At 36.6% G+C, this 72,089-nt stretch overlaps 1 protein-coding gene across 7 annotated transcripts; it reads right to left on the reverse strand.

Annotated features, from left to right (window-relative positions):
• Positions 1 to 2,424: 2,424 nt before the first annotated feature.
• Positions 2,425 to 59,669, reverse strand: RIF1 (replication timing regulatory factor 1). Of its 7 annotated transcripts, none has more exons than XM_036928344.2 (36): positions 59,501 to 59,669; positions 59,009 to 59,122; positions 58,163 to 58,241; positions 55,984 to 56,080; positions 54,919 to 55,046; positions 54,729 to 54,823; positions 53,757 to 53,946; positions 52,226 to 52,318; positions 46,296 to 46,434; positions 43,888 to 44,039; positions 41,743 to 41,860; positions 40,942 to 41,115; positions 40,604 to 40,714; positions 39,880 to 39,942; positions 30,660 to 30,760; positions 29,332 to 29,418; positions 28,667 to 28,737; positions 28,265 to 28,445; positions 26,920 to 27,027; positions 26,424 to 26,573; positions 21,374 to 21,473; positions 18,098 to 18,362; positions 17,027 to 17,069; positions 16,279 to 16,481; positions 15,613 to 15,712; positions 13,666 to 13,788; positions 12,663 to 12,814; positions 12,176 to 12,256; positions 12,034 to 12,091; positions 8,435 to 11,680; positions 6,907 to 7,053; positions 6,500 to 6,577; positions 6,298 to 6,413; positions 5,512 to 5,665; positions 3,596 to 3,701; positions 2,425 to 3,125 (listed from the first exon to the last, which is right to left on the reverse strand). In XM_036928344.2, the coding sequence occupies exons 2-36, from the start codon at positions 59,110 to 59,112 to the stop codon at positions 2,911 to 2,913; spliced, it is 7,428 nt and encodes a 2,475-aa protein (XP_036784239.2). In that variant the 5' UTR covers positions 59,113 to 59,122; positions 59,501 to 59,669; the 3' UTR covers positions 2,425 to 2,910. The 7 variants fall into 7 exon arrangements, with proteins under 7 accessions (XP_036784239.2, XP_036784241.2, XP_036784240.2 ...); XM_036928346.2 differs by having other exon boundaries at positions 29,356 to 29,418; positions 59,511 to 59,663; XM_036928345.2 differs by having other exon boundaries at positions 13,666 to 13,785; positions 59,511 to 59,663.
• Positions 59,670 to 72,089: the final 12,420 nt, after the last annotated feature.

Genomic DNA, 72,089 nt, shown 5'->3' on the forward strand with positions numbered 1-72,089 from the left:
TATGACCTTTTTAATGGCTTAGTAATAAAATGGATATGGGTTGTGCTAATGAGTAAACACCTCTACTCAAGTCTTAGCCTAATAATGTCAACAACAGCTATTTTAAAGTTCTTCTGACCTGCTGACAAAGTATGTCCCTGAAAATCATTATGAAAAATGAGATGGAAACTAGGCCTTTCTTTCTGGATTGTAATGTCAAAATTGGAAGGAATGGCAATTAAGCAAGAAATGATAGTGATCCTTTTTAACTCCTATTTTCTGTTTAAAATAAATTCCAACTAAGCTTTTTAAGCAGCACTTAAAATATTTTTTATAAAGATATTCTACTTGTGTATTTTACAAATACCTCTCCCATTTTCTCCCAATTTTGCTTCTTGACCTGCCAGTTGTTTTAGGTGAGATATAATACAAATTCCCTGACATTTTTAAGACTCTTAAACATGTAAGAAAATCCTTTACTTGCAAGCTGTACAGAAAAACAGAATCCATGGGCACTGTCAAGAACTGCCATGCTTTTAATGTTCAGATTTAAATCTTACTTCTGACTGTATTATCCAAGAGCATTATTACTGAACCTGACTCATTCTATACTGTATAAAATTAGAGCAAAAGCTCCACATAATTTAACAGTGGCTTCCAACTTGTTCAAGTATTAGTGCATCTTTAACGGACTCACTGAAACAGTGAAAATTTAAGTCCACTATGAAATCCATTTGGAACATGAAAAATTATACTACGTTAAATGCATAAAATCAATCACATCTGAGTGCTCTTATTAATATTTATCATTTGTTTTATTAACCATTAGAAATTACTTGAAAAAACTGACTTCACTGTAATAGTGAAACAACACAATGGAGATAGCTCATCAAGAAACATTAATGCTTCTTGCTATTCTGCAGAAAATCTTTAAGGCAAGAATAATGAAAATAAGGTGCCTCAAGTATATGTGTATATCAACAGTGAAGATAGTTGAAGGCAAAAAGAGTTTTGTTTTTGCCTTCAACTATTTTAAAATACATCCTTGTTGAATCACAATGTTTTTGATCTAATGCCTGTACTTATATGTCAAATCCAGTCATTTAAATAAATGGAATCATTTTGGTTTGGTCACATTCTCTGCTATACTGTTCAACTTCCCAAGAACTTCATTCATTCCACCAGCAATAAGTTTAGTCCACACAAACATTAAGATATGTAGTCATGAAATGGGCCAATTTTGACTCCTCCAAACGCATGCACACACCCCTTCTCTAACAACTGTTCACTAAAAAACTTGAGTCTCTGTCAAATGAAATTTGGGAAATTAATGACAGTGTAAACCACAATTGTCCCTAATTGTTTTCTAAAAAAACTATTTTTCATTAGTTATTTCTTCAAGGTACAATCCTTAGTTCAATGGTCCCAGAATTTAAAACCCACCTCAGTATACAAATACCAAACATAACTCCAAGATATTTGTAGTAATGATGGATTTACGATTATTAAAAAGACACCAATTTTTATTGTGGCTGGCTTGCAGTTACCTTCTGAATGTAACAGGAGCTGACTAGACACAAAGGTTAAACTTTCTACAGCTTGTGGAAAAATGTGTGCCTTTTCAAGTAAAGGGTTAGTTCCGAATAAAGTGTGAAACTGAGAAGATCACTCTCATTCTACTCACAGAACGAATGAGATATTCTCACAGTAGAAAGACGAAACATATGGGAAGTCAGGCACTAATACTAGTTGTGATATTTATAAATGTTTTAATTATATACACCCTATTTTTTTAACCTAGGCAAAACAACATTTTTCAGAAGAATAGTTGCAAATTTCTCCCAAGTTTGCTTTAGGTGTAGGTGAATAGAAGAGAAAAATTCTACATTTCTTAAGTCCAAGTTATAACAAAAATACTTCAACTCCTCATTAAAAAGAAATGTTAACGAGGCAAGCTTCCTAGTGGCTGACACCCTCTTCCAAACCAAAAGGAGAAAAAAGGTATGGGTATGAACAGCCAAGTTGTTATGTTAACACTTTTTTTTATCTCTACAACTTAACCCATTCTGGTTACTTTAGAAAATAAACTGATGTTTTAACTAAGACTAGTAACTACGTACAAAACTATTTGTTGGTTTATTTGTAGATTCAGAATCCTACAAACATCTGCATCAAGCCCACAAAGCACTTCTGTCCATACTGATACCTCAGTACTTAATATATACAAAATGTGTTTATCTATTAAACAAAACAAAGGTATTCACAAGAAGCTGCAGAGAAATTCATTCAATTAACCAAGGCTGAAATTCATAAATTAAAAACAATATTATCTATACATAATGTACAAATAGTCGTGCACTTTTAAATGAATACTATGTCCCATAAGAGTAAATTTTCACAGGCAAATGCTGCTGCACAAATATTTGCTAACGCAAACGAATGAAATCTTAGTAAATTCTTTAATATTTTAGCCCCAAAAGTTGAAACTTATGGTATTTTTCTTGAAAGCTGTCCAAAGTTGACAATTTCAAAAAAATATTCCAGTTCTTTCTGCATCTCACCTGAGGTGTTTTACCAAGAACAAGTCTAAGCCTCAAGCACAACAAACATAAATTAAATGGAAAAAAAATCAAGTATAAACACCTTCATCAGTTCAGCAAAATACTGAAATAAAAAATTTCCTTGTGAATTTCTGGAAAAACTATGCATAGTGGCCAAGAAAATGTACTACATACACAAAAATAATCTTACATAATGAATTTATAAAACTGAACTTACATAATAAGTCCACTGCCTTTCAGGGTGTGAAATGTTATCAACTTTGCAAGCATTCAGTCTGAAATTGTGCTATATTTCAAAACTTACTTTATAAATCAACAAATCCAGTGATGTAAAAAAAAAAAAAAAACACTTGAATTTTCTTTTGAAATACTAAACTGGATTTTCCTGGGCTGGTGACCTCCAACGTGACTGCAGATTTTTTATTATAGAGTTTGCCATGCTCCCAAGTTTCTCATGCATTTCAAATAGCTGGCTTCCTGAGTAGGTATGGAGATCTTCTGAATCCAGCTGTAGAGCAAGTGCACTAATCTGTGCCATAAGATTTTTAGATAATGGAGTTTCTAAAGCAACAGGATCAATTAAATCTGAAAGGAGGGAAAAGAGGCACAATTAAATCAATTCCATATAAAACTAAATTGTATGTATCTCCTTTTAAGTTAACAAATGCCTACATTTCAAACTGAAAGTTCAGACTGAGGTATCCCGTCTTCTCAAGTGAACTGGCAACAAAAAAAGTCTGTCAAATTTATTCTGTACATTAAGGAAATAGCCAGACTATTTCGTTTTTATAAACATCATAACTGGAACACAATGCTTAGTTTATATATCCTTATTTGAGACCTTGATGGTGTAGAAGCTGACAATTAGAAAAAGCACCGAGACATACTTGGAAGGCAAATCAGCTATTTTTTCATGCACTTAGCAACTAGCACACAAAAAAAGTCAATAAATTAACAGGGCATGGTCAAATTAAAACTAAAAGCATATCAAAATATTGCTTCAAGCAAGTCAGTGAATCTTATAAATAAAATTGCTCCACTTTGTCAAAACATACCTGATGCAAGTCTTTCATCATCAGAAGGGAAAGATTTTTCTATTCCATTTACTGTTTTTTCTGAAATATCAAAAACTGGAATCTCTTCTAGTCCACGAGACTTTACCTTGATAATAAATTCAGGCCAGTAAAAACAAAAACAAACCAACAAATTCCAGGTTATTTTTTAATAGGACTAACACCATCACTGCTGAAAAAGAATCTGACGTAATACATGCCACAGCCTATCACACTGTTATTACCTGTGCTAATATTACTAAGAAAATAAGAAACTATGTTCTACTGATAACACAAAAAACCATTACAAACTTTTTTTTTGTCTTGAAGAGATGGTCAGGAAGTTTTATTTCCTAATGGTCTTCTCAAGAAATATGGCCATGGTAGCCAAGAAAAATTACATGGGTTCCCAAGTTCAGGAACATGGGAAAGAAAATGAGATTCCTGAGCTAATATATGGACTTCTCTAAAAAATAACAATTTTCACAGGTGTTCCTGGGGCTACTGATTACTGATTGAGAAAATACTAATTTTGGAACATCCACATTACCATATGACCCAGCAATTCGACTCCCACATATAATTACAAGAGTAATAAAAACATACGTCCACATAAACTTGTGCATAAATGTACATAATAGTATGGTTCATAATAGTAACAGGCAGAACCCAAATGGTCTCCAACTGAATAGCTAGCTAATCTAAATGTTTATCTGTATAGCAGTATTTAGCCACAAAAGAGGAAGACGTACTGATATATGTGAAACTTAAAAAACATGCTCAGCAACCACAGGTTTTATGACCTGACTTCTAGCAAATGCCCAAGATAGGCAAATCTACACAGAGAAAGATGAGTGGTTGCCTGAGAGTTGGGGGTAGAAATAAGGAATAACTGCTAATGCATACAGGGTTTCTTTCTGGGATCATGAAAAATGTTCTAAAATTAGATTCTGGTGATGTCTATATAACTTTGTGTTATACACAAATACTATATTAATAATATAAATACACTGACTTTTCATTTAGTATATTTACAAAATAAATACACTAAAACCCACTTAATATATTAAATATACAAAAAATCATTTAATTGTGTGCTTTGGGTGGATGAATTTTATGATATGTAAATTTATCTTATTAAAAGTAGATTTTGTGTAATTTTCAGAGACAATTCCCAGGGCCCACAGACCATGAGGTATTCTGAAAACACTTCAGAAACTAAATTCTTGATCTATGACATTTAAAATTACCAGTATGGTTTTGGGTTACAGGGTTTCTTTCTGGGGTCATGAGGTCTTTTTTTAACTGGTTAACAAATGTTTTTAAAGATCATAAATACATAATAAATCAATGCCAAAATAGAGCACGGCTTCCATCCTTAACGTACCCCATTTTTTCATTCACCATTTTGCAAAATGTCAATGGACATATAAAGGGTTTCTTAATAGGTTTCAGAAGAATCTGTACATTAGGTGAAAGAATCTTGGCTTTCAACAGAAATCTTGAAAAATGTCAATGACCCAAAATGTTTATGTACAAAAAGCTGACAGGACGAACAAATAAGAAAATCAGTTTCAATTGTGTTGGATATAATATTGTTAACTACAAATTCCCAAGATTTTTCTAAATGTTTATTTGAACAAATGTTTTAGGAATAGTAGCCATGGAAACAATCACCAATTTGTTGTGAGCTGTAATGAGAGAAGTTAAGTATGTAGGAGCAGAATTCAAAGTATGCATTACATACAATCAGTACAAAGTAATTCAGTAAATTGTGGAATTACAAAATGATCTTTTAAGTCACTGTTGTATGTGAGGAAAGGGAAGAAAAGGTGACATAAAAGAGGCTTTTATACAAACTTCTTTAATTGTACTGCTAGATCATATCATGATTTTATAGCCAACATCTGAGTTTTTACCTGCTGCTCATGATATATTCTGAGAGCCCTTTTTACATTAGATACTTTTGGAGAACGGATGGGAAGCGTTTTTATTTCAGAGGCTGTAAGAGTACTCAAATCACCAATTGTTTTTATATTCTTGGCTCTAATGAGTTGTCCCAGTCCTCTTGCCCTGAACAGATGATGAGAGAAAGGGAAAAATATCATTATATAGTTTTACATTTATTCTATTGGTGAGGGCCTATACAGTTAATTTCCAGAATTAAGCCCAATCATAACTGAATTTATATAGGCCTGCTGTCTAGTCCACTTTGAGGACAGGCATATGTATGTATAATTTAAAATAGAATCTGAATGGGATGTGTATGCCTAGCTTAAGCGATAGCATTGGAAACAGATCAAGTTGAATGTGTGCCTCATGCTTCATTTACATGACAACTTATTAGCTGTGTGACTTTGGTGGATTAACTTTTGTAAACTTCACCTTATAAAGTGGAGGCAAGAATCATACTCTTTATAGGCTATAAATTAGGAGTAAATAAGATAATGTGTAAAAAGAGTTCAGTACAACACCTGGTAAGTACTCAGCACACAATTCTCTTAGATACTGCTATATTATGATGTATGTTTCTTCCTTATTGCCCTATCTGGCCCATCCTCCCAGCATAATTTTTATTCCTAAAGTAAAATGTGTGCAAATATGCATGTAAATCAATTCTAACAGTGAATCTTGACCAGCTAAATATTCCTCTTAAACGAATGCCACCTTTTAAGCATAAGCCAGAAACCCAAGCCACCACTCACCACATGTTTGATGTAATCTGAGGTAAAATGATGTCAACTGGTGCCACACAGTTCACCAAAGCTGGGTAAACACTTTCTGTTGGGCATGGCATGGATTCTTTAGCCATTTCTGTAATCTTAGAATAAATGTCAAAAGCCATTAAGTAGAGGTCTCTGTTGAACATGAAAATACAAAATTGCATGGAAAAAAAGCACTTCTTACTAAACACTTCTTTGAAGTCTTAAATTTAGGGCTACGTGATCCTGGGGACAGAAATCCTTTGGTTGAAGTGGTATTATGCTAGATAGAAAAAAGGAGAAAAAAACTCACTCAGAACCCTAGATAACTATAATTACACAACTTTACTTCAAAACTTAAGACTTCAGTAAACTCTTAAAATTGTCAGAAAATGTAAAATGTAATAAATGACTGCCCAATCAATTACTTGCTAGATCATCATTGCCTCTTACCACCTCTTCTCTTCCTGTCTGCCTACTATGAAAGCAGAGAAAAGAACAGAACACCCTAACCAAAATTTTGTTTCTTAAATAGTTAGATTTTAAGGCAAGTTACCCAATGCAATTCTGTGTCTGCATACATACACATGTATTTTAATGCCTACAGCTTACCTTAGATTGTGCAGTAGGTGAAGTTTTAACACTTTTTACTATGGGAGAAATACTTGAAGAATGGGACCTAACAACAGAGCACCGCCTATCAATGTCGTCTGCCAAGCCAGCTTGGTATATTGGATCTGCAAAGGAGACACGGCGAACCTGAAAGCACAGATTGTGTTTTTATTTTACAAAATTGAACTTTTTAAGAAGTAATGCTGTAAATTCTCATTACGTATCTCTCATATATTCTCTTGCTTAGACCCAGCCTGAATTCATTTTAGCCTCTTCTAAACTCCTAAAGTATGTTCATTGGCTAATTTTCACAAATATGCAATGGCACACTTATACCATTAATTATGTATGTAAATGTCTCCTACTCTTGATTTCCAAGAGAGGGCAGATTCTGTACATACCTGCTATATAGGAAACTAAGTTGCCTAAATAAAAATTGAACAGTTACTACTATTAAACAAAAAATGACTTGTTAAATCTTATTATAGGACCTAAAGTGCAATGAAGACATTAGTCCCAACACATTCTATCTTCAAAAGCTTTTCAAGGACTTCTATGGCTTAATTAGATACTCCATTAAAATACTACATTAGATGCTAATTAAGGTTTTTTTTTAAAGCCTCATAACAAAAGCAAAGCAAAACACCACCAAGAAACTCAAGATGTATTAAGTCTTCTCAAGAACTGATCTCTTGAATTCTCATTTTCAGTGCATCTTGGGGAAGTCTTCACAATGTGCCTGAAGGCAAAACTGCGTTCTATCATTTTATCTCTATTTATGTATTCTACAGTAAATGGCAGCTGCAACTTCAAATTTATGGAATGCCTACATCATACCTTTCCAAGAACATCTCCTTTGCTAAGCAGAGGATGAGATGAGCTATCTGTGTAAGCACATGTCCTTTATACTGATTTATTCATACAACAAACCATGTGCAAGTTGCAGGGCCAGGAGCTAAAGCACATACATAGATAATCCATGTTTATTAGTTTTAGTGAAGAAGATGGGGATATGAACAAAGTAATTATAATTGAAATCAAATCCAGAGAACTGATGAAAGCAGCGCCTAAGATATTTTTTCCTTTTTAATTAGATATGGTCCAAAAGTAAGAGTTTGTATTATATAAAGTACTTAAATGTGAAACAGCATAATGTTCTAGCACACAATAAGTGCTAACTACAGCTGCTTTATTAGTTTCTAAATTTGTTCCAAATATATTATGGTTTATGTTAAGAGGAGCAGAAAAAAAATTACCATGTGATTCTCATACATTTCACAAAGGCTTAAAAACAAAGTGCATGACTGTGCAAAAACCTTACATGTGCTGGAATTAAGGAATACCTGAAAAGCTTCAGTCTCTTCTCAACACCTTTCCTTCTACTCGCCCTTTTCCCTAGCTGCCATGGTAAATGGTCAAAACAAGTAGTCATTAAGTTCAATATTCTGTCATTTATCAGGAGTCACTGTATGGCCAAAATATTCAAGTTAAATAAGGTCTCATTAACATTCAGCCTCAGTTCCCCTACCTTGTTAACAGGTGATGGTATCTCATCTTCCTGGGGTCTTTTTAGTCCTCTCTTTAGAATGCTGGTGGATGGAGATGCCAAAGGAGACCAGACACAACGTGTCTGCATGCTACTAGGACTGTCATTTGTTGACATAAGTAAAGGGTCAAGTTCCCTTAATTTTTGAGGAGATCCGTTACTGTCATCTGCTATCAGTTCAGAGATAGCTGTTCCAGATGTCAGACACTGTGATGTTTCCTCCACTTTCTCTGAAGTATGGTGAACTTCCTGTAAAACTTCATCATTTCCCACTACCATTTGACTATCATCTAATTTTGTTCCTTCAAATTTATTAAGTTCACTATTTGTTTCAATTTTACTAACATCAACTTTACCTTCTTCCGTGCTCATCTCAAGCATGTCAGGAACAAAGCTGCTGATTTCTACATTCAATCTCTTTGTTTGGGCTTCTACAGGCTCACAGGCTTTGGTAGTCAAGCTCCCATCCTCAGTTGCACTGACACGGTTGGCTTCAGCATTCACCTCATCTATCACTGATCCTTCACAATTGTGCATTTCAGCATTCATTTCTTCAGATGAACCTGGATCAGATTCACCACTTCCTCCATTTAGGCCGCCAGTGGCCATGTGTTCAGGAACCTCTGTCTGAGCACTCACTTTTATAGGTGTGGTACTATCAGAATAACCAATACCTGAATTAGATCTTTCATTTGCTGCCTCTTCAGCATTCAGTTCTTCAACTGCATCCACTTCAGATTCATCACTTTTTTCAGCATTTCCCTCTGTTACCTCTTCTTCAGGAGTACCAGTTTTGGTGCTCTTTTGTTCAGAGAAACTAGCTTCAGATTTATCACTTTCTACACCGAATTCCATAGCTTCCACTTCTTCCAGATTGACTTTTACTTTACATGCATTTGCTTCATCATCAACAATTGTCTCTATGATACTTAGTTCCTTTTTCAGGATAGATTCTGGTTTTACTTCTTTCATCTCCAAAATAGGACATTCCAGTGAAATATCTTTGGAATCACCTAAACATGGCCCAACAGTTTTGCAATTCTTATTGGATACTTCATGGCTTTCAAGTGATACTGTTTCCTTAGAATTCACATCACAAATTTTGTCTTTAAAATCTTGTATTTCAGAAGGGAAAGATTCTTGAAGAGTATTTTCTTTGAACTCAGTTTCAGATATAATGAATGAATCATTTATAGTATCATTCTCCTCTCTGAGGCCCAAATTAAAGTTCACACCATGAAGTTCATCTAAAAGTCTTACCTCAGAATACTGATGCGCTTTAGAAGTTTCTGATATAGTTCTAGGTGTTTGCAAATCTGTCTTTTTTGTTTCACTCACCTTTACATCATCATTTTCTGTGTTTCTTAATGCAATGAGTGACTTTTCCTGACGTGATTTTTCTCCACAGCAATCACAACCTTTAGATCTCCTCACCCTCTTACTTCTCTTGTGTTGGCATTCAAGTGTTTGGTGAGTTTTTTCAGAAAGCAAAGAGATGTCTGATGTTCCTATTTTTGAGGATTCTCCCATACTGTTACTTTCTACAGAATCTCGCCTATGTAATCTCTTAGAGGCATTTCTAGTCCTTAGATTTGATTCTGGTGTGGGTGGACTTGAAAAGGAATGTTCTGCACTTTTGTTAGTTTTACTTTTTCCCTCATAAGTATTTAATACATTACCAGAAACTTGCAAGGAATCTGAAGATACTATAGAATCTTGAAGTGATCCAGTATTACTCTCATCTTTTGCTTCAAGACCCTGAAATTTTACATCTGTGTCTACTTCAGAGTTTGCTTTACAATCACCTGTCTGGCTTTCAACTTTTACACATTCCTGTTTCAGTGTTTTCTCTTCTTGCTCTTTAGTATCAATACTGTCACTACTTTTGTTTTTCCATTTCCCAGATCTCTTCTTTCTACAACCTTCTTCTTTTGCCTCAGAACTATCAGATTCTGAGTTTTCAATGCTAGAAAGTAAACCCTGGGATGCTCTTCTTGTTTGATACCGTGTCCGTCCCCTTACTGGTTTATCAGAGGACTTATCTGCAATGTCCTGGGTACCACTGCCCTCAGATTTAGTATTCTCAAGGTCTGGCTTTCTTGTATTTTCGTCAATTTCAGAATTAGCACTGGTTTCCCCGGAAGACTTTTCATGTACATTATTTCCTTTCTCAATTAAATTGTTCTGTACAGTTTGTTCAGAAATCGGTTTCTGGCTAGGTAACACATCATCTTTTACATGCAATGGACTCTTCTGAAGAGTCTTTTCTTCTTCCTTGCGTCTTTCCTTTTTTTGCTGGTTATTTTCTTTATCTTGGTTATCAGCAGAAGGTTCTGCGGTTTCTGAACGTCGCCTTAAAGATCGTCGAAGTGTTTTCTGATTGGGAGTTATCTGAATATGACAATCCTCATTAACCACTTGATCTGCAGGCATTATGGCTGGGGGTGTATTTTCTTTGGATTCCAAATTAATTCCTATGGTTTTCTCTTCTACAGTATTGGTTAGAGTATTTTCTATTGGTGGCTGAAGCACTGTATTCTCATTTTCCACTGTGCATTCAGAGAGATGATCCTGACTATCTAACACACATTCTGTCTCATTAAGCAAACTGGGTGGGTTGCTTTCTAAGGCTACAATGCCATCAATAGATTCCTGAGTATTTTTTTCCTGATCAGATCTGATTAAGGGCTTAGACCTTTTATTCCCTGTTTGCTCAGTTTTATTTGACCTTCGGCCTGATCTCTTAATTCCATGTACTACTCCTTTTTCAGAGACTGATTTTGGAAGAGCCACTTCTCTCTTCTTTGCTTTTGGTGGAACATCGGTTTTACTCACACCTTCCTGATTATTTCTCACTGTAGCAGTTGACATATTATTCAAGGGGGAGGAACTAAAAGGTCTATTTTCTGAACCATCAAACTTCTCCAAAGTAATAAAGGTCTGCCTTCGACTTGTAGGCTGTGAGGGAGTTCCAGAGATGATGGTATTAGAAACTGAGCTACTGCTGACAACAAAAGTGTTTTCTAAACTATATGCACATTCAGTTGTTTTCTTTGAGGAAATTATTGCTTCTTTTCTGGCATCATTACTGCTCAGTACTTCTGGACTGGTTTCCTCAACAGAACCACACTCATTATTTGAAAGGAAAGCCTTTTCAACTTGTTCATCTGTACCACAGTTTTCTGTGACATCTTGATGAATGACAACATCACTCTGCATTTGCTCTTCCTGCACAGAAATGTATATATAGATAGAGATCGATTAACCAGCAAACAGACCTGATTTTCTGGGGAAATTTTAGTATAAATTTTTAGTAATTTAAAAGGCAACCACTGACTTTTCACTATTTTACAAGTATACCAAATGTAGAGATAGATGCCCATTAATTTGTTTCTAATTATAAATATTCAATAAAGCCAAATATATTTAAACACACACACACTGACTACAATTCTGAAGTCTTCCATTAAGAGTAATGAGATTATATAGCAAATCCTAAAATTAATTCCAGACTCCATAACAGAAGGCTGATTAAAACCCCAAAGTATGTTAAAACCCCAAAGTATGAAATATAAACGTACCTCCTCAAGTATCACCTCAGAATCTTCCTTTGATTTTTTAGTTAAAGTAGGAATTTCCCTGAAATAAATTAAGTGTATAAAGTAGAGTACTGGTTTTATTAAAAATCAGAAAACAAGTTACTTCAACAGCTTCAATACTTACATAGATTCTTCCTGACTATACTGAGAAAATAAAGTATCTTGTGAAACATCCAGATTATTATACATGGCAGGAATATCACACCTGGAAAATATGTTATGTAAATAACTTCAAAATCTAATAGTCCTACAATTAGAAATAAGTCTTATGATGCCACAATCAGTTATCCTTTAAGAACAATATAAAAATCAAAGCTAAGATGCTTATTTTCCAGATTTTCCATGAAATCATCTTCCCTTCCTACACTACCTCAAGTAAATGAATTTTGTTCTGAATTCAGGGATTCAGAAATATTGGGTACATTACTAGGTAGAACCTTATATTCATTATGAAATGTAGTTAAATGCAGTGTATGTTTTTGACATTAAAATATAGCATACTATAGAGTAGTATACTTACTCAGACTTAGTTCTAGACATAAGTTACAGTTTGCTGTCTGAGCTGTGTGTGTGAATACAAAATACCCAGTTCAAGATAAAGGACTACAAACCTCTTTGTTTTGAGTACTTCTTTCTGATGTTCAGTTAGTATTCTTTCCTTTGCTTCTTTTCCTTCTGGGGGTATACACACGAAGTCAGTAGACTTTTCTTCTTCCAAAAGCATTTCACTTTTTGTTTTGGAAGATGAAGATTCTAGTTTCAGCTGAAATTTTTAAAAAGTAAATGTACATTTGAGTTACCAAATTATTTTCCAATACTTCAATCTCTCTTGGAATGCTGATAATGTTTTTCAACTAATGACTAGGAAGTCTGAAGTTCAAACTCAATGATATTCCTGGTTAATACTTAGTACAATACAATGTCCAACCACTTCCATTCTGCTTCTAAAAAATACTCAGAAGAATTAAGACACCTTTTTAATGTGTTAGGCAAGTGAGTGCTTACCAACAAAACATGGGCATATAGTTATTCAGGCCGACAGAAACAAAATCGTTTAGCAGGGGAGTTTATCGGCAGCTCTCGAGTAAAAGTTGCCAAAATAATATGCCCTACATACCAATGACACTGGTACTAAACTGTTACTTTTATGATTTTCAGTGATTGTTTTCATTCTATTTTATAGTTACTACAAGACTATGTCAGAGTTACTCTTTAAAAAAAAGTATTTAGTTTTAGATTTGAGGTTAAAATACATGTCTTACCTAGGCATTCTCTTTCTTTTCAGTAACAGAAATTCTACAATATTCTCTTAATGCTATGTTATAGTTATTCATACCTAGTTTCATTCCATCTCAAGGAGGCTGCTGCTTGGAGTAATTCTACTTAGTGGATGCTGCATATTATCAGATTAACTTTACTAAGAAGGAATCATCTCCCAGAGCTTCCAGATTTCCATCCTATCCTAACAGTCTTTCTAGACAAACTCTATTATTCCCCTATAATACCATCTTTTATTAAGCCTGTTAACAGCTTTTTCTTCCAATCAGAAGTTGTGTTCTCAAGCTACCATATACTTAAATTTTAAAAATTCTATTAAATCTTTGGGAAACATACTTTGGCTGGTGGTTTCATACTTTCTTTTGCATGCTTTGCTTGTGCCAACAAAGAGTCTCTCTTCCCACTTGATTTTCTTTCCATCCCACTAATCTTCATATTTAATTGTGAATTTTCTGTCTGCTTTGTTAAAAATAAAAGAATTTCATTAAGTGCAACTGTTATATTTTATTTCTCTTCTTCAGTTTGAGAATTCCAGTACAATGAATATTCACATTTCAAATTTCTTTTGATTATTCAAGCCATTAAAAGCATGTCAAAGAAAATAAAAGGCATTGTCTAATTCGAAAACAACAAATAGGTTTGGTGTGTCCAACTCACACAGTAGCTGTTTTGTACCATTTAATTTTATGAATTCTAAAAATAGTATAGACCACATAAATACTGAAAGTGAATCAAATTACTGGACTCAAATATACCTCCTACTAATGGAAACAGTTCCAAAAGAAAAATCAGACATAAACTTTAAACACCGAACAATAAATCATGAATGACTGAAAATACTGTCACTTTACTCCCAACAGAATATATGGCTTTTCCAGGCCAAATTACACTGGAGTCTCAACAAGTATAGACAATTTTATGATGTTAATTTTAGCCAAAAATCAGAAATTAAAGTACTTAGCTAGCTGTTACACTTTTTCTCTTACAAGTTCTAACAAAAAACAGCTAGATTCCATTTTCTGTTGTAGAAAAACCTTGCCTAAGGAAGTTCCCTCATGGGTATACAGTGCCCAGGACTTTACTCCTCAGTCCTCAGACAGTCATCAAGTATTATTAGCTAAAGTAACTCTGGCCCATTCAAATGGATTATGGGATAACAAAGCAATCGTTATAGGGTGTTTTTCTGACAGAAGGAATGAGAGATTCTACGGAAAGAAATGAGGAAATGAAGGGTAGCTTTCACTTAGACAAGGATTAGTAACTATTATTCCTAGTTTATCTCAAGCAACATATAACCATGCATTTTAGTAACTACAACCTTTGCAGAACAATACATATGAGGTGCCTTAGGTCAAAAATGATCATTAATGAACAAGAATCACATATTTTTACATGAGGATCTACACTGAGATTCACTGTCCTTAAATAATGAAAGTATTTCAAGCCAAAGGCCAATAAAAACTAGAATAAGTAAATGGGACTATATCAAACTTGAAATATTTTGCACAGTGAAGGCAAACACTGATAAAACAAAGACAATCTATCAAATGAGGGAAGAAATCAAAATCTTAAAGAGGTATCTGCACTCTGATATATGGAAACCACCTAAATGTCTATCAACAGATGAATGGATAAAGAAAATATTCAGCATTTATAAAGAAAATCCGCCATTTATAGTAACACAGATGGGCACAATGCTAAGTGAAGTTAAGTCAGAGAAAGACAAGTATCGTTATGATTTCACTTAATATGTGGAATCTAAAAAACAAACAATACAGAAATAGACTCAGAAACAGGCAATAAACCGTTAGTTACCAGAGTAGGGAGGAGTTAGGGGACGGGTAACATAGGCTAAGGGGATTAAAAGTACAAACTTCCAGACATAAAATACATTAATCACAGGATGTAACGTACAGCACCATGAACATAGTTAATAATAATTCAGTAACAGGTGACAGGTGGGAACTAGGCTTAAAGTGGAGATCATTCCATAATGTATAAAAATATCAAATCACTATGAAATACACTTGAAACTACCAGGATTTTATGTCAATTATGCTTCTTTTTTTAAGTACCTTAAGGCAGCTGACTATATGGAAAAATCCTTTATAATGGAACCCTTCCATAGGTTTTACTCGCTCATTATGTCAAAATACTTTAAGTTATCATTATGTCAAAATACTCTATTTAAGTTATCCTTTTAAAAATTATTTTGTGCTTTAAAAATCAAAACCCAATAAATGAAACTGCTCGAACATTCATAAGCAAAAGAAACAAACTTACGGCATCCGAGTATGGTCCGCTGGACTCCTCTACAATCTCAACATTTTCCAAACCAGGCAACAGAAGAAGAAATTTTTGTTTGGCTTTTCTTAGTACTGGTCTTTTAAAAAGCACATAAAAATATATACCTTGAATCAAGTAGTATGGATGAATACTGATATGTTAAATAGGAACACTTCAATTATAATTTTAAGATAACAAAATATAGTCAGCCTAAAGACTGTTTCTTACTCTACATACACAAACTAGAACTTACAGACAATATCTGAACTTTGTGTTAAACTCTTCAGTTTCCAACTTTTGTTACTGAGAAACTTCAAATTTCCCCAATTTTTATCATGGAAATTTTCAATGACAGACTATTAGACTATTGCATTAAGTGCCCATCACCTAGATTTAATAACCACCAATTTTCTGCCCTTTACATTTCTTTTATGAAGTATATAATTTTTAATTGATTTTTACGTTCCTAAAACTGAGATTATTCTAAGGCCCAAAGGAAAAAGTCAAATGATATTTAATAACTACCATGTACTCCAAACAATACTTCAACTAAGGAATGTTCTGCAGTGATTTCTTAGAAGAAAAATTTATGTTAAAACCAAAGTATCAATTTACATGATCGCAACACAGTAACCGTGTAAAATAATTTTGTTGGTAGCGTACTTTAACTCTTCAGGATAAATCAACATCGTCACTTTAGCAAATGTGGCATTCCAGAACTGACTGCTCTGTTTCCGAATCTGTTTATTCTTGTGCGAAAATATTATGCATAATAATGGTGAGATCTGTTCCAGAAGTTCACTGTCATAAGTTCCAGTGTAGCTGAAGTGTAGACAAGCAATAATTTCTCCTAGTAGCTTTTCTAACTAGGAAAAAGGAAAATTTTATTAGGCTTAACATTTGGAAATGTTACTTTAAAAAAGGGAAAAACAAAAGCACAAAGCATACTAATTAAATACATGGAACAATTTACTATTTCAATTCTTAAACTTCAAACGATTTTTAAAAAGCTCCCATCCAATACTTTCCAGGTGAATTAGTTTAATTATTGGTAACTACAACTTGATTGCAAGCTCATTTTCCACTAACAGAAAAAATTATGTTTTCACATAAATTATAATAGAGGTTAACAGTTTCCTACATAAGCTTTACCCACAAAACACTGGAGGCAGTTACCCTCATTTATAAAGGGATGAGATAGGAATTGATGAGTTACATGAATTTAAAGCAACATTATTAAATTCTTCTTTAATAAGTATCCTTTGTGTCCATGTTGTTATTAAACAGCCATTAAAACCTAAGTATAATAATAACCCTTTTAGAAACAATTATATTTAAGGAAGACAATTATCTGAACCCTAACATTTTTTCATCATGAAAGTTTGTTTTATGGACAGTTGTTTCTTTTTACCTTGTTGTTCATACAACTATACACTTTAGGAACTTCATCAAGCCTGGGAAGAAAAACACAGTATCACTTATATTTCAGAAAGTTACACCTAAAAACATATAATGCAGCCATAAAAATGAGACATGTAGTGATGTAAAAAGGTATTCCAAAATATTAATGCTAGTTACTTACTTCTGTACCTTTTTTTAAAAAAGCAGGAATTATTTTTGATGAAGCTTAAGGACTAAAAAAGATTTGCAGAGAGTTAATGACTAAGGGGTTCTATTTGTAATTTATTCTAAAGCTTTCTCTGAATATAAAATTGGATTCATATTTATATAATTCAATAAAATTAGTTTTTATGAAAGTATAAAACATTGACTTTATTATGATTAAGTCACATATGTCATCAGAACACTAATAAATTCTTTCAAAATGCTTTTCAAGTATAATGCTTGGGATTTTTCAAGGTTTTTTTATTAAGCACTGCTTGTTTTGATTCAAATGTAAAGGTAAATTAAAACAAACCTTTGGGAGGTAATTCAGGAATTTTATATTTTCATATCCATTACTAACAATCTCACTTCTAGGACTTTGAGAAAACAGTGGCAAATGTGGACAGTGTATGTACAAATTATGTTCAATTGCAGTACCGTTAGTTGACAAGGAAAAAAACTAGAACATGTACACCAAGAGGAAACCCTTTGCAGACATTAAAGATAAGATTCTTAGGTGTACAGCACAAGGTGCATACCATATAATTAGATTAACTGCAAAGTAGCACGCCAACTATGTTTTCATACACATCTTACATTTAAAAAGTGCGCTTGTTTGTTTTAACAAATCCAGATAAGGTATATACTAAACTGAGAAGGTTCGATTGGCATTCAATAGAAAAGGATTTCCAATTTCTACCTCATCTATATGTATTATTTCAACCACCTTTTTTTTAACAAAAGCATAGTTTAATACATATTACCCTCTCCATTAAATATAAAGATTACCATCTATAACAATGAAGCTGATAGGAAAGCAAGTTTGCTACTTAAATTACATATACTTAATTCAATATTTTAAGCCCAAAATTCTTACTTTGAATTTTCATAAAATAATGCCAGGGGTCTTGTTAAATCTGCAAATATTTTTCGGATCATAGAAGGCAAAGAAATACATCCAAGCACATTGGAAAGAATGCTGATGATTGAGTTGCCCATCGGAAGGAGAGTATCAGAATGTATTTCCTTGTAGCTCAGTGTGTGGAAAGAATTGATCACTCTCATAATAAGTTTAAATAAAGAAGCCAATTTCCCTAGCGGCTCCTTCTTCTTTTTGGACCAATCTGAAGGTCTCTGTGGTGCTAAGATAAAACACAATATATTAAAAACTCAAGTACTTTGAAATTTGTCACTGTCCATCTTTACAATTTATATCTCACATTTAAATGATATATCTAATACAGGTGTTTATCTGTTGAGTGATACCCACAAATTGTAAAATAATATACCACTAACAGATAAATATCACTACAACATTACCTTAAAAACAGAATCAGATAAAGTGGCATACCTAGAATAAGAATCCCAGAAAATGATCTCTTTTCTCTAGCCAAATCGTGATGTATCTTAAAAGCACTGGCCAACTTTCCTTTTACCCTTCTTAGATTCCATCTCTCTCCAGATACCCAGCTATAGAAATATTCACATTTGTCTTGTCAAAAAAACCACACCTATTCCAAAATTACTTGTTTCTCAAAGAATTCATTCTTTTAAGATCTCAGATTTCAAAATCTAACTCAGTGCTTATTAAAAATATGTGGTGAAATGAAAACAAGTGTTGCTACTAAAAGGAAGTCAACCCTCCTCCCTATTACCAGTTTCCCAGACATGAATATAAATTGGAAAAGGCTACACAGAAAATATTGGCCAGGATGTTAAGGCTGAGAAGACAGTCCATGAGTCAGGGGACACCTATCTATTTTCTACCTCTGTCCACTCAGAGGATACAGAAGTAGTTGACACCTTGGTACCAATGAACAGATCTTGGTTTCTAAATGCTATTCTCCGCTAAAAACATTGTCCACATTCCTTAGCGATATGGCTGGTTTCAGGCTGTGGCAGGGAAAATACAGGATGAGCATGAGTATCTTAGGCCAAAGTTCTCAAAGCAATGAAGCATATGAAGTCATAGAAGCCAACAAGAGCATTAAATACTAATTGTAGTGAATTTAAACCTACTGAGTAATAGAAATTCATAGTGATAAAAATTAAATAGGGGATTAAGGAACCTGTATCTTACATAAGGACGTCACTTAACATTTGGAAGTGACAGATGCCTAGTAGTGTTCAATAAATAATTGTAGAATGATTTATCAAATAATCAAAACAAGGATGGCATTTAATGTAATCAAATGGAACAATGTGAACTCTCACTGTGGAAATCATCCTAGTGTTTTAAGTACAAAGAATCAATAGATGATAAACTCATGGGTGAAAGTTTGAGAAGGAAGAGGATATTTACATAACCTAAAACTACTGCCACAAAACATTATTTTGTTAAGTGCTTACTAATTTACTTTACAACAGAAAACCTGGCAGATACCATCTTAATCAAACAGTAAATGTTAACTGAACATCCCTAGGACTAGGACAAATGAACACTGTGTGACATAATGCACTGAACAAAACACAGCATTACTTCTGTAGTATCCATGTAAAGAAATGAATACAATATATGGGACTCTCAAAAATTAACTTTGCCTATTCCCTTTACCTTTGGAGGTCATGAAACATAAGACTCAGGAACTGACCAGGCTGAAGATTTATCTATAACATACTTTAAACTGGTTCAGGAAAAAAAGAATAAATGAAATGTATAAATGAAGGGAGGGTGTGTCTGAAATTAAGACAAATGCTATCATTAACTGAGGTATCTGAATAAAGACTGAGGTGTAGTTCCTGCAACAACACTTCTCTCAATTTGAAATCATCACAAAATAACTTATCAAAAACACTCCCAAGCCAAATTGATGCCTATCCATGAATAACAACTATTTTCTTACAACTACTTCTAATTTCCTCTCCTCCTCAACTTCTGCTAACACATGTTAGAAATTTCCCCTAGCTTCCATAAATTTAAACTGCAAGAATACCTCTTCCAAGATGTGAAAAAGACACTTGAAATTGTGGGGTTATAGTTTACAGATCATGGAGAGACTGGATATTCAGTTAATTTTAAACTTAACAGAACAAAGTAGGTACAATTAAGTCAACATGAGGCTCATCAGCTTGGCCGATAGAAGAACTTCAGTAGTTTACAAAATTCTGTTATCATTTGTTATACAACCTTTTTATACTTATGATATTTAGAGACAGTTTTATTTTTCTGACACACCGAGGCAATCAAATTTAGGTATGCTCAGCCCAAGAAGGAAACTGAGAAAAAAATATTCCAGCACATCTACAACCTATTGTGTGACACTGAGGCCAGAATGCTCTGAACTGTAATAACACACCTTAGGTACTTAACTCTCTATATTACTATATAGTAAAAACTCAAATAACAAAAAAACCAACACCAAAACTAAAAACAGTGTATATTCTAGAAATCTACATTAATTCACCAATGATAGCTTATTAAAGGGAAACTAGGTAGGTTTCTAATTTTTAAACAGGAAAAGTAGTATCTTTAAATATCAACATTTTCATTACTGGAAGATTATTTCCTATATAGCATGAACATATAACTATTGGTGGAAATATTTAATTGCAAGTAATCAATCAGCCAACTAAAATTAGAGTAGTTCAGTATTTATTACAATATTAATCTAGAATTAACCATGGCATGTACTTTTAAAATCAGACTTGTTACAATTTCAATTGTCCAATTTTAACTAAAATGGTTAAAAAAAAAATCCACTACATTTTTCGAATCATTTAATATTTCGTATACAATCATCACCTGTTAATTGCTGCCATGATTTTCTATTCAATTTGATGTCAACTCAATGATTTTCAAATCAGGTTACCAAGTAACAACACTAACAAAAATCAAAGCTTCTTGTCTGGATAATTTCTTGTAACAAATGAAGTAAAATAACTTTTATTATTAAGCAATTTTTAAATAGGATACTTATCTTTGTGCATTATAAAAAAGATGTGTGCACAGGCATATGTGTGTGTATGCTAGTGAGAAAAAGGGAGAGAAAAATCATACATGTAAGAGAGCCCCTAGCTCACAGAGGACACGTTTATACACCAGAAGTAGGTAAAATGAAGTAGGAAAAGCCATTAGGATGAGCCTTGACAATAGTTCAGGCAGTCGGGTTTATGAAATGCTGGGTGAACAAATAAAGGTAAAGAAAATACTTACATTTAACTTTGGGCTGATATTTAATATTATACGGTGAGAAGTCAATGCAATCGACCATTATAATAACAGTATGAACGATTCTATCCAAGAACAACAAATTCTAGGGAAGAAGAGTTAAGTATTTTTAATCAGAAACCTTCAACTACTGGCATAGTTTTCAAAAACAGTAAGCATCAACCAAAAATATGACTTTTACTCCCATATATAAAACATAACATACGTCTTAGCTTAATATACCATATTAGGTACATTAAGTACATGGTTATGAGTATTTCTCAGTTAGCTGTTATGTACCAAGCATGATACTTCGTTTCTCAACATTTAGGGAAAATAATTCAGTTTTTAACATGTTGGTACAACTCAGCTTATGAACCAATGAACAGAATGGAAGATTAGGTTCATTAATTATATTCGTGATAAATTCCTCTTGAAAATTACATGTGTTCACTGAAACCCAGCAAAACAAAAAAATGAAAAAGTTGCTAAGCTCCCTCATACCCTGTATTCTCTTTCACCAATCCAACTAAATAATCATTCTCTTTCACCAATCCAACTAAAATAAAAAATAAACCTAAAGAAGCATCAGAAATTTTCTGGGAATTTTTTTAAAGGTGGGGACCAAGGGAGACTAAATACAGAACAAAGGAAATCCCAACATCATGAGTCAAAATTAACACCCCTAAAATAGTGAGTTTTTTCTAAGACAGCCTCTGAGTAACAGAAAAAGAGTGAAAATTCTGAGAAAATATCTGATGGTTATTTAAATCAAATGGTTAATTGAAAGAGTACTGGAATTAAAGATCTATCAACAGCTGCACTTTCTTCTCTTTTATTCTCTATTACCTCCCACCTGTCCACTTCACTGCAGTAACTTACCTATCTGCCTCCAAAGACAGTGTTCCCCATGTGCGTTAAGGGCCAGAAGAAGAAAGGCAGTGCCCCATGTGGGAGTGGGAGGTCAGTCCACATTGACAATCCACACATTTACACATTCATACATCCATACAGGAACCCATGGTTCCTGTGCTTCCTTGTTGCTCAGTTACAAGGTAAAGGATTCCTCTAACTACAATTTGCTAACAAACCCAGGAAAACAGGGTTTTCTCTCCTGGGTTAAGAAACACCATTCCAGCTGCCTGCATTGCTCAGTACATTAACCTTTACTGACAAAGATACACAACCATGAGGAGAAACAGTACCATGAAGGTATGCTACAGACCAACAGAACTAATCCAGAGCTAGAAAGGAAACCCCAAAAAATTAATATCCAGACATAAGAGGAAATCATTGATTTTTTAAAATACTAAAGGTAAACAAGACCATTATAAAACACCTCAGGATTTACACTGCAAAAGAAGAGACACAGAAATATCAAGCTCCCAGAACACAGTACCAATACAAAATGCAAACAGATGTAGATAAAGAAAAGGGACACAGAAGAGAAACCCAAAAGATCTAAAAACTATCTGAAACAGGACTCAAAAACAGAAGGGCTGAGGAGCAAAGCAATTTTCCTGAGAGGAAGGAACAGCTCTGTAGACTGAAAAGGTCTTTTAAGTACTTAGAAGAATAATTTTAAAAGATGCCCCCCATGACACATCCTGCTGAGATTTCTAAAATTCCAAAGACAAGAGAAAAATCCTAAAACTTTACAGAACAAAAAGGAGGTTAACTAGTAAGGAAAAGAAAAAAAAAGCATTAGGATAAACTACTGTCAGTAAAGGCTGAAACAAATGAACAATAATTTCAAAACCCTGCAATATAACTTTTCTGCAACCTTAAAATCTTAACTAATCAATGGACTGTGTATTGGATGAGGTATGAGTCATATACGTATCAAGTGTGCTGAAAATTGGCCTTTTTTTCCCTAAGGTATAAAATATGGTGAAGCAAAACAAGGATGGGAAAAAAAGGGAGTATAAGAAACGACGTTGAGCAACAAGTTATCCCTTTTTGAAAATACATTTATTTTCCAAGTTTTGTGAGACCCTGTATATTCATATATATAGTAACTGTTATAACTGAAGTTCAGATTTTTCAACAATACCTGAAAGGTGGCAAGCATAAAACTTTGTGGGATACTGATGTTATATCAATTTCTTTGTTGGGGTAGGTATTAGAGAGATTAATTCTTCAAATCTGACATAAATATAGGTTAAGAGTAGAGGCTGAAAGAAATAATATATATAATACAGTTTTCTAAAGCTTAAAGCTTGATTAAAATGTTGTGTGAAGAGAAAAAAAGATCTAAATTATAGTAACATATACCCTTTTTTACTATGTATGAGATTAAATGCTTACTAAAACAGATTCCCATATTTACTTATATGCTATGTTAAGACACAGAAAGGTTAAAGTAGATAAATACAAAGAAAATCCTAAATCCATACAATGGAATAATGAAACAGTGAAGTGTACGAACTCAGCCAAATACATGTACAAACCTCCCAAATGTAATACGGAGCCCAAAAGACAGACAAGCATGACTTCAGTCACGTAAAATTTTAAAGAGGGAGGAAAGTAAACAAATGTATACAGTTTATGTGTGTATGTATAGTAAAGAAAAATTATTTTTTTAAAGAAGGATAGTAATTCACTCTTTAGAAAGTGGAGGACATTTTGATTCAAAATGCAGAGGGAAGTGTCAAAGGTGTGGACAATGCTCTACATTAACTGACCTTGGTGGTGGCTACACAAGTGTTTCAGTGTAATTTGTCAAACTGCACTGTTTCAAGCAATTTTCTTTGTATTGCTCAATTAAGTTTTTTTCTTTTAAAAGATGGCACAAATTCTCAAAAAGGTATCAGTGTATTAATTTCAGGTTGGTAAAACTGAAGGAAAAGGCAGTAAAGAGGAACTCATTACCATGAATATGTACTGGCCATGAACCTTCAGGTTTAACAATATAGCATTAAAACATGTAATACATAACATGTTCAAAATCATCAAATTCACACTCAGGAAGACACTTTATCAAGTCTGAGAAATGGACAATTATAAAACTACTGCAAGGAGTTATAATGTACAAGATAGATTCCAAAATTACAAGTCATAGACAAACAATTCTCTGTTCACAAAACAAAACTAGAAATTACTGACAAAATTGGCACACACACAATCATAAATTATTCCCTTACATGAAAAAGCACGCTTCTAATAACCCTGTTCTAAAAGGACATCAAAATCAATATCCTATGGTTACTGATACCAGTAATAAAAAGTCTTAGTTATATATTATAAAAGATGAAAGCAAAACCTTCAGATTTAAGCTAGAAACACAAAAATGGAAACAAAGACATTCAATATATTTAAATAAGACAAAGTTTAAAAATCAAAAGTCCATCTTCTCAGTCTTTTTAATGCATTTGTAACATTCTTTCAAAAGGCACAAAACTAAATGCTTTTTCCCAACGACTTAAAATAGATAATGTAACTAGATACGGCATTTTTCTTAAACTCTTTAGATCATTAAAGAATACAGTAAAATTTACAACTATTTGTGTCATTCAAGAGCTTAGTATCTCAACAACACAAAAACTACTAGTTAATGAGGAACTGCAATCCCATTAATGAATATATATGTAAAACCTTAAAACACTCATCTGCAACATTTTAAAAGAAATTTCACTGTGACCAAGAAGGGTTTCCAAGGAACAGGAGATTGGTTCAATATAAAGAAATGAACATCGTCATGTCAACAATTCTATTCACTCCAACAGCAGCAGAGTATAGGTATATGCCAGAGGCTTTTACAATAGCTGAAAACAGCTTTAAAACTACCCAAAATCAAGCAGGTTAATAGGTTAACTTTAGAAAAACTAAATACATGAACACAAATATTCTTGGATGGAAAGTTTCAACATTTTATAATGATACATATTTTTTTTCAAATTTATCTATGAATTCAGTGTAGCCAGCCAATGCTCAGCAAAATCTCAACAGGGTTTTTAAACTTGACAGATTCTCTTCCAGATAAGAACAAAAGATCTAAGCCTAACCAAGACAATACTTAAAAGGTAAAAACTGAGGGTCAACCTTCTCCTTAAGTAATAATAACATTCAAGAAACTTATGATTTATGTGCCAGATAAGTGCCAGGGATTCCCATCAGTTAAAATGTCCCTAACTTCATGGAGTGTGGGTGAAGTGACATAATGGAAGTACACAAACAATTCTGAGGTAAGTACCAAAGAAAACGACAAGTTGCTATGATAGATATTAACCAACCTAATTAAGTAAGAACCCTTGGAGAAGGAAGATCAAGTGTTATGGCCAGCTGCAAGCAGTTCATATTTTTATTCCAAGCAACAGAAAGCTACTAAGTGTTTTAAGAGTGACAAGATCTGATTTACAATTTTAAAGCTATTCTGATAGACTATCAAAATACTACAATCAGAACTGTGCCAATATTTTAAAAGATACTATAATTGCATTAGAAAACTAAAGATGAATTTCTAGCTCTTGACAGATCTCTTTTCACCAATAATTATTAACAAGAGCTAAAAATCATTTCAGACCAAAAAAACATGTTTCAGAGTAATAAAACAATTCAAATGGCAAGAATACTATATTCATATACAATAAGCAAAAATATGTAAATTACATGCATAAATACAAATAGGTCTACTCTAAAATGATATATACCGAACTGTTGACACTAATTGTGCTTTTTAACTAAGTAAGGTAAAGGAGTGAAAAGGGATCTAAGTTTTAAGTCCATAAACTTCCAGAGGAATGCCTTTAAAGACCTTATATGAGAATATAAGCTTCAGGAGAGCAAGGTCCTTGGATTGTAATCTAGAACAGCACAGCCATACACAGGTACATAAGAGTAGTAAAAGTGCATCACTGTTAATACTCCTGAAACTTGGACCTTAGAGGCCAAAGACAAAAGTGTTTCACAACACTGTTACTTGTTTTATACGTTATTAATAATTTAGTCCACTTAATAAACTAAAAACATTAATAAATGATAGTTCACAAATGTTATCTCCATTTACTCGAGAAGAATCTTCTAAATATAATAGAAGTCAGTGTCAGGATAAACTCACTGAAAAGTTTTCATCTTCCAAACTGGATATTATCTTGGAAGCAAGTTCCTCACAGCATAGATTCTCTTCTGCGGTTGCCACAAGAGCAGCACAGCGAGCAAATGCTCTATACAATTTGGACCAAGTTTTATGTAGGGCCCTCATGGTGGCCTAGCAACAAAAAAGAAATTTTACAAATGTGTATTTACATATACAATACCTAAAAGAATACATCCTAAACACTAATGTTTAAGGAAGGTGTCACAGACTAGGACACATACTAAGTTTTTACCCTGCACAGAGTGCTAATTGAGAATTCTAATGCTGCTGCATTACCAGCCATTATCAAACGTCAAGAGAAACATCTCTTCCTTCACCATTTTCCTTTCCCTTAAGTTGATTGTTAAGGTATAAAGAAATTTTAGGAAAAATTACTACAAAAATTCATTACAAAGGGTGAAATAGTATTTTCAGAAAAATGCAAATCCCTCAAGCAAAAGATATGAAAATACTTTACCACTGGAAATTTCTGTACTGGAAAAATATGGTTTATTGGTAAAGTCAATGCACCACATATGGCACTAAAATTATGTTCTAAGGCATCACCTTGGTTCACTTCATTGGTCTGAAACAAAAAAAATAATGAAGTTAGAAAATTACCATTTAATCCTAGTCGTAAGTAGTAACATCTTACTTTGTGTAGTGAGTAGCATTCTGTCCCCCAATATTGGAGAGTTCAAGAGATGGTGAACACCTGACCCCCTGTGAAATTAACCTTATTTGGAAATAGGGTCATTTGCAGATGTAATCAGGTTAAAATGCAATCATCTGGATTGAGGGACCCTAATCAGTAACTGGTATCCTTACAAGGGAGATCTAGAGAAGACAGGTAAGAATGTCATTCAAGAGGGATGCTGCGATTAAGACTGATGCATATATAAGCCAAGAACATCAAGAATTGCCTACGGCCAATGTAAGCTAGGACAGGCATGAACACATTTTCCCTCACAGCTTCAACCAACCCTGCCAATACACTATTTTAGATTTCTGGCTTCCAAAGCTGTAAGTCCTAAAAACGAATCTCAGAGGTTAACTACAAAATATACTATATGTAAAAGGGAGCATTCAAACAAGGACTTACAAAAAAGGACAACAGCAATCCTCCAGTGGGGAACTATTTAGGAGTGTAAACTTTTCACTGTTAACTTTTTTCTCTCAGAAGAATATGTTTAATGGTGTGCTGAACTGAGTAGCCAAAATAATTGTTATTGTACTATCACTTAATTTTTTGGAAACTTAGTATTTGAATTACAGCAGAGTATATCCCAGGGAATACTTCCATTTAAAGACTAATACTGCTGGTGAACCATTAAGTGACAGAAGTTGAGCACCATATCCTGCCAATATTGCCACTTTTTAAGTATTTAAATGTAAGGGCTTAGTCAACTCTCAACAGATTAATGATTTAGGGACTACTATATGGCTTTGAAGTCATCAACAACATGGCTTGACCATGGGAATCCCAAGAATATACAGTGTAGTCAAGATGTTCATTATTATATCCCATGGTACAAATACTGAAAAAAATCAAGATATGAATATGACGATTTTTAAATATTGAACATGAGCCTTCTAGAGAAAATGAACCTCATTATTTCTCACTGTTACACTTTCTTGCACAATGAGGCAGAAATACCATGGAATCAACTGAAAATCAGAAAAACAACCAATCACAGGAAAAAATATGTAGTATCTCTTATTCAAATTCTAACTTCTATTTCTTTCCCCATGTGCTCTAACAAGAAAAAAAGGAAGAAAACTCCTTAAACTTTGGGAGAGATATGTAGTAGACTTTATCATACCTGATTAATCAATTCAGTTAATGGAGTCACTATAATACTCCACATTCTCCACAGATGCTCCTTGTTTTCCAACTGCTTTGCATTTTGATTAATAACGTTAAGAACAGAATCACTGAAAGCTAGTGGTGAAGTTGGACCAGAAAGAACACAGCCTACAAGTGTTTCCAGATTGACAAAAAACCTGAAGAAAAAATTTTGAGCCATGCATTAACGTGCATTTTGCCAAAATACATTAATTATACTATAAAGTTATCAAATAAACTGACAAAGACAAAAATTCCCAAGTTCCAAGTCTTAATTTTTTAATTTAAAAATTCATAATGTATATAACTCAAACGAATCTCATTAATCACAGGAAACCCTTGCAAGATAAACATAAAGAGTAACTTCAGTCTTAATTACCTCTCATCTTCTACACCACAGTCGACAAGACTGTTGAAAATTAACTGAATTAAGAACAAAGCAGGAGTCCCCTGAAGAAAGATGGGAGATTGCAATCAATCTTCTTGTTACACTTATTTTCTACAATCATGTGAAATGTCCTTTTATGCTTGAGAAATTTAACTTTTGACACTACTTAGGATATATGACAAAAATTACAACAAAAGTATTGCCAGAAATTACACACAAAAAGCAAGCTCCTTATGTTTTAATCATAGCTGTTCCATCTACATGAGCAAAGAAATTCTGGATAAAAAAAGAACAAAACTTGTTGGACCCAACAATACCTACATCCTACAGATATTAAGTACATTTCACCATAATTAGGCAATGTTACTAAGCTTCCAAAACCTGTACTAGTAACCAGCACTTTTATTATTTATACGCAAATTAATACTTTGCTGTGGAACTCTGTTTAATGCACGAAAATGGTTCTATTAGTAGCAAGACATTTAATTATTTATATTAATCTATTACTTTATCAGTTTCCATTTTAAAATAATAAGCATATCCAAATCCAATTCTCTCAGAATTTTATAATCTAAGTTTTGCTATTTTAAAAAAAGGAATACCATGAAACTCCTTTTTTTGCTATTTTATCATATCATTACATTTAAGATACTTGCATTAAGAATATCCATATTAGCAACCTGATATGCTGGTGAACCTAATACTTTCTGAGGAAGTCCTTTAACTGTAATTTCCATGATGACCTAAGAAAAATAAAAGGTTTATCTGTAAATTAGCCACAGAAATAGTACTTACTAATACAAATCCAGTAATGTTAATTATGTTAAATTTGACAATTTATTTAAATTGTTCATTAAAAACATTCTCATCAGTTTAAAAAGTTCAAATACAGTAATATTTTTACATTAATGTGAATATACTTACATTAATTTAAAAACTTCAAATACAGAATATAAAAGTTGACAAAATTCTTCATCTCCATGGATAACCAATGCTATCAGTTTGGAGTTTCACTTTTCTAGACATTCTAGAAGCTAGGTATAAAACACGCCTCTTAAATGTGATAGAACCTACCGAACTGCCATCTAAAACTATCACTACACTGGTATTAACCTGAGCTATGTAACTTAAGTGATGTAACAATATGACAAAAAAGCTTATATTGGTGAAAATATGCTTTCACATATTCTCATTTGAAGCAGACACTAATGATAATAAAAATAGCATGTTAACTCATTCATTTATTTTGTTCCTAGCCCATAATACTCTGACTGTATCAACTCATTTAATTATGAAGTACTACTATATTTCCTCTTTACAAAAAAACAAGAGAGTAAATTACCCAAATTAACTAAGCTAATACTTTAGCTGAGATTCAACTTAGTCTGTTCCAGAGCCCTTGATATGAACCACTATGCTCTACTGCCATAGTAGGTATCACTGTCAAGGTACTCTCTAAGATTTAGAAAAAATTTAAGTAAGGGTACAGTATGTTTCATCGGTAGCTTCTTTTGGGAGACAATTATAAAAAATATATCCATTTTGCTTTTTCTTTCTCTGCTATAAAACATTACAAAATGTCTCTAATACCAAAGTCAGTCTTCGTTAAAAAGAATTTACTTAAAACACAAAAGTTTCAAAATGTTACCAGATATTTTTTAATGTATAAACAAAGAGTGGAGTTCAGCAATCTACTCATAAAATTAGTGTTCATCTGAGTTACTTCTGTTAAGTTTCATGTCCTTTATCCCATTTCACTTGTATCACTTACTCTCTTCAAATCACATTAGCAGATTTTTGTAGTTGCCATTATAGTAATTTACTTTATTAAGGTTTCAAGTGACTCTAAAGTCCATGGAATGATTTATTGTACGACTAAACTGCTGATAAATACTTGCTATAAATCTGTGGAATTATCTCCAACATAGAATTCAATTTTAGAATGTGATCTTTAAATTCTCGCATATAGGTACCACACACTTACCAGTGTTTTCGATACAGGAAATACATCTGACTTCACTATACTTCCCAAAGATTTTAGTAAGAGAGTCAAAACTTCAGAACCTGGTCTCTCTTTTTTATTACCTATCAAAAAGCAAAAGGAGGGAGAGGATTAAAGATGGCAGTATGCAAGGTGAGACAGAGGCCTCCTCCCAAAACCACATATATTATGAAAATATAGTTCATACAACTAATCCTGAAAGAGCAACAGGAAAGAGGGCTGCAACAGACTGCACACACCTGGAGAAGAGAACAGACCAAATAGAACAAGGTAATGTACCAAAGCCAAAATCTGGCGGGAACAGAGCAGTGATCCGGCAGGACCCAAGACCTTCCCGAAACCCAGCTCACCAGCAGGAGGAAGAGAAACCGAGGATGAGGAGGCGGAGGCCTAGGACTGCTCAACACCAGTGCTGGAGATCTACTCTGGGAGCAGGAACCTACATTGTATGATGCTCTGGAGATTAGTGGGTTAGAAAACCTAAGACAAGCAGAACACCTGGAGAGACAGATTCCAGACATTTGTGGAAAACAGGAATCTACATCCAGCTGCTCTGGGACAAAAAAAAAAAGATGCGCAGTCTGAGAGACTTCCTAACAGCAAGAGCATTGCTAAAGGGGCAAGGATTGCACAAAACTTGCTGCTCAGGAGAAAGGACAGGTGGACAAAACTGTGTGGGCATACTACCCACCAGGATGGGAACTTGCAGGACCTTCAGGCACCTCAGACTCCTGGCTGGCTATGCAGCTATGAGGTAACAGGCAGCCTGCTGTGCCTGCCTCCCAGCAGGCCAGCAACAGTACACAAACAGGTAGGCCCTGCCCTGGCATCAGGTGAGCCAGAGGGAAGCCCTGCATACAGCAGCTATAAATACAAGGCGTAGACGCTTAAACCTGTGAGGCAAAGTCCACTGATTCTGGCAGTGGAGACAGGCAAAGCAGCGGGGAAGCAGGAAACATCTCTTTCCTTCCCCCAGGCATCAGTACCACTCCCCTACAACCACCGACATAGCTCCAGGGGCTGAGCAGCTCCAGAGAGGATAGCTTCTGGGCACTAGAGGGCGTCACATACAAATATGAATCGTGAAAGAAACCTGGTTCAAACCAAAATCCTACAACCACCAGAAAAAGAGCCAAGTGAAAACTGAACTCATCAATTTTACTACAAGTTATTTCAAAATAAAAATCATTAACATACTTATTGAGATTCAGAAAAATATTCAACTCGGACAAATTCAGGACTGAGATTCAATCATTAAGGAATTCAGTATCTGAAATGAAACATACAATGAACAGATTTAAAAGCAGATTAGATATAGTAGAGGAGATGGTAAACTGAACAGAAATTAGAAAAGATGAATACAACGCTGAATCACAGAGAGAAAAAAGGATCACTAGGAAAGAATACTGAGAGAACTGTATTACCAGTCCAAACAGAACAATACTCGTATCATAGGTGTACCAGAAGAAGAGTGAGAAAAAGGGATAGAAAGTGTCCTTGAGGACCTAACTGCTGACAACTCCCCAAATCTGGGGAAGTAGTCTCTTAGGCCATGGAGGTACACATATCTCAAAACACAAAGGACGCAAGGAAGACAACACCAAGACATATAATAATTAAAATGGCAAAGATCAAGGACAAGGACAGACTTTTAAAAGCAGCCAGAGAGAGAAAAAAAGATCACAAAGGAAAACCCACCAGGCTATCATCAGACTTCTCAGCAGAAACCTTACAGGCCAGAAGGGAGTGGCATGATGTATTTAATGCAATAAAGCAGAAGGGCTTTGAACAAAGAATACTCCACCCAACAAGATCATCATTTAAATTTGAGGGAGGGATTAAGCAATTTTCAGATAAGCAAAAGCTGAGATAATTTACCTCTCACAAACCATCTCTACAGTGTATTTTGGAGGGACTGCAACAGACAGAACTGTTTGTAAGGCTAAATAGCTGTCACCAGAGGAAATAAAACCACAGTAAATAAGGTAGAACAATTAATTACTAAGCAGATATGAAACCAAATCAACTATACCCAAACTCAGTCAAGGGACAAAGACTACAAAATATGATACCTAATATACAAAGAATGGAGGAGGAAGAAAAAGGAGGGAAAACAAAGAACCTTTATATTGTATTTGTAATAGCACGCTAAAAAAATTAGATTGTTAGTAAGGAAGTTACCCTTCAACCTTTGGTAACCACGAATCTGAAGCCTGCAATGGCAGTAAGTACCTACTTACTGATAATCAGTCTAATGTAAATGGTCTGAATGCACCAATCAAAAGACAGTCACTGAATGGATAAAAAAAACAAGACCCGCCCATGTGCTGCCTACAAAAGACTGACTGCAAACCCAAAGACATACAAAGATAAAAGTGAAGGGATGGAAAAAGGTATTTCGTGCAAATAACAGGGAGAAAAAAGAATAACTTGCAGTACTTGTAGCAGACAAAATAGACTTCGAAACAAATTCACAAGAGACAAACTTAAAGGACATGCCCTAAAGATAAAGGGGTCAGTCCAACAAGTGGATATATCCATTATAAATATGTATGCACCTACATATGTGAAACAACTACTAACAGAATTGAAGGGGGAAATAGAATGCAATGCATTCATTTTAGGAGACTTCAACACACCACTCATTCCAAAGGACAGATCCACCAGACAGAAAATACAGAGACAGAGGACACTGAACAACACATTAGAACAGATGGACCTAATAGACATCTCCACCCAGACATCTCCACCCAGAAGCAGCCACCCAGTAGACAGAACACTCCACCCAAAAGCAGCAGGATACACATTCTTCTCAAGTGCACATGGAACATTTTCAAGAATAAATCATATAGTAGGCCACAAAAAGAGCCTTAGGAAATTAGAAAACATTTATGGTGTACCAACCAGCTTCTCAGAACATACAGGTATGAAACTAGAAATAAATTGTGCAAAGAAAATGAAAAATCCCACAAACACATGGAGGATTAACATGTTCATAAATAACAAATGGATCAATGACCAAATAAAGAGATCAAGCAATATATGGAGACAAATGACAACAATAATTCAATACCACAGACCTGTGGGACACAGTGACGGCCGCACTAAAAGAGAGGTATATTGCAATACTGGCCACCCAAGGAAAGAACAATCCCATATAGAAAGTCTAAACTCACAATTAACGAAACTAGAAAAAGAACAAATGAGGCCCAAAGTCAGTTGAAGGAGAAACTAACAAACATTAGAGAAGAAATAAATAAAATCGAGAAGAATAAAACACAAAGAATCAATGAAAGGAGCTGGTTGTTTGATGAGAAAATAAGCAAAATAGACAAACCCCTAGCCAGACTTATCAAGAAAAAAGTCTACACACATAATCAGAATCAGAAATGAAAAAGGGAAAATCACTACACACACCACAGAAATACAAAGAATTATTAGAGAATACTATGAAAATTATATCCTAACAAACTGGATAACCTAGGAGAAATGGACAACTTTCTAGAAAAATATACAACCTTCCAAGACTGACCCAGAAACAAACAAAATATGAACAGACCAATTACCAGCAATGAAACTGAATTAGCAATCAAAAAACTACCTAAGAACAAAATGCGTGAACCAGATGGCTACACCAATGAATTTTACCAAACATTTACTTAGAGAAGACCTAATACCCATCCTCCTTAAAGTTTTCCAAAAAGTAGTAGAGGGAATACTTCCAAACTCATTCTATGAGGCTAGCATCACTCTAATACCAAAACCAGGCAGACACCACAAAAAAAGAAAATTACAGACCAATATCCCTGATGAACATAGATGCAAAAATACTCAGCAAAACATTAGCAAACCGAATTCAAAAGTACATCAAAAAGATCATCCATCATGATCAAACAGGATTTATTCCAGGGATGCAAGGGTGGTACAATATTCAAAAATCCATCAACAACATACACATCAACAAAAAGGACAAAAACCACATCATCTCCATAGATGCTGAAAAAACATTCAATAAAATTTAAATCCATTCATGATAAAAACTCTCAACAAAATGGGTATAGAGGGCAAGTACCTCAACATAATAAAGGCCATATATGACAAACACACAGCCAACATCATACTTAACAGCAAGAAGCTGAAAGCTTTTCCTTTAAGATCCGGCACAAGGATGCCCTCTCTCCCCACTTCTATTCAACATAGTTCTGGAGGTCCTAGCCACGGCAATCAGACAACACAAAAAAATAAAAGGCATCCAGATTGGCAAGGAAGAAGTTAAACTGTCACTGTTTGCAGATGACATGTTATTGTATACAAAAAACCCTAAAGGATCCACCCAAAAACTACTAGACCTAATATCTGAATTCAGCAAAGTTGCAAGATACAAAAGTAATACACAGGAATCCACTGCACATTTCTACACACTAACGAACTAACAGAAAGAGAAATCAGGAAAACAATTCTATGCACAACTGCACCAGAAAGAATAAAATACCTAGGTATAAACCTAATGAAGGAAGTGAAAGACCTATACCCTGAAAACTATAAGACACTCATTAAAGAAATTAAAGACACCAATAAATGGAAATACATCCCATGCTCATGGATAGGAAGAATTAATATTGTCAATATGGCCATCCTGCCTAAAGCAATCTACAGATTCAATGCAATCCCTATGGATATACCAACAGCATTCTTCAATGAACTAGAAAACATAGTTCTAAAATTCATATGAAACCACAGCAGACCCCAAATAGCCAAGGCGATCCTGTAAAGGAAGAATAAAGCTGGGGGGGATTACACTCCCTGACTTCTGGCTCTACTACAAAAGCACAGTAATCAGACTAATGAGACAGACTAGAGAGCCTAGATATAAACCCAAGCATATATGGCCAATTAATATATGATAAAACAGACACAGACATACAATGGAGTAATGACAGCCTATTCAACAACTAGTGTTGGCAAAACCGGACAGCTAAATCAAGAGAGTGAAACCGGATTGTTGTCTAACCCCATACACAAAAGTAAACTTGAAATGGGTCAAAGACCTGAATGTAAGTCATGAAATCATAACTCTGAGAAGAAAAAATAGGCAAAAATCTCTTGAATATAAACATGAGCAACTTTTTCCTGAATGCATCTCCTCAGGCAAGGGGAAACAAAACCAAAAATGAACACATGGGACTACATCATGCTAAAAAGCTTCTGTACAGCAAAGGACACCATCAGCAGGACAAAAACGCATCCTACAGTATGGGAGGAAATGTATTTGTAAATGACACATCCGACAAGGGGTTAAAATCCAAAATATAAACTCACATGCCTAAACACGCAAAAAGCAAATAAACTGATTAAAAAATGGGTGAGGATATGAACAGTGAGATATCACCTCACACCAGTTAGGATGCCCAACATTAAAAAACCTAAGAACAATAAATGCTGGTGAGGTTGCAGAGAAAGGGAATCCTCCTACACTGATGGTGGGAATGTAAACTAGTTCAACCATTGTGGAAAGCAATATGGAGATTCCCCAAAAACCTAAAAATACAAATACCATTTGACCCAGAAATTCCACTCTTTAGGAATTTACCCAAAAAAAGCAGGATCTCAGATTCAAAAACATATACACACAGCTATGTTTATTGCAGCACTATTTACAATAGCCAAGAAATGGAAGCAATCTAAGTGTCCATCAGTAGATGAATGGATGAAGAAGTGGTATATATACACAATAGAATACTATTCAGCCATGAAAAAGAAACAAATCCTACCATTTGCAACAACATGGATGAGAGCTAGAGGGTGTTATGCTCAGTGACATAAGTCAGGCAGAGAAAGACAAACACCAAATGATTTCACTCATTTGTGGAGTATAACAACAAAGTAAAACTGAAGGAACAAAATAGCAGCAGACTCACAGACTCCAAGACAGGACTAGCGGTGGCAGAAGGCAGGTGGGAAAGGAAGGAGAAGGGAATATGGGGGTATCATAATTAGTGCACATGGTGTGTGGGGGGTCACGGGAAGACAGCGTAGCAAAGACAAGGAGGGACTCTGGCATCTTACTACAACAGTGATGGACAATGACTGCAAAGAGGTATGGGGGGGTATTCGATAATAAGGGTGAATTTATTAACCACATTGTTTTTCTTGTGAAACCTGAGTGTATATTAATGATACCTTATTAAAAAAACAGCAGAGAGCAAAAGGAAAAAAAAAAGAGGGGGTGTATACAACACAGTCGTTCAACAGTTACCTATTAAATCTTCAACCTACTAGTGCAGTTACTATCTGTCAGTATGGGAAGATGTTACAGAATCACTGGCAAATATTCTCCATGCTGTACTACCTACCATGCCTGTGACCAACTTAGGTTTGAGAATTTATGTGCCCTTTTATTCCCCTCACCCTCCCAACCCACCTTCACCAGCCTCTCCAACATTTTAACACCTGTCACTTTTGTGTCTTTAACTCTACTGCTGTTTTGTTCCTTTTTCTACTTCATTTTTATATTCCACAAATAAGTAAAATCATATGGTATTTGTCTTTCTCTTCCTGGCTTATTCCACTTAGTGCAATACCGTATAGATCCATCCATGTAGTGGCAAATGGCAGGATACTTTTATGGCTGAGTAATAATCCACTGTATATATGTACCACCTCTCCCCTTCATCTATTGATGGACACTTAGATTGCTTCCATAACTTGGCTATGGTAAATAATGCAGTGATATACATAGGGGTGCATGTATCTTCACAAATCAGAGGTTTTGTTTTCTTCAGGTCTTTTGGATAGTGGTCACTAACTGGTATGAGTTGATATCTCACTGGGGTTCTGATTTGCATTTCCCTGACGATTAGTGATTAGAAGCACCTTTTCATGTGCCTGTTGACCATTTGTGTTTCTTCTTTGGAGAAACGTCTGTTCAGGTCCTCCACCCATTTTCTAATTGGGTTATTTGATTTGTGGTGTTGAGGCATTTTGAGTTCTTTATGTATTTTGGATTTTAACCCCATACTGAATGAATTCTTTATGAATATAATCTCCCATACTGTAGGGTGACTTTTTGTTCTGCAGATGGTATCATTTGCTGTACAGCTTTTTAAGTTTAATGTAGGCCCACTTGTTAATTTTCCATTTTGGACACATGCCCAGGAAAAAATTGCTCTTGCTTATCTCCAAGACATTTTTGCGAATGTTTTCTTCTAAGAGTTTTGTGGTCTCACATCATACATTTAGGTCTTTGATCCATTTCAAGTTTACTTTTGTGTTCGAAGACAATAATCCAGTTTCATTCTCTTACATGTAGTTGTCGCTTTCCCAACACCAGCTGTTGAAGAGGCTGTCTTTTCCCCATTGTGTATATTCATGGCCCCTTTCTCATATATTAATTGACCATGTATGTGTGGGATTTATAATCTGGGCTCCGTTCCACTGATCTATGGGTCTGTTCTTGTGCCAGTACCATACTCTTTGATTATCGTAGCTTTGTAGCATAGCTTGAAGTCGGGGAGCATTCAGCTGTGAAGCCAACTGGTCCTGGTATTTTGTTTTTGGGAGTTTTTTGATTACCAATTTCATTACTGCAACTTGTCTTTTTCAGATTCTGTTTTTTCCCTAGGTCAGTGTTGGAAGGTTGTATTTTTTAAGGAATTTGTCCATTTTCTGCTAGGTTGTCCAACTTATTAACATGATTTTTGATAAAATTCTCTATTTTCATTGTGACAGTTCTAACTATTCCTTTTCCATTTCTGGTTTTGTTATTTGTGACCCCCTTTTTTCTGGACAGACCTGGCTAGGGGTTTATCAATTTTATCTTCTCAAAGAACCAGCTCTTGGTTTCATTGACTTTTTTCCTATTGTTTCATTGTTTTCTACTTTATTTCTGCTCTAACATTTATTCTACCCCTCCTTCTTACTTTCATTAGTTCGTTTTTCTAGTTTCTTTAGTTGTGAGTTTAGACTACTTGGGATTGTTCCTGTGTGTTGAGGTTGGCCTATACTGCTATGTACTTCCCTTATAAAATTGCTTTTGCAGCATTCCACAAATTTTTGACTGTTTTTTTTCTTTGTCTCCATGTATTGTTTTAATTTGTTCACTGATCCACTGTTTAGAAGCATGCTGTTTAGACTCCCATGTGTTTCTGAGCTTTTTTGTGTGTAATTTATTTCTAGTTTCATACCACTGATCTGACAAGTTGCTTGATACAATTTCAATCTTTCTGAATTTAATGAGGCTCTTTGTGATTTAGCATGTGATCTATGGAGAACATTCCATGAACACTTGAGAAAGTATGTATCCTGAAGCCTTTGGATGGAGTGTTCTGTAGATTATCTGTTAAGTCCATCTGATATAAGGTGCTGTTCAGTGCCTCTGTATCCTTATTTTCTCTTGATCTATTGACATGAGTAGTGTTAAAAGTCTCCAAAAATGAATGAGTCCCAATTATTTCCCCCTTTAATTCGGTTAGTTATTTGTCATACATATTTAGGTGCTTCTACGTTGAGTGCATATATTAGTGGTTATATTATCTTGTTAGAGTGATCGCTTATCATTATGTAACATCCTTCTTTATCTTGTTACTTTCTTAATTTTGAAGTCTATTTTTGTCTAATATGAGTATTGCTACTACTGTTTTTTCCTATTGTTTGCATGAAAAACCTCTTCTATCCCTTCACTGACAGTCTGCCTGTCTCTGGGTCTGAAATGAGCCTCTTGTAGGTAGCATACAGATGGGTTTTATTTCTTTATCCACTCTGCCACCCCTATCTTTTGATTGGTGCATTCACTCCACTTATATTTAAGGTTACCAGTCATAGGTATGTACTTATTGCCACTTTATTATTTTCTGGTTGTTTCTGTAGTTCCTCTGTTTCTTTCTCTTATACTTGTTAATTGACGGTTTTCTTTAGTGTTGTGATTGGATTTCTCTTTGATTTTTGTGCATTACAGGATTTAGGTTTGTGGTTATCATAAGGTTCACGTAACACTTCATAACTATTAAACAGTCTGTAATAAGACAATCTTAAGTATTTTTAGGGGTAAAAATATACACTTGGAGAGCTATGAAAATTTTTTTCTAAATCAATGAAGTACTTTGTCTAAATGTAAATTAAAATCATTCAAAAGATGACTTTAAATACAAAAGCCAAACACTTCTACATGCTATAAAAATCATTTGATCAGTGTTATAGTGCTTACCTGATTCAATAACTGACTTCACCAAGCTAATTAGCTCCTTCCAAATAGCATTGACAACTGCATCTGTCAAAACAAAACCTAAGTATTTGAGAATGATGTAGACAGGACTATAAAGACTTCCTTTCATCCTTAAAGAAATAAACTGAGCAAAACTTAATAATTTAAAATGTAATTCTTATAATACTTGACCTTGTAAATAATTTATGAAGCTATCACCTCATTTTTGTTTAAGGAAAGGAGTTTTATAAAAGGACTGTTAACATATTAACATTGGATCATGTACTTAAGGTAATTATTCTTTTTTGTCCTTCTCTGTATTGGATATTTTTCACTTTGAGACAAGAAAAAATAAACATTCAGAAAACCACTAGAAAAAAATTTCCCAACTAGTTGAATAACAAACTATTTAATTTTGAAATTTCTTCTATCTTATAGACTATAAAACACAAGTTTATGTGTAGCTGCAGGCACTACAGAATCAAGGTTTGAATCACAGCTCCATAGCTTACTATGTGACTTTGCACAAGTCATTTAATTCTCTGTACAATGCAATGTCCTATCTGCAAAAAGGACTAACAGTAAGAGTTACTGTGATGATTAAATGAATTATTTGTGAAGCTCTTGCAGCAGAATCTAGCCAAGAGGTGGCAGTATATAAATATTTGCTATTTTAGTGTTCTAAACATAAGTCTAAAGAATAAAAAAAAAACTCTTAAATACTGACCAGAGGCATCTTTTCCAACTGCAACAAAACTATCATGAACAGCAGTGATAAGTGTATTTGCATGTTTAGAGAAAAAAGAGGAGCTGCTGATTAATGGATGTTCAAGTGGCTCTAAAAGTGAGGGAAAAAAAGGGAATTATGCATAACCAAAGCTTTATGAAAACACATTTCTCAATATAAAATTTTAGGTCATGTGACATGTTTTTGACTAAAAAGATTTATACTTATTATATACATAATTATAGAATATACTGGCTGGGGTAAAATATTCTCTCTCCTCACCCCAATACACTGTATTTTAATTGTTTTAAAATTGAAACTATTTTTAAAACAAGTACCTAAGCTCAATACAAGTTTGTTTTGCTTAGCAAAACTCAAGACTTCTGGACCCAACAAAAAATGAAGCAACATTTCAAGTCCCAAAAGTTGAATAGAGGGGATTGTGGCCATTCCACCAAAATTTGAACTTAAGTTCATCCGGGGAGTTACAGGGGTTCCGTATGGGGAAGCGCCTTAAAAAAAAAAAAAAAAAGATTAATTTATGCAAGCTTAAATTAGCTAACCAAATGAATATATTCTGTTTACTTCATTTCAAGGAAATGTACCTTTCTAATAGCTTCTCAAATAAAAGTTGGTTTTGTTTAAAGCCTATAGTAGCATTCCTAATTAAATAATCTTACTAGGTTGTAAACAATTTAAATGTTCACATATTTAAACAAAGGTAATTCTCAGGCATTAATCCATACCTTGAAATATTAATAGGCAGGATTCCTGGAACTTAGATATAAAAATCTGACTCAGAATAGCTAACAAAGTAATAACTAGCAAATAATTTTCTTTCAACAGTATATACACTAAACCACATTTCTTACATCTGTTATGATCTGCTGTTTTTAATAGCTCAAATGTTCTGGTTCTGAAATAACTACAACAGTCATTTGTAATGCATCTAACGTGTAGTGGAAAAAAGTTGATCTTTTCCAACTATAATAATGCAAATACAGCAGTAACATATGGAAAACCAACAAGAATATACAATGGATTTTGTGAAAAGGAAGCCCAAATTCTGAAGTGATTTCATGTAACAATGAACAAAAAAACCTTCACCCAAAATCTTAAAATGTATGTCTACCTCTTACCTTTGTGTAAAGGAGTCATAGGATTTAAACCAGGAGAAGTAGCTATACGAGATAAACTGCCTTGAGGAGACGCATTAGCATCAATACTTATTGTGCTTTGGATCAGGGGCACACAAACCTACAGGGATGAAAATTATTAAAGGAGAACTATCTATAAATTGCGTAATTGCCATTATTTTTTAACATCTTGTGTAATTTTGTTGAATTTCCTTAAGAAGTAGTCTAAATTCTTTTACTATGTCGAATTTTATTGGCTGTTTTCATGCACAAGCTTTTATAAACTAGGAAATGTAAAAATTGTATTACACCTGTATTTGCCTTAGCTATGCATTTTATAAATTTTCTAAATTTGATAGAAAACTATACATGTAATTAAACTTTTACAAGTAACATCTTCCTGAGCTTTAATAACACAGGTAGACAGACTCACTTTAGGTTTTTAAAATGCACAACTAAGACTTGAAGTTAATTTCTAAAATTATTCCATTATCAGATAGATCTAGCCAATGAATAAACTATGACAATGAATGTGCAGGACGAGATATTATAAACCTACCTAGGACCTTATAATGAAAATTTCGAAAATTTTCCAAAATTTTAGAAAAACTATGATGTTACATATTACTATCAATGACCAATTTTAATTGGTTCATGCTCTAATAAATTTAAAGAGCCTTAATATATTAAATAATCAAAAATTTACAAGGAACTTCCCAAAAATTCAATTCACTTTCCAAGAATACACCACTATGTAATTATTTATATAGATTAGAAGACAAGGACTACAGATCCAAAGTGAGATAAACTCCAGAAGTCACGGTAAGCCAAAGAAAATATAAGAGCCACTGTTTTTCTGCAAAAATCGTTAACAACCAAGGATAGGAGTAATTGCGAAAATAGGGAGACACACACACAGACGATATAGGTAGGGTGTGTGTGGGAGGGTGTGTGTGGGAGGGAAGTAGGGAGGTAGGGAGGGAGGGAGGCAGGGAGGCAGGTAGGTAGGTAGGTAGGTAGGTAAAGATGTCTGGTGTCTAATGCCAGGAAGGAGATTGAAATTGAAATCTTAAGTTGATTTTTTCCTTTGCATGATTTATTTCTAGTTTCATACTTCTGGTCTGAAAAGGTGGCTGGCAAAATTAAAAACTTTTTTATGCCCTAGTATGTATGTGATCTATTCTGGAAAACATTCCATGTATACTTGAGAAGAATGTGTATCCTGCCGCTTTTGAGTGGAGTGTTCTGTAGATGTCTGTTAGGTCCATCTGTTCTAATGTGTTGTTCAGTGCCTCTGTCTCCTTATTTTCTGTCTGGTTGATCTGTCCTTTGGAGTGAGTGATGTGCTGAAGTCTCCTAAAATGAATGCATTGCATTCTATTTCCCCCCTTTAATTGTTAGTATTTGTTTCACATAATTAGGTGCTCTTGTATTGGGTGCATAGATATTTATAATGGTTGTTATATCCTCTTGTTGGACTGACCCCTTTATCATTATGGAATATCCTTGTCTCTTGTTACTTTCATTGAAGTCTATTTTGTCTGATACAAGTACTGTAACTCCTACTTTTTTCTCCCTAATGTTTGCATGAAATACATTTTTCCATCCCCTCACTTTTAGTTTGTGTATGTCTTTGGGTCTGAAATGAGTCTCCTGTTGGCAGCATGTAGACGGGTCCTGTTTTTTTTTTATCCATTCTGCCCTTCTATGTCTTTTTGGTGCATTTAGTCCATTTATATTTAGAGTGATTATCGATAGATATGTACTTATTGCCATTGTAGGCTTTAGATTTGTGGTTACCAAAGGTTTATGGGCATGAAATTGATTTTTAAAATCACCTGTAACTATATTGGAAAGCTATGATGGGATTAAATGACTCTTAGCAGTATGTAGCCTAGAAAAGGGAGATAGGAAAATTATTGATCCCACTTTAAATCTACCCAGCATAGTACTTGATTTCTACTTTAGTAATGTTTTTTTTTTTACTTAACTCAAATTCTGTGTCTGGGGAAAAAAGCTTTCATGTTATAGTGATCTGGTAACACAAACAGTATTAACATGGGAAGATCAGATTGGTAAGAATTTAAGAACACATTAACAACAACAAAAAGACCCCACCAAAGTGCAAATCAACACTTGAAACATTACCTGTTCAAAATTAGCAGGAAGTTGAGGTCCAAGTCTTATCAATAAATACCACCAGACTTCTAGTTTTGTTAGTGCTAGAGTTTCTGTTCTCACATGGATGGAACTCAAAGGCTGCATTAACAACTTCAGTCTTTTTGCACTACATAGTATTTCTTAAAATAAGCACATGGATAAAAATTAAGAGCTAAAGATTAAATTTTAAGAATGAGTATTAAAGTCTTTTTTACCATAGCAGAGGAATGAAACATTTTTTTAAATCACCAGTTGTTCCTGGTTCTCCCAATATTTTCACTTCCAGAAACGCTAGTAGAGCTAGACCACAACACTTATAAGGCAACAATTAAAAGAATGTTGTATTTGTTATATACTGTGTGCCAAGGGCAATTTCCCCGTTAAGGGGAATCTTGCAATGCCTACAGTATTTTTGGTTGTTACAGCTGAGGCAAGTATGGACGATGCTAATGGCATCTAGTGGGTGGCATCCAGGGATACTGCTGCACTTTCCAGAACAGACAGGCAGTCCTACATAAACTGTCCAGCCCAACAAAAATCCTGAAGTTTTGGAGAAACTGTCCAAGCTGGTTTAGTATTTTCATTATGTGCATTTCACAGATTTTTTTTAAAGTGCCATATATTTTTACATTCTATCAAAACTGGTTATTTTAAAAACTTACTAGAATTTTATCAAACATTACTGTTAGACCCATTAGATTTTGTAAATCTAAATTCATTTAGATTAAGATCTATTCCACATTAATAACCAGATTGTTAAAGTTGTGCATAAAAATTCAATTTTTTCAATAAAGTATTTATACCACAAACATACACTATATGTAAGTGTGACTGGAGATATATAAAATAAGAGTTTATGTTCAAGTAACTTATCAAAATGTCTTAAAGATTTTGAAACATCTATCAAGCCATCTATTTGGTGGGATGGCATTCATCAGTGTTTCTTAAAACTATTCTGCCATTTAGCTTTCAGTTAACATTTATATAACAAGAAAATAAAGTCAGACTACTGTGGAAAAATCCTTTATAATCATTTTTAAACTCCTACTTAATAGAGGAGATCCATAATTAATATCCCTATAGCAGAGATTTCCCAAATGCCAGGCAGTAATCCATTCTCCTTTAGTTACAAGACCTGCTTTCCTCAGGAAAGTGACAGATGCCCAATTTTTCACTTCTTTATCTACTCTTCCATTTAGTCATTTTACTCCATGAGATTTAAATGGAAGAATATGTAGAATTTCTGGAATGCTCTTTAGAGATAGCTGGCTCAGCTGGAAAGAAGTCATTTCTGCTCTTCTCCCTGCCTCTCCCCTACCACCTTCCAATCATCTATAACTAAGGCATATTGAAGATGACAGAACAGAAAGGCATTTGATGCCTTAATGATTTCCTGGATTCATAATACTAGTCACAGACTCTGCAGCTCTTGGAGATATGTCAAATGAGATTAGCATTTTATTTATCTTCTTTAAGCCACTCCTATTTCATGATTTAACACACAACTACACATAATTCTAACACGTTTAGTCCCAAAACATAATCTCACAATGCCAGTTCATAAACAGCCAAAGAAAGAAAAAGGTGACATCTCCAATCAAAATCTGTGCCTGGCAATGCACTTTTACCAGTATTTTCAACAAAAGTTAATTACAGTTAATTTAAATAATCACCTTGTAAAACACATTAAAATGGGGAAAAAAAAGATTAATGGTCTTTGACAGAGGAAATCAACATTACTTAAAAAAGATCTTATAAACATCACAGTATGCATCATAACTAAGATGGACTAACCAATTAAACAGATACTCATTCTAACCCACTTTTGGGCTAAACACTTTTTCTCATTTATTTATTAAACACCTCCAGTGGACTTAAGCTTAAGGTAATCAAAAGGAATCACTTCTATATATTAATGTTAACCCACTATTAAATACTATTCTAAAGGTCCTGAAAGAAGAGAGTTCATCAGCCACATTTTTATTCCACAGCAATCACAATTGTTTCCTATTATCTACTGACTAGACTTTGGGACCTTTGATAAATTATTTAATCTCTCTAAAATAGTGACTACTACATACCATCTCAGGTCTATTGTGATTACTAAATGAGAATTATGTAAAGAGTTCGACTAAGTGGTGGAACATACTAAGAAAGCCAAAGACTATTTGCCACTTCATTCAGTTTTTGGAATAGCTTAAAACAAATTATACTAGCTTTGATTTTCAGTAGCGCCTAGACTTAAATTCTTTTGAGCAAACAAAATTTCCTTAAAACAAAAGCATTCAACAAAATTATGTTTCAATATAAAGTCTGGACATAATCAGAAATGCTCTGTCTTTTCATCTTGGTTAACTAAAATTCATAGAAAATTGGAATTTTAGAATACTACTTACCTGGATTTAAAGCAAAATTATCTATTAAACTCTTCCAAGCAATAAAAGCTATTTTTTTAATCATAGGTGCTCCACTACGAAATCCTAATTCTTCAAGCTGTAACAGAGAATTAATGAAACTCCCACTTCGATGCAAGGTCTAAAAATGAAAAATCATTAAAAATTTATTTACCTGCCTGAAACAATATATAGGCACTACTATTATTTATTTACCTAATTCACTGTTAGTTACGTAAAGCCTTAAAATTTTAAAGAAGTACAGAATTTGTATGTATACAAATTCAAAATCACAAAACAAAGTTCCATGAAGCAAATAATGTATAACACAGAACATTAAAACATTAAAATTAAGATGAATTCCAAGTTTTACTAACATAATACCTCCACAAAAAAGGATACCCCTATGAAAAAAAAATCAATAAATTACATAATATGTAAAAGAAAAAATAGGAAATGTTGAACACAGAAGCTAATATAAACAAGTCTTTCCAAATAACACTGAAATAGAAGGTAAAAAAGAATTAAGGGGAAAATGGATGACAAGTAAACAATGCATCCAAAGAAAAAATATTTAAAAAGATCACACATTAACAGTCCAAGTGGTTGTAATCAACATATAAACTGAACAGAATATAAGCTGTATAAAAAAAAAACAAAGAACTCACAAGAAAGCTACTAGAACTAATAAAATAAATTCAGCAATGTTGCAGAGTACAAGATCAGTGCATGAAAATGTTTCTACACACCAGCAATGAACACTCTAAACAGGAAATTAGGAAAGCAATTCCATTTACAATTAACACCTAAAACAAACAAGAATAAATTTAATCAAGGAAGTAATACTTATACACTGAAAGCTAGGACGCATTGCTGAAAGAAATTTAGAAAAACCTAAATAGTTTCCAAACCATCCCACGTTCACGGATAGGAGGATTTAGTTATCATTAAAATGTCTGTACTACCCAAAGCAACCTATAGATCCAACATTATCTTTATCAAAATCCCATCAGCCTTTTTCACAGGAAAAGAAAAGCCAATCCCTCAAGTTCAATTGTGAAACTGCAAAGAGCCCCAGATAGGTTAAGACAATTTTGAAAAAGAGTAGTAAGTTGGAGGATTCACACTTCTGACTTCCAAACTTACTACAAAACGTCATTAATTAAAACATATGGTAATGGCAGAAGGATACAGACCAATGGAAGAGAGATCCCACAATTAAACCCTCACGTATGCTGTCAAATGATTTCCAGCAAGGGTGCCAAGATCACTCAATAGTAAAGAGGAATCTTTTCAACAAATGGTGCTGGGAAAACTGAGTATTCACATGCAAAAGCATAAAGCAGGACCCATGGCTTATACCATACACAAAAATAAACTCAGAATCGATGAAAGATAGAAACTTAGGAACTAAAGCTATAAAACCCCTAGAAGAAAACAAAAAAAGATTCATGACATTGGATTTGGCAAAAACTTCATGGATATACCAAAAGCACAGGCAACAAAAGAAAAAAATTTATCTAACTTACATTAGATAGTCTTCATCAAAATTAAAAACTTTTGTGCACCAGGATATCATCAAGAAAGTAAAAAGACAGCCTACAGAATGGGAGAAAGTATTTGCAAATAACATACCTGGTAAGGTATTAATATTCAGAATAAAGAACTCCTACAACTCCACTACCAAAAACCATATCATGAAAAAACTGGTAAAGGCTTTCCTGCCATGGGTTATGTGGACCTGGCTCTCAGAGACCCCAAAATTTACAGGTTCTTTGCACCAAGGCAGCTGGACAATCATCACCATGCCACAAAATAAATACTGACCTATACAATAAATGTCATGGATATCACTTGGATTATCCTGAGAAGAGAAAGTTGAGAGGCTCATGAATGTTCAAAGGCAGCAGCCATGACTTGTCTGAAGGCTAAGTTCTACAATGAATAGCAGCAGCACACTGACAAAATACAAATGAGCAAAAAGTCTATCAAGATGCATGAAGAGAGAACACCAAACTAAAGGATGAAAAACCTCCACAAGGAATACCTGCCTGTCTGTTGGACACAGAGCGACAGTCCTGAGCTAAGTAAGGTACTTTCAAATACGGTTAAATTTTTAAAGGAGAAAGCAGCAGGAAATGGGACGAACCTCCACCCAAGGTTCATGCCCAGGAAGGAGTAACACTAAGTTATTTGAATATGAAAGAGAGAAGAAAGCATGAAAGACACTGATGATTAAAGTCTGCTCAGTTGGAAATTGTTTTATGTGAAAGCCACCTAAACATGGAAGCTTGTTAGGCCAATGAACTTGTTACAAGAAAACCTATGGACTATATTACATAATAAATATAACCTTTGCCTATCAATATATACAACTTCCTCACTATATACAACTTTGGGTACTACTCAAATGAGTAGATCTGGCCCTGTGACACAAGGAAGCAAGGTTACTTGGGGGAAATATGCCCAGGTAACTAATGATCTTGAAAATGATGAAAGCATAAATGCAATCTTACCAGTCTGACACCAGTTTAATGCAAGTAATTCCTTATAATCATTTAAGACTACAAACTAAGACTGCAACACCAATCAGGAAAACCAACATTGTTAGTCAGGTTCAAGGTGAGTAGACAACACCGTTACTTTGATGCTTCTGAATTATTACCCAATAGGCCTTACATGTCTGCAATAATCAAGAGAACTATTTACCATATTGTCAAAATATTAAAATGTCCCAATTTTACAGACGAACCCAACACATTTTCTGGAATGGCTACTATCCAAGAAAAGGTAAATAACAAACTCTGGCAAGAATGTGGTGAAATTGGAACTCCAGTGCATTACTGGTGGGCATGTAAAATGATGCAGCCACTGTGGGAAAACAATGTGGAGGTTTCTCGGAAAGTTCAGTAACTACCATATGATCCAGCAATTCCACTCTTATATATATACCCCAAAAAATTGAAAGCAGAGATTCCAACACCTTTACACCAATATTCACAGCAACAGTGTCAACAGCCAAAAGGTGAAAAGCCAAATGTCAGTCAACAAATGGACAAACAAAAACAAGATACATGCAACACAATGAAGTATTATTCAACCAAAAGAAGGGATTAAATTATAATACATGCTACAACATGGATAGGCCTTGCAAAAGTTACACTTAGTGAAATAAACCATACACAGAAGGCAAGTAGAATGATTCCACTTACGTGGGATACTAAAATTAGCAAATCAACAGAGACAGAAGTGGAATAAAGGTTTACCAGGGTCTGAGGGAAGAGGGCAGAAGGAATAATTACTTAACATATATAGAGTTTTTGTTGAACATGATGAAAGTTTTGGGGTACATCCAAAATATATAAAGAACTTACACACCTCAACACCCAAAAAACAAATAACCCGATTAACAAATGGACAGAAGATAAGAGACTGTACTCCAAAGAAGAAATTCAGATGGCCAAAAGACACATGAAAAGAGGCTCCACATCACTAACCATCAGGGAAATGCAAATTAAAACCACAATGAGATATCACCTCTCACCAGTAAGGATGGCCAGCATTGAAAAAACTAAGAACAAATGCTGGCGAGGATGCAGAGAAAGGGGAACCCTCCTACACTGCTGGTGGGAATGTAAGCTAGTTCAACCATTGTGGAAAGCAATATGGAGGTTGCTCAAAAAACAAAAAATAGAAATACCATTTGACCCTGGAATCCCACTCCTTGGAATATACCCAAAGAATACAACCTCTCAGATTCACCCCATATGTGAAGACATATGCACCCCTATGTTTATCGCAGCACTTTTGACAACAGCCAAGATATGGAAGCAACTTAAGTATCCATCTGTAGATGAATGGATAAAGAAGATGTGGTACATATATACAATCAAATACTATTCAGCCATAAGAAACAAATCCTACCATTTGCAACAACATGGATGGAGCTGGAGGACATTATGCTCAGTGAAATAAGCCAGGTGGAGAAAGACAAATGCCAAATGATTTCCCTCATTTGTGGAGTATAACAATGAAGCAAAACTGAAGGAAGAAAATGGCAGCAGACTCAAGAGACTCCAAAAATGAACTAGTGGTTACCAAAGGGGAGTGGTGTGGGAGGTCAGGTGGGGAGGGAGGGAGAAGGGGACTGAGGAGTATTATGTTTAGTACACATGGTGTGGGGGATCACAGGGAGAACAGTGTAGCACAGAGAAGGGACATAGTGGATCTCTGGCAACTTTGCTGCACTGATGGACAGTGACTGCATTGGGGTATGGGTGGGGACTTGATAATATGGGTAAATGTAGTAACCACATTGTTTTTTCATGTGAAACCTTCATAAGAGTGTATATCAAGCATACCTTAATAAAAAATAAAAAATAAAAAAGACCATATGGGGGGGAAAAAAAAGTTTCGGGTACAGATAGTGGTGCTGTTTATACAATTTGTGAATGTATTTAATGCTACTGAACTGTACATTTAGGATGGTTATGATAAATAGGTCTACTCACCACAATGAAGAACCAAACACAACCTCCACTCAAAAAAAAACCTCACTTAAAGATAGAACATACACAAAACAGCAGCAGACTCACAGAACCCAAGAATGGACTAACAGTTACCAAAGGGAAAGGGACTGGGGAGGGTGGATGGGAAGGGAGGGATAAAGGGAATAAGGGGCATTACATTTAGCACACATAATGTACGAAGGGGGATGGGAAAGGCAGTATAGCACAGAGAAGACAAGTAGTGACTCTATAGCATCTTACTATACTGATGGCCAGTGACTGTAATGGGGTATGTGGTAGGGACTTGATAATGGGGGGAATCTAGTAACCACAATGTTGCTCATGTAATTGTATATTAATGATACCAAAATAAAAAACCAAAAACAAGTAGTCCCAGAAACTGTCACCGCCAAGAGATGTCTAAGGACATAAGACAACTACATGTAAGATGGTATCCTGGAAAAGAAAGCACATTAGATAAAGACTAAGTAAGTCCAAATAACTATGGACTGTAGTTAATATTAATGTATCAATATTGGTTCATTAATACTGATACTGTACCATAAATGTAAGACATTATTAATAGGGAAAATTCTGTGTGGGGAGGATGGGGGGAGGGGCACAAGGGAACTCGGTACTATTCTACTCAATTTTTCTGTGAATCTAAAACTGTTTTTAAAAGTCTATTAAAAATAAATAATAAAGGAAAATAAAAGACAGAACATATAGTTGATTCTGATTATTCACCAAAGTTATGTTCTATAAAGTAACCTCAAAACACTATGAGTAAGTCCTGGCCATCACTCCCATGCAAAATACAAGGCTAAATAAAGCTCCTGTGAGCCTCTGGTCATATTTCCATCAATCAATATGCAACCTTGTTTTATGCTTATTTGTATTTAGACTCCTTAATACATACTGTTGAGTCATGAAAACTGAACTCAACACAGCCAACAGCACTGTAACTCACGCCTGAACAAAGCTTATTTAACACACACATTTTCTCCCTAGAGCACATTATAAGCCTTCTTATGCTTAGGAGCCATAGACCCACACCTTAGCACTACTCTGGGGGCCATTTAAAACTGAAATCACCAAGAAAAAGCAGAAGTGAAGAATGTGGCACTAAATGGATCATGAAATGGACATATGTTTGATGGACACTGAGACCTGAAGTAACAAGGCAGAGCATAACCTTGCTTAACCTCAACTGAGAACAAGCACACCAGGGGACAAAGACTTATTTTGCCATTCTGCCTATCTGCAACTGACTACAGTAAAGCACGAGTACTGATGGTGGGTTAATAAATAAATTCTAGCGAGCAGTCAATTTTGAACATATGGCATGCATGAATGAGGACCGACAGTAACTATGTAAAGTTAAGAAATGAAAGGGTATACGGCATGTGAAAACTGTGAACTTACCTTCCCAAGAAGTTTGACAAACAGAGGCCATAATTTTAACACGTAAGTCTCATTTTTACTCATAAACAGTTTTTGGAGCTCTGAAAGTAATTTCTGCAAACAAAAGCAAGGAAAGGGGCAAAAATGTGGTATCAAATTGATTGTCTCAGCCAAAAATAGCTGTTCCCAATGTCTTATTAGGACATACATACAGCAAAGCTGGAAGTTTTCCTGTAAATGTCCAAATATAAATACCATTAATACTTTACTATGCTTGTCTTACTACATATCTGGCCATTCTTCCATTCATCAATTCAGTTTTTTTTCAACCCAATATACTTTTCTTTAAAAACTTCAGCATACTTATCATTAATTAAGAGTTCAAATTATAATATTTTAAACTTCTTACTCCAATAATGTAAAACACAGTAATGACTTCATGGATTAACAGACATATCAAGAAAATTTTAGTTCATATTTATAAATTGTGTGTAATCTGTTAAAAATTTTTAAACATACAGAAAAAGATTTGCAAAGACACTGGAGTTACTTCATTAGATTCCAAGTATTACCACAAGGTCTCCTGGATTTTCAAAAATAAAGTCTCAGGTTTTAAAATCTGGAGGGCTCCCTTCACTGTCTGGATTACTGCTCAACATAGGCTGAGTGATCCCTTTAACAGAAACCCCAATCAGCACAATTGTCATTCAAATTTGGATTCAAAACCTTCATACATGGTTTTCAATATAACCTAGAGTGAAAACCAAATGAATGCCTTCCAATGGCCCCCAAAGACCTGTTTCTCTTAACATCATCCCTTACTCTTTATCCTGACTCCACAACCACATCGCCCAGTCTTCTCTGAACATCAACCAGGTACACAGCCAGGAGAGAGGGCCTTTTGCTCTCAGGGCTCCTTCTGCCTGGAATAAGCTTACTCCACATTACACAAATAGTTCTCCTTTACTGCCTTCAAACCACTGTTCAAGTATCCTTTTTCCTTCCCTGATGGCATCTCACCCTTCCCATCTGATGGGACTCAGTCCCTGTTGTTCTCTGTAATGGTTTTCACTTAGTATACTACATTATTTTGTTTTGTTCACTGCTATATTCACAATGCATAACACAATACCCAGCATATTAAAAGTGCTCAATAAATATCTGCAAAAATCTAAAAAACGCAGCAAATTAGGAAACTGTACACGAGATGCACTTATGTGTATTAAATTTGTATCTACTGGGATTATACTGTAACAACCCAAATAGCACTGAATCAGTTGATACTCTCAGTTTTCCAGAAAGGCAATCCTTTCTGATCACCATTCACTGGGGATGGGGTAAAATGCCTGGATAGTAGTAACACTGAACAGACAAGCACCCTTCCTTTCTGTAATGTAGGAGCATTGTGCCTACACTAACTTAGGCAATTCTTTGTTTTAATTCAGTAAGGAACTTCCTAGATCAGAGTGCAATTATACCAATATGAGCCCTAAGTGTGATACAAAACCTTCAATGCAGTATCCAGAAATTCCTAACACAGATTAATACTTACAGTAGTCATAAGCTGTTCTGTGATAGATGCTATTTCTTGTTGTTTCTGCAGCAACAACGGCATTCCCATCTCTAAAGCAGTCGCTCCCCGCAAATGTACCTTTTGCGCAGAATGAACCACTAAAGGTATGACCAATTTTGCCCACCTAATTGATTCCTCTCCCATTTGAATTGGGGCTTGTTCAATTAGTCTATAATAGAAAAATCAATAAATTAGTTTGACCTCACCAGGAAAACCAGCAGCACACAGAACATGCATGGTATGGTTCATGTTTAAGAATATAAACATACACGCATCTACACAAAAACAGATCTAATTTTTACTTGATAGTTTGTACATTTCTGTATTACTTTCGTAAATTTCAAAATAAGAACACAGTTTGTCTTCAGATTAAATTTTTTTTAACAATTATTTTTATACAATTAAATTCAAAGTTCTAGGAGAGGGCAGCCAGAGAACATCACATACTGTGAGCACTGCAATCAGGGAATCAGAACACTAAGTAGTTACAGCAAATTACAACTAAAGAAAACTGTAAACAAATAAAAACAAAGAATTCCTATCAGTTTGCTGTTGGCATATCCAATTATGAGCAGGTGTGGAGGGAAAAGGGGATTTTCCCGTTCTCCAACTGGGGCTGGCAACTGTTAAATGTCTTCCTAAATAACCCCCCATAAGCCCAATTATGAGTCCATACTGTTTTTTAAACTTTTGGAAAATCTCTAACAGGGATAATTCTTAAAACCAGAACTGTGTTAGCACAGCACAACCAGGCTGTCTCAGTGAAAATACAGACACCCAGGAACTTAGGACATCTACTTCCTCCTTCCTGTGACCTTTGAGATTTTTGTCTAAAAGGTATCTCCTCCTTTAATGTCTGACTCATATTCTAGTCCCTTAAGTCCACTCCATGAAGTAAATTCTAAATTTGCTGAAACTATTTTCCAATTTGCACAGCACTCAGACTCATACCTTACGATGACATTTAATGCTTCATAATCAACAACAGCAGAATGCACCTCTCCTCTATTAAATACTATTTCTAATGAATCAATTATACTGGATACCTAAAAGATAAAACCAAAGAAATACAAATCGAATAAGCCAGGGTTTTTAAACTGGATGTGTGATTAAAGAAAACATATATAGAAACCATACTCACTACTTTGCCAACAGCTTCACTGGGAAATGTCTGCTTAGATATCACCCAAAGTGCCCTCGTACGTACATTTTTGTCTGAACTCTTAACAGTATCATTCAATTTTGAAAGGAGTTCTTGAATATTTGTCTCTAAAAAACAAGCAGCTTTTTAATTATGTAGAGTAGTTTACATCCTTTCAAATCTCAAATGCAAACCTAGAGAAAAATAGCATACTCTTTACTGTCAAAAAATGTAAATGCATATGCAGCGGAGAGAAGGATCAGAGACCCAGTATTATTATCAAACTTCTTCCCAAAACACAAAAATCAGGTCAGATGGGAAGGCATATTCAGAGAAAACAGCAGATTCCAAATCAGATAGTTTGTGCAACTGAACTGGAAATACGAGTCTACAAAAACAAAATCTAAAGGTATCATAGGTTTGAAAATACAAGACACTTTTTGGCAAGATGGTTATGAATCCTACACTGCTTTAAAATGAACATCTGCTTTAGACTGCTAACATTTCTACATATAAAAATGAAAGCAGAAATTCTTCTCTCAGGAAAAAAAAAGATGGTAACAATTTTCTGACATTCCCCACCCCATTCCTGATTTCCCTTCTCTAAAGATCACTTCCCGGGGTTTCCTTTACAATATCTACTACTAAGGACAGAACAACAATTAAGATTACTGGAAAACTGAGAAAGCATCAGATCCTGTGCTTTCAATACCACAGTTAGTTCCAAATGTCCCACTTACCACTATGTAAAATAACTTTTCAATTCAGCATGCTGCTCAGTACATATGCTTGTAGAAAATAATTGACCACCTAAATTATTATTAACTTCCAAAGCAGATGTGCTTTAAGAAGGTTCAGTTTTCCTTGCAATCATTTTTAAATAGGCCTACCTTTTAACAACTTTAATGTTATCAAAGTTAAAGCTATGTCTAGGAAAAAAGAAATCTTCCAATGATATCTAAACATTCTTTCACAAAAGCAAATCCTGTAACTACAAGTCAGAAACTAGTAGTACTTTTAATATCATCAAATTGTAAGTCTAAAAATGCTATCATATTTAATTACCTGATAATCCTGAGGTAATTTTGGGATTATATAAGCAAAACCCCAAGGCCTGTAGAGCAGCACTACTGAGCTCCGAGTTCTGGCTGGAAATATGAGTCTACAAAAACAAAATCACACTTAATACAAACAAGTATAATTTTAAATCAATATTTAAAGACCAAAAGTTGATTTAAAAACAAATTACATTTTATCAATCAACAATCTTTGAGAGTAGTTATAAAAGATCAGGAGACCAGGTATACAGCTTAAGCAAAGAGGAAAACTAGAGATCATCTAAAGAACATTTCTTAAAGATAAAAAACATCTCCACACACCTGAAAGCAAAGAGAAGCCAACAAATGGGAGATCTTGAAGACACTTTCATGAAGTCCTTCCACAAAGGTTAAGCAAAAAACTCATAGGCAAAAACTGACATTTTAACTTTAGAGTAGAGTGACACCACTTGGAGGGAAGAGGTTGGAATGTAACACTTAATTGAGTATCGAAAGTGCTAGCTTTAAATGTTATCTTAAAAATCTTAAAGAAAAAAAAATCCCTACTTCATAGACAGAATTTGAATCCATGTCTATCTGTAATTCAAAGCTGAACCCATATTATGCATATAAAAAGCTGTAAAATCCAAAACCTATCAGTGTCCCTATACCCACCAACCACGTTTTTACTTGTAACTGTGTCTTCCTAGGTACCATTTCCTATTCCAAAGTGATTTATCTTCAAATACTCCCATTTCTGTGAGTCGGATATCCAAGGAATCCTTCACTAAGTCTTACTTTTAAGCAGGAAGAATAGCAAACATTAGTAAACAAATGAGGACAATTCCCTGGGGCACTCCTTTTTAAATTAATCAAACAGTCAAACCATGGGGTATTTAAAGCAATCAGTTCAGACAGCCAGTTATAAACACTTAAGACTTTGAAAGCTACTACTTTATTTCCTGAATAAAAGCTAGCATGTTTCTGTGATCACTTTTATTAAATATAGATTGCTTGAAAGTAAGTGTTCCTTAACAGTGGTGTGTCTTGTCTTGAGAATGTTGTGGGTTCCTCGACACAACAGTAGCAGAATCCTAAACAATAACACAGAAACATGTTATATTTTACCTAGTATGGCTTCTGTTCCCAAGGAATTATCCTTACAGCGCTTGACAATTCACCCAGAAACTTCTGTGGATTGTCCTTATCTCTAACCACTAATATGCCTCCAAATAATTACTCAGCTGGCATTTTAGTTACAAACCCTATTTACAGTGCAACTTGACTCAAAAGCATGTAACTGAGTTCCTGATCTTACATTCTCTCAAACATCAAATTTATGAAGACGCCTGTCTTCATCACATCAAATATTGCTGGAATGTGGAACATGATAATGAAGAAAAATGGAATAAATAATACATTAACATTGCTTGATAATACTATCACTAAACCAAGAACTACTCCACAATAAGTTCCTGTTCACATGAACTGATGACTGTAACAGCAATACGAAGAAGAGTAGACAGTACCTACAATACCTCGACATTTAGACTGGAAATCATGTTAAAGTGTACAATGAACATGTTGATAGAATACTTGTTTAAAAGCACAAAAACAGTAATAAAAATAAGAGCTCAAAGGGACTTTGGAGATTTACAACCTCTTCATTCTAAATACAAGGAAATTAAAAGGTGTTTTTTAGGGAGGTCACAAAGCTACTGCGTACTCAAGTAAGGACAAGAACCTAAGTCTTTAGTTTGATGTTAAACTACCTACCACCTTCCTATAAACAAGCAAAAAAGATTACCATAATAGTATTTTTGACCACAGAAGAGTGGTAACACTGAGAGTGAGAGGTTAAAAAAAAGTTACCTACAGAGTAGATAAAAAAATTACAGAATCATTTACTTAGAAGTACATTCCCACAAAAGAAAACATTATATAATCTCTGACCATTGTTTTTAAATTAAGAGTAGAGGTTTTGGATTCAAGTTGCCATCGGCAACTTTAGGCAAGTTAAACCAATTTCTTCTGCAATGTGACAAGAGAAAATACGTAAAGTGATTAAGAGAGCAGGTGATATACAGTACGTGCTCAAATAATACTGTAAAACTGCTATTTATTTTGTTTTACATTCAAAGTTTTTATGAGTTAGCTGGTAATCTTTCTCCCAAAGTAAAAAACTGATAAGCAACAGAAATACATACTTTTAAGACTTTGTATAGCCGAGGAAGTTTTTTCTCAATTTCTGTAATGACTTCTTTTCCATCTTCTCCAGTCATACGACTTAAAAGCAGAAAGAAGACAAGTCTGTGTCACTGGCAGACACCAAAAAAGATCTAAAATACCTGTATGTATCATCTGTTTAAAGCTTATGTTAGAACCCTGGCAAATTGACCCAGTACTGAAGATATTTAAGAACATATTTAATACCGAATACAATATACATCAAATAAATGCAAAAAACCCTCAGAATAACTCTGGGTCCACAGTGCACACGTTTGCACAGTTTCACTATATGAAAAGGGAACTAGGAAAACTACCCTACTTAAAAAAATTTACTAGAAACTTTTAAAATCTTTATCGTTTATGTACAAGTTGTTATCCTTTCCCAGCAATTTCCAAGTTACTACGGATAGCGCTGAAAAAATGATTTGCAGTAAAACAAATATTGTGAAGCATATGCAATTAAAATAGAGCCCTAGTTATTACTCGTTATGAAAAAAAACAATGCTTAGTGGCCACACTGTCCCGACATCTGCGGCTTACACTGGAAACGATGCCTCCAAGCATTCCCACTTCCAAACTTTAAAAAAATTCTACCCTCTTAAGACACGTGTGCAGGATTCCTCATTCCAAACATACGCCTCAAGCGCTCAACACCCGGGAACATCACCGAGCACGCAACATGCCCGCAACTCGCCGGCCACCCCGACGTCCTCACAGCTGCCAAGCTTCTCGAGTTGCAAACTCATTTTGCATGTCCCACCCCAGCTCTCCCCCGAGACCCTCCGGAGCGCCCCCCGCTGCCGCCCGCCGCCGGCGGGCCTCACCTGGTCAAAGTCAGGTAAGCGTCCGTCTGCTCCCCGCGGGAGGCGGACGGATCTTCCAAAGTCTCCAACAGCGGCGCCAGGGGGCCACGACCCGGGGCCGTCATGTCGGCCACCCTGAGGCACGGACCGGAAAAGCAGAAAACCCAGTGACCGAAGGGAACAGCCAGCCACACAGCGGCGGCCCAGGGCGAGTCCGCGGCCAGACCCGCGCTCCGTCCCGGGCCTCACAGCCCCGCCGCGTCCACAACCCAAGACCTCTGCGTGCAAATCAAGGCCCTAAAGCCCTCCTGCGCCCCACAGCACGCCCACGGCCCACACCGCGCTCCGGCCCAGGCCCGCTCCCGCCACCACTTTCCCGGGCAGCTTTCAACTAAGGGAGGTGACCAGCGGGGGGCGGGAGAAACCCGGAGAGCCGGGCATCTCGCCGCGAGGGGGCGGAGGCTGCCAGTCAGAGGGCTCCCCACGGCCTGGCACTATGACCCCAGTGTTTACCGCCACGTACGAAGGTTAGGACCGCGTCCTCTCCGCGGCAGCCCCGCAGCCCCCGGGCGCAGCCAGACCTCGACTTTCCCCGCTCGGGCGGTTTACTCACGCGGGCTGCCCGCTCGCTCCTAGACCAAGATGGCGTCGGGGGCGGGCCCGGGAGCGCGCGGGAGTGGGGCAGGCGTGACGGGAGAGGCTCGAGCCAATCCAACAGGCCGCAGCGCGCCGAGGACATCGATCCCCTCCCTCCCGCGCCGGCCGCCCCGCCCGCCGCGCCTCTTAAGTAACCTTGCAGGGAGGGGTGTGTTGGACTCTTCGACCCGCAAGGGACGTGAAAATCGAAATGTGAGTGAATCGTCCAAGGTCACCAGACAAAAGTCAGTGGGCCCCCAGGCTGTTTTCAAACTCCGAGTCCAGTGCTTGTTGAAATACTTTAGGAACAAATCCTTGAGCAATAAGAGATAACAGTACTGCAGTGTTCAAGACTAAGGGCCGCGTCTAGATGGGTCTTGGGTCAAAGCGTATTTCTCTGTGGCTTTGGCAAGTTAATCAACCTTGCTGTGCCTCACTTTCCTCCCTGAAAAACAGATGAAAACAGTACCAGTTTCAGGTTAAAGTGAAGAAATAAAAGGCAAAGCCAACAGCGCTTAAGTTTTGAGTGTGCATAACAATGGCTTGGGGATCTTGATTTAACTGCCGATTTCTGGGCCCCACCCTTAGACATTGTGATTCCTTGGATTTAGTAGCTCTCAAGGATCTGCATTCTTCTATTAGACCCCAGCTGTTGCAGGGTGGGACTTGACCTGGGCTTCATTTTTGGAGAATTGGACAGTAAACCCTTAATGAAAGTCAATTGTCACTATTAATGGGCAGCTCCCCTTTTCATAGACCTCTGATCGCTCTCCACATAATACAGGATTGTGCCAACTTTGAACCAGGCGTCTAAGGCGGAGCAGCAACTGGTCTTTCCATTTTGCAGACCTCACCCACCCCTAGCGCTTGAGCCTACACTTACCCACACATAGTCCAACTACCAGGCTCCAGAGGCCTGGGCTGGTTTTGCTCTCCTCTCTGCCATCTGCTATCTAGCCAAGTATGGTGCCAAACCAAGCACTCAGTACATGATACATTTCTTAAATGAAAAAAAATAAGGAAGACGGGAAGGAGACATGCAAGGTCTTGGGAGCCAAGCTACTGAAATTAAAGATCAAAAAAGTGAAGAGTGGTGTCTCGGTTAAGCGTAGAGACGCAATGAAAATAAAGGCACAGAAGAGTTTTCAGTGCAGCCTGTTCACAGTCCTTTCAACTTCAGATGGGAATTTGCTCCCTATTTTCTGGACTTTGGCAAAACAGCACAGGTATTTATGAAGGTAAAAAAGTTTTTAAACACTGAGTGAAATTAGACAATGGAGAGGTTTGCAGCATTTAGATTTAAATGGTAGTGAAGCTTTTGTGCTGGCAAGAGAGAGGATCTTGAAATAGTATTTTTTATGGTGGCTATGAGGATTAGTGGAAAGAACATTGAGTTTGACTTAAGTACCTCCACTCAATCCTATGTACCTTATCTGCTTTATTCTTCTTTCTAGCACTTCACTGCCTAATATTGCATTATATATCTGTATTTTATTGTCTGCCTCTCACCACTAGAATGTACATTCCTTGAGTATAGGAACTTTGCTTTATTAATGTGTTTCTTTCTCGTTTGTAAAGAAGAGGTTGGGTGGTCATGTTGCTTGGACCTCTTTTAAATGTATAGCTGTGTGATCTTCTTAGAATGTTATGTAATAATTTACCACTGTCATCCCCATGCCCAAAATCCTTCAGTGGTTCCCAGCAATCTCAAGATGAGTTTCAAGACTCTTGGCGCAACATGAACAAGCCTATTATGATTGGACCGCTGCTCATCCTTCATCTCTAGCCTTACCCCCACTTTAGGCAGGTACTGAACAGTCTGCCAGTACCTATAACTTTTCTGTCTTTGAAGGATGTGTTTACATTAATTTCATATTTCAATTGTGAGAAATAAGAGTGAACTAAAATCACACCTTTTTGTGAAATCCTTCCCTCATCTACTCTCCCCCCACCTATGTAGAATTAAATGTCTCTGCTTCCATCCTGACTTAGGTCTTTGTACATAGATCTGTTAAAATGAGTATATCATTAATTATGATTGGTTATATAGGTCTTCAGTGGCAGAGTTAAAAGTCAGCCTGAGGGGAATTAGTTCCAGCCATAATCTCAGTCAAGGCCTTTCCTTGTCCTTGGGTATTTTCTCAATCTCATCAATAGTGCTAAGAGATTACAGAGTTAAGACAAAAATCCCCTCCCCTCTCCAGATTCCCCCCCACACCCTTCCAACCAGATTGCTACCCCCAAGTTTCTCTTTGATAGAAATTCTGGAGCCACCACCATGGATCTGTTCCCACTGGGTAACAAATTTGTAGTACCTGGCATTCAATAAGCATATTTTAAATTAATTTGTTCATGTATTAATTCATCCATCCTTTCATTTATTCATTTAGCTTAATACACAATTTCTGTTTACTTTGCCTTTCCAAATCTTATATCTTTCTCCTCTGAGCATCTTCAGAATGAAAAGCCTTGCACCCTCCATCTCATATTCCTTTCTAACTTCCCCATTCCTGTCTTTAACCACACTTTACTCAGCAAATATCAAGCCTATAATCGTATGTCTATCATGCCTCCTTCCTCCTGCTCGCACCAAGTGGTCCTAATTGACAGAATCCAGACCTGAATACCTCCTTTTGAGTAAGCCCACCTACCATCTCAGAGAGACCTAAGTGTCATCTTAGGCTACAGGCATTCTCCAGAGGACACATCAGCAAGCCACAAACCCACCTTTTCCCTGACCCCTCCCCTCAAAGAGCCCCTCCAAAACCCTGACCATAAAAAGCCTCTTGACCTGTTAGAGACTTTTCCCTTGGTCTGCTGGCCAGGACAGAGGGGTCCCTCTCAGGTTCAGCGATGAACCTGCTTGGACTGTTGAGTTCGCATCCCCTCTCCTCTTTCACTAATGATTCTTCCTACCTAATAATTCTTAGATCTGTTCACGAAGTATCCACCTGGGATCCCAATTTATGGCCTAAACATTTCATTTCAGGATTATAACATTGCTTTTTTAAAAAACTGCTTTTTAATGAGTGATAGATGTTTTAGTTACAGTATCTCATTTATTTCTTACAATGGTTCTAAAATGAAGTACTTTTCCTGGATTTACAAATAAGCAATGTAAAGTTTAAAGAGTAAAAAAAAGAGAACTTTAATGTAGTGATGTATAACTCCAAAGTTAACCTATTTAAGCTACATTCATTCAACATTTAATGAGCTCTACTCTGCATAAAACAGTACATACTGTATTTTTTTCATGATAGTTTTACTCTTGAACTTTGTAAGAAAAATTTAGTATAAAGAGTCCTAGAGAAGCTCACTATTTAAAGGACTTCTATAGTAATTCATTTAATAAAATAAAATATCCATCTGTACCAAATTACTGGAGTTGATGCAGTGAGCCCAGCTTTGGAGTCAAATGGATAAGGGTTCAAATACTGGCTCTGCCACTGTGGGATTTGATATCTTCCAGAAAAATGATCAACTTCACCATGTCCTCATCAATAAAATGAGAAGAAAAACACCAACATCAAAGCTCAGTAAATGGTAATTATTGATACCCAGTGCAGAGCACAAATTCTGGCACATAGTAAGCATTGAGTACGTGTTTATTACATGAACACATGAATAATTAAAATTTTCATGTTTCTTTCTGAAACATATGAATTAGTTTAGCTTTTGTCATTTAAAATGTATGGAGTAAATAGAAGTGCTAAGTAAAAGGACTCTAAGAGACATTGACCCAACATGATAACTAATTTACTGCATTTATTCATGCTCTTGTACCTCAATTTCTTTGTAAAATGGGAGTCATTACACTTACCTTATAGGCTTCTGAAGCATATGTAAGTTAATACATGGAACTTGCTTAAATAATGAGTTTATACATATTATAAATATTCAGAAAACGTTAACCATAAAAACATTGGTTTCTCAGATTCAAGAAAAACGTTATAAAAATGATGAATTCCACATCCCCCAAAAATACCACTTTTTCACTGAGATGGGTTTCCTTGGCCACATTAAGAATATGAGACTATAGCCAATCAGCAATAGTTTAATATTGTATTTTTCAAAGTGTGTCTCCAGGATCATTGCTTCAGAATCACAGGCAAGCTTCTCTATATGTAAATATCTGTACCACACCTCTCAGACCTACTCAATCAGAAATTCCTGGACAAGCCTAGTAATTGACATTTTTAATAGACATCCCAAATGATTCATTTCAGCACCAAAGTTTGAAATTTTTACTGTGTTTGAGGCTTACATTTTCTTTACCTTTATAGGACAGCTCTTAACTGTTAATTTTATTTGTAATTGGAAAATAAATATTTTTGAAAGTGTCACGGAAAATACTGGAAAACCTGGACTGGATTCCTAACGGAAGAACCAAACGGCCCTCTGAGGTCTTGGAGTGTTGAGGTTTTATTTTACACTGGAGGGCTCAGAGGGGAGTAACCTTCCAGGGTCTGAGCCCTGAGCACAAGCAAGGGGAACAATTTATATTATTTTGGTATGTGGCGTTTTGGCATGCACAGGGCAAAAGAGGAGCCCATAGAAGGAGGGGAGGGGGCAGCTGGGAGTGCTCTGCTGACATTGCCAACTGGAGGGAAAAAGCGCTTTGCTGACCTAGACGACTGTATTGAATATTTTCCTTATCAGTCCCCCTTCTGATGCCCCTTTAAACACTTCAGTTTTAGGGGTATCATCTTTTTAGTTTATAATAAAGTGATAATGGCTTATATTTACACTTTTAATTGCTTTGAGCTAGGATTTTTTTCCTTGTGACTTTTCTCGTTAAAGTCCTGAGTACTTTGTGAAGAACACAAATGATTATGTTTTTATGCATTTGTCTGTATGGGCTTTGTGTGTACAAGTTGAAATGAGTCCTTCAGACTCTGGATAAGCCTGTGCTTAACAAAAACTACCCAGTTTTCCTTAGTCTTAATTTATTTTTATGCAGCTGAGCATTACACTCAGGCTGCTTAGTTGAGTGTGGAGGACAGGTGCTAAGGGTGGAGGGCCACCGAGGGCAGCTCTCTTGGGTGATGACCATGCACTTTACAACTTTTCCACACTGAACTTGATAGAGGTACTTTGGAAATGCAGGCTGAGACTTGAGTTCAGCTAGGAGAGACAGGTAAGCACAGCAAAACAACTTACAATTACCCAATAGACAATAGGGCAACTTTTTGAGGAACAGTTTAGTCAGAGGTGGCAGAAAGTTTAATGCCCAAGATGAGAGATTCCATTCTGGCAGATCCACAGCGTGCAAGTGTTCATTAGTCGAAGGGTAATCATAAGATGCGGAGGTGGAGAGGATTCTGGAGGTTTGGCTGGGCTTTCTATTGATGTATTTCTTTGTCCAGATTATGGGCCCTTTTCACTCTGGAATGATGGATGCACAGAGTGATGCCTGCAACTTTGAGGGCAGTAGGAGTGGTTAGAACAACAATGTGGGGGCCAGTCCAATGAGGTTTGAGAGGGCCCCCTTTTCAATTTCTGACCCAGGGTGAGTCCCCAGCCTGGAAAGAATGTACTGAGGTCCCTAAGGAAATTAGGGCTCTTTCTATGGTATATTGCTGCAGCTTATTTAGGATGGCTCTTAAGGCTTGGAGCTGTTCTCTTACTCCCTTATCTCCTATCTGGTGTAGGTTCCCTGGGAGGCTTCCTAGACACCGAGGAGGGCATTTATATACTAATTCAAAAGGGGAAAAGCCTTGAGTCCCAGGTGTGCAGTGAGCATGCAGGAGAGCCAGGGGCAGTAGGTCCGGCCACAGGAGGCCAGTTTCTTGGCAAAACTTAGCTAGGGTTCCTTTGGGGTGCAATTCATTTGCTCCACTTTCCCTGAACTTTGTGGCCTGTATGCAATGTAGAATTTTCAGGTAATGTTGAAAGATTTAGTTAAAATCTGTACTGCTTCTGCTACAAAGGCAGGTCCATTGTCACTGTGAACTGTAGATGGTAAGCCAAACTGGGGCACAATTTTTCTCAGGAGGACTTTGGCTACCTTTCAGCTTTGTTTTATCCTGGTTTGGAAGGTTCTGACCCACCCAGAGTATGTACATAGTATTACTAGAAGGTATCTGAGTCCTGTGCTTGGCTGGACATCTGTGAAGTCTATCTCAAGGTCTTTAAAGGGGGCAACTCCTGTTTTTTTGGACATCTGGTGGGAGTTGCAGTGCAGATCGAGCATTATTTCTGGAGCAAGTTACACACTGCTCACTTATTGCTTGGCATGATGCTGGCAACTGGCTGATGTATTGTCTTTTTGAGGAGGGCTTTCAGTGTAGTTTTTCCTAGGTGGGTGAGCTGATGGTATTTGCTGACTGGATGCCTTTGGTTGCAGTTGGGACAAAGATGCGTCTGTCAGGCAGCATCCACCATCCTTCTTCAGTTAGAGTGGCTTCTTCAGCCGTGTCCTCCTTGTCAGTGTGCTTGGGTGGAAGGGCCTCCACTGGGGGTGTAAGGGCTATGATGAGGGAAGGAGCTTTATCTGTTTTTTTATTGGCTGCTGTCTTAACTGCTTTATCTGCTAGCTGGTTCCCCTGTGTTATAGGGTTGTTTTCCTTTTGGTGTTTTTTGCAATGCAGAATTGCTACTTTTTTGGAGGGGGGAAGCCAGACAGCCTTGAGGAGTTTTAGTATTGTGCCAGCTGAGAGTTGGAGAAGAAGCAGTGTCCTTGTGTGTTCATGAGGAACACAACAGCATGGGGGGCCTTAACATTTAGTTTTTCCCCCAGGGTAAGTTTATCTGCTTTTCTAATGAATAGAACTGTGGATGCCAGCATCCTGAGGCAGGGTGGCCATCTGCCATAATCGGGTTTAGTTTCTTTGACAGGTATGTGACTGGCCGCTGCCAGGGCCTAACAGTTTATATGAGAACTCAGAGGGCTACTCCGCCCGCCCCCCCACCACACATGTATGAAGAGACTGAAGGGCTTTTTTAATATTTGGCAGGCCTAGGGCTGGTGCCTGTTCTGGAACAGCCTTCATTTCCAGGAAGGTGGCTCTTCCCTCTTCTGTCCAGATAAGGGGCTCTCAGTCTGGCCCCCCACCAGGAGGCTGTAGAGGAGGGGTTTTGCCATTGCCGAGAATCTGGCAATCCAGATTCTGCAGAAGCCAGAGGCCCCCAGGAACCTTGTATGCCTTTCTTCATCTGGGGCTGAGGTAAGGAGGTAATGACTCTTTTCCTCTCCGGCCCCAGTGTCCTTTCTCCCTGGGTGAGGAGGAAGCCCAAGTACCAGACCTGCTGCTGGCAGATTTGTGCCTTCCTCCATGAGGCTCAGTATCCTGAGTCTGACAGGAGTTGCAGGAGGGCCTTTGTGCCTTTTGCACAATTTTCCTGGGTGTCACTGGCAAGGAGGAGGTCACCTACATACTGCAGGAGGGTGCAGCGTGTGGCTTCCCTCAGAAAGCTGGCGAGGTCTGTGGCCAATGCCTCTCCAAAGAGAGTGGGTGAGTTCTTGAACCATGTGGAAGCTGTGTCCATCTTAACTGCATCTGCCTCTCCGCATCCAGGTCAGTCCATTCAAAGGCAAACAAAAGCTGGCTTTGGAGGACCAGCTGGAGGCAGAAAAAGGCATCTTTTAAGTCAAGGCAAGTGAACCATTTGGCAGACCCCGGGATCTGGCTAAGGAGGGTATACAGATCTGGGACCACTGGGTGTAAAGAAAATCACTTTGTTAATGGCTCACAGGTCTTGAACAGGCCAGTACTCTCCTCCTGGCTTTTTAACTGGTAGAAGCAGGGTGTTCCAGGGTGACTGACACTCAATTGGAATGCCTGTCTCTTGATCAGGTGTTCCTGGATGCCTGCCCTTGACTCTTGTGAGAGGGGTTACTGCCACTGTCTTTGTGACTGGGCCCCTGGAGTCAATTTTACAATGACAGGGGCTCAGTTATGAGCAAGTCCAGGTGGGTTGTCTTCAGCCCATATTGAGGAGAAGGCATCTCTGAATTCAGGTGGGCTACTGGAGAGGGTCTGGGCACAGAATAGCCTCCACTCCTCTTCCCTGGGTGTGGTTATTGCCAGTACTGGGGATGCTGGCTCTTCTTAGCCTGGGTTTAGTTTGAGGCTGGTTCATCCAGTTGGTTCATAAGTTATTTGGGCTCCGAGCTTTGAGAGTATATCTCAGCCGAGGAGGTGAACGGGGCACTGGGGTAGGTAGAAAAACTTACGTCAGACCTGTGGCTTCCAAGTGCACATTGGCAGGCTTGGCAAAAGTGTTTCTGGACTGCTTATGTCCTAGTGGCTCCAAGAATAGTTGCAGTCTTTTTACTTAAGGGGGGCTACAGGGAGGGTGACCACAGAGTGTTCTGCCCCTGTGTCAACCATAAAAGTCATGTTTTGGCCCCCCACTTTCATTTTGACTGTGGGCTCATGGGGGCTGAGAGTGAGAGTCTGGTCCTTGTTAGTCTGAGTCTGTTCCTGCCAGGTCAGTGAGCTTTTCCCCGTGAGGCTCCTTCTGGTAGCAACTGGGCTTTAGGGCTTTGCCTTGGTTGGGGCATTCATTCTTCCAGTGCCCCTTCTCTTCACAGTAAGCACACTGGTCCCTGGTTAGGGGGGGTCCTAGACTTCTCCCCTCTTGGCGGTTGGCTTTTCTCTACCTTTTGGTCATCTCTTTTTTTAGGGCAGCTGCCAGGAAGTTGGCCTTTTTCTTTCTTTTTTCTTTCAGCCTCTCTGTCAGCCTGAACTTCTCTGTTTAGATATACTTTGTTGGCAATTTTAATCAGTTGAGTGATATTTATTCCGGCAAAGTCTTCACGTTTTTAGAGATTTTGTCTGATGTCTGGGGCGACTTGAGCTACGAACGAGGTGTTGACCATTTGTTGGCTCCCTGGTGACTCAAGATCGAAGGGGATGTAGATGCGCTAAGCTTCACACAGTCTTTCATAATAGTCCCCAGGAGACTCTCCTGGTTGTTGAGTGACTGAAGATACTTCAGTCATGTTCATAGGCTTTTTGGACCCTGCATTCGTCCCCTGGAGGAGGACGTCCTGATATTGGCAGATGAGGTGCTGTTCCTCAGGGGTGGTGAAGCCCCACTTGGGGCACTCCTTGGGGACAGCGATTTCAACCCATGCACCCTGATCAAGGACCCTGGTTGCCTCCTCTCTTTCATTGTGAGCAGAGTGCAGAGAAGCTGTTGGCAGTTTTTTCCAGGTCGGCCAATGGGTTTGGAAAAGGGATTTTATGAGAGCAACCAGGGCTTGTGACTTTTCCGACAGGGTGTTGTGTTTTTAATTGAGGAGGTTAGTCATGGAGAAGGGTTAATAGTAAAGCACGGACCGGCTGGGCTGGATGGTCCCATCTTTATTACGCCTTTCAGGCTCCCGCGTCCCTGGCACCAGCATTTGAAAGGTGCCTGCTCACAGCTGAGGGCGCAGTCTGGCTGCTGGTCTCTGGGAGAGTGGGCCCACTGGTTCTGGAGTTGGCAGGGAGGCTGACGGCAGCAGGGTGTCTGGGATCAGGGGCTGGGTGCTGACAGCCTTGGGGGTGCAATATTGGCTCTTCCTCTGGACCACCAGCAAGAATTGCGGAGGCTCAGGCTTCTGTTGATTCTTTGTGGGCTGTGTTGTTGAGGCCACTAAGACCCTATCTTGTCTTTGCCTGTTGCAAGTGAATTGCACCCAAGTGGGAAGGGTCTGGGCAGCTCCTAACCAGGAGTCAATGTATGGGAACTGATTAGTATGACCTGGATGTTGAATAATGACCCACCAGACTTGGCGGATTGTTGGGATATCTAGGGTTCTTTCTGGAGGCCACCCTACACTAAAGATGGGCTATATGGATTCACACAGGGTTTTCAACTTGCCAGGAGTTAATTTTACTCCGTAGTCTCCTGAAAATTCCTTCCTGAAATTTTTTGATCATGGTGTCGAGAACTGCGGGTTTGCTGTGCCCTGATCCTATGACGTGTATGTGTAATGGTGCCACGATGACAAGGGAGAGAATGCCCCCTACAGAGAGTAGACCAGTCAGATGCCTGTCTGTTCGCTCTCACAGAGACTTTGATCAGCCTTGACTAAGGTGCACCTGTATAAGTCCCAGGCCAGGTCAACCGAAGCTGAGTCACTGTTATGACAAGGTGGCTGACCACAAATATGGCAAAGGGCCCACTCGGATTCTGTAGCGCAGGCCATGGAATCACAGATTCAGTGCAGACTGAATGGCTTCAGCTGCCGTGCACACTCACTCACACACTCAGACCAGAGTTTAAACATTCCGCCCCCCTACCCCTGGGAATGTCTACCTGTGAGACTTCTAAGAAGTGTCCAGGGGTTGATCAGGCTCCTCTTCCACCCCAACAGGTGGCAACTGGTTGGGTCAGGGGCCTCTGGGGCCTTACCGGGTTCAACATTGGAACCAGGTCCTCACCTGCCAAGGCTCCTTGGGTCCAGTGGGAACAGCAGAGCAGGAATGACCAAGAGTGACTAAGCAGGAGACTGCCGAAATATCAGGCAGGGCGCACCTTCTCCATTGTGATCTCCCGTTCCATCACTGCCCCACCATTGCCCCAAACTGGTGGCAACAACAGGCCAGTGCAGTTGGGTTTCTCAGTCAGAGAACCAAATGTTATGGAAAATACTGGAAAACCTGGACTGGATCACTGACAGAAGAACCAAGCATCACTCGGAGGTCTTGGAGTGTTGAGGTTTTATTTTACACCGGGCGGGCTCAGAGAGGAGTAATCTCCCAAAGTCTGAGCCCTGAGCACAAGCAAGGGGAACAATTTATATAATTTTGATATATGGTATTTCAGCATGCACAGGGCAAAAGAGGAGCCTGGAGAAGGAGGGGAGGGGGCAGCTGAGAGTGCTCTGCCGACATTGCCAACTGAAGGGAAAAAGCGGTTTGCTGACCTTGATGGCTATGTTGAATATTTTCCTTATCAAAAGAACCCACCTATGTATAGCAGAAGTCTTTTGCATTTATCTTGAAACATATTCATGGAGAGAAACAAGTCTTTCTTAAAAGATCAAGAGCTACAAAAATAACTGAAACTGACAACCTTGAGAAGCCAAAAGGAAGGTGACTCATTGTTAATGTTTTAGGCCTTTCTGGAGAAAGAATATAATCACAAATTTAGAAAATTAATCTAGTTTAAATTATTTAGGGCTACTCATGGGCAGGATTAAGTGCTCTATTTTTCTTGATCACTTGTTTGGGGAAATTTTTCTTAAACTGTCTATTCTAGTAAAGTAATGATGCTGGGGTTCTTGTACACGGAGTCAATGAACTTTGCAAACACTCAAGGTAGGAGAGCAAGGCAGAGGCTTTAATGTAGAGATAAAGGGAGAGGGCAGAGCTCCTGGCTCACACCAGGAGGGGACAAGAGAGCCTGGGGTGGTGCATTGTCTAGGAGTTTTATAGGTGGTGGAGAGACAAAGGTTATGGATGCAGACCTGCTAAGTAGTTCCAAAATGTTTACCTTTGAAGAGACATTGTTTCTTATTACTCTTCTGGGTTATTTACAAGAAATTTGCTGCTCTGATTTCCTCCCAGAATAGCAGCTTTCTGGTTTGGGAGCATATTACTCAAGACTGCCTGCTTTGCTTCCAAGGTGGACTGCGTTATTGTCTGTTAAAGAGTATGTTAAGAAACTTACTTTTTAACTAATTCTGTTTTAAAATGCAATCATCTTCAAGATGGAATCCTTCCTGTTTTTACTATATTGTCTTGAACTTGCTGGTTAAATTGCCCAGGTTGCAAATCACTTGATTAGGTCTAGAGGAGGAAAAGCAGCACCTGGGTAAAGTAAAAAAAAATAAGCTTCTCGGCCAAAGCAAATCCCACAGTGGATTATCTTTCTGTTGTTTTCCAGAGGCCCTCACCCTTCTCTGTCTAAGCCCATGGTCCCTGTCTCACTAATATAACCAAAAATGTAAATCCACTAGGTGTATTATGGGTAAAAAAATTTTTGACCCGAATTTGCAAGGTTGGTTATCTGCTCTCATGTGATACTGATGGAAACAAAAGTTAGTACATCCTCTAGGAAGGACAATTTACAGTATTTATCAAAATTACTGATTCCCAAAGTATTTGATATAAAAATTCCATCTCAAGATGATTATCCTACAAATATACTCATATGCAAAATAAATTATGAAGACTTTTGTACATTGCAATATTGTTTGTGGAAAAAATTAGAGAAAACCAATGATGCATGCTCAATTGATTATGGAACATCTTACTGTATAATGCTATGCAACTATCCATGTACTAATGTACAATGGTATCCAAAATATATTTACTGGGGAAAAAAATGTTTCACTGAAAAGAACCAGGCATCCTTAGAGAAATAGCTGATTCAGGGCTAAGACAGAAACAGTATAAGAGCATAGGACATCTTTTTGTTTCAGAAAGTAAACAGGTGCTTTTATAAATTGAGAACATGTCAAAATGACTCAGGAGCCAAGTTGAAGGGCACTTGTGACTGAATCTGGAAAAATGAATTATAAACTATT

This window comes from Manis pentadactyla, chromosome 8 (genome assembly GCF_030020395.1).
Source record: "Manis pentadactyla isolate mManPen7 chromosome 8, mManPen7.hap1, whole genome shotgun sequence".
Taxonomy (NCBI): domain Eukaryota; kingdom Metazoa; phylum Chordata; class Mammalia; order Pholidota; family Manidae; genus Manis; species Manis pentadactyla.

Bases quoted from the DNA above. Each gene is read 5' to 3' on its own strand.
- RIF1 (XM_036928344.2), bottom strand. From the start codon at position 59,112: ATGACGGCCCCGGGTCGTGGCCCCCTGGCGCCGCTGTTGGAGACTTTG. The intron at 29,419-30,659 runs GTAAGTGTGTGG...TATTTTTCTTAG, and splicing joins TTCCTGTATCGAAAACACTG to GTCATCATGGAAATTACAGT. The intron at 18,363-21,373 runs GTAAGTATTTTC...GTTTTATCTTAG, and splicing joins ATATCAGCCCAAAGTTAAAT to CACCACAGAGACCTTCAGAT.